This window comes from Oncorhynchus kisutch, linkage group LG18, assembly GCF_002021735.2.
Source record: "Oncorhynchus kisutch isolate 150728-3 linkage group LG18, Okis_V2, whole genome shotgun sequence".
NCBI lineage: Eukaryota > Metazoa > Chordata > Actinopteri > Salmoniformes > Salmonidae > Oncorhynchus > Oncorhynchus kisutch.
The window spans coordinates 78799467-78871555 of record NC_034191.2 but is presented as its reverse complement, the minus strand read 5'-3'; the positions used below and the strand labels follow the sequence as shown (position 1 = coordinate 78871555).

The 72089-nt window shown below is 41.1% G+C and overlaps 4 protein-coding genes across 6 annotated transcripts in view; 2 read left to right on the top strand and 2 right to left on the bottom strand.

Annotated features, from left to right (window-relative positions):
• Window positions 1–5004, top strand: part of LOC109909602 (ATP-dependent zinc metalloprotease YME1L1) — a 28167-nt gene extending 23163 nt beyond the window's left edge. For both annotated transcript variants that reach the window (XM_031796872.1, XM_031796871.1), the window contains exons 17-18: window positions 560–646; window positions 3432–5004. In XM_031796872.1, coding sequence (XP_031652732.1) covers window positions 560–646; window positions 3432–3575 — 231 coding nt within the window. In that variant the 3' untranslated portion in view covers window positions 3576–5004. The remainder of the gene's footprint in view (window positions 1–559; window positions 647–3431) is intronic.
• Window positions 5005–23886: 18882 nt separating this feature from the next.
• LOC109909949 (highly reducing polyketide synthase alt5-like) lies at window positions 23887–42575 on the top strand. Its single transcript, XM_031796865.1, has 6 exons — window positions 23887–24040; window positions 24567–24720; window positions 31293–31453; window positions 34868–35074; window positions 35306–35487; window positions 35585–42575. Exons 1-6 carry the CDS (start codon window positions 23980–23982, stop codon window positions 41111–41113), a joined length of 6294 nt encoding a protein of 2097 aa, XP_031652725.1. The 5' UTR covers window positions 23887–23979; the 3' UTR covers window positions 41114–42575.
• Window positions 42576–46685: 4110 nt separating this feature from the next.
• LOC109909758 (retinol dehydrogenase 12) lies at window positions 46686–55379 on the bottom strand. 2 transcript variants are annotated; one of them, XM_031796862.1, is made up of 7 exons: window positions 55130–55379; window positions 54132–54247; window positions 52951–53106; window positions 51804–51908; window positions 49472–49681; window positions 49197–49389; window positions 46686–47401 (listed from the first exon to the last, which is right to left on the bottom strand). In XM_031796862.1, the coding sequence occupies exons 1-7, from the start codon at window positions 55138–55140 to the stop codon at window positions 47299–47301; spliced, it is 894 nt and encodes a 297-aa protein (XP_031652722.1). In that variant the 5' UTR covers window positions 55141–55379; the 3' UTR covers window positions 46686–47298. The 2 variants fall into 2 exon arrangements, with proteins under 2 accessions (XP_031652722.1, XP_031652723.1); XM_031796863.1 differs by lacking the exon at window positions 51804–51908.
• A 7201-nt stretch (window positions 55380–62580) lies between these two features.
• LOC109909977 (patched domain-containing protein 3) lies at window positions 62581–68578 on the bottom strand. Its single transcript, XM_020509092.2, has 4 exons — window positions 67764–68578; window positions 67397–67524; window positions 66277–66422; window positions 62581–66104 (listed from the first exon to the last, which is right to left on the bottom strand). The coding sequence occupies exons 1-4, from the start codon at window positions 68445–68447 to the stop codon at window positions 64486–64488; spliced, it is 2577 nt and encodes an 858-aa protein (XP_020364681.1). The 5' UTR covers window positions 68448–68578; the 3' UTR covers window positions 62581–64485.
• Window positions 68579–72089: the final 3511 nt, after the last annotated feature.

Here is a 72089-nt window from a genome sequence, read left to right as displayed (position 1 = left end):
AGCTCTCTTGACTATTTTGATCCAACCATTTACTTAACCTGCCCTGCCAACCCTGAAATTAGTGACTGATTTACTGTGCCACAGACCTGGCAACCCATGCTTTCTTACTTTGTTCATTACTATAAGGAAGAAGCCTTGGCTTGGTCGTGCCGGAATGGCTCACAGGAGCAGGAACCTATCTCCTATTTCTGTAGCGTGAGGAAGCTTGATGTACAAGTACTCTCCCTGGATAGGGCGCTAGTCTATCGCAGAGCCTTAGAGTAGCTACTGCATAAGTGGTCTGCTGTGCCCCTAACCCTGAGACTGTTGCTGTGCCCCTAACCCTGAGACTGTTGCTGTGCCCCTAACCCTGAGACTGTTGCTGTGCCCCTAACCCTGAGACTGTTGCTGCGCCCCTAACCCTGAGACTGTTGCTGTGCCCCTAACCCTGAGACTGTTGCTGTGCCCCTAACCCTGAGACTGTTGCTGTGCCCCTAACCCTGAGACTGTTGCTGTGCCCCTAACCCTGAGACTGTTGCTGTGCCCCTAACCCTGAGACTACTCAAATGAATTGTTTCAGCTTGGTGTCATGACCTATGCTGAAGTAACCAAACAGAGCCCTGAGACGCAGGCTGCCATCGAACAGGAAGTCAGGGTACTGCTCAAGGTAAGCTTCCCAACCTTCTCCCACTGCACTTAAAACATTTTTTATTTTTTATTGTGGCAAATCCTATCTACACTAAACAAAAATATAAACGCAATTTTTACGATTTTCGAGTTACAGTTCATATGAGGAAATCAGTCCATTTAACTTGTTATGGCTGCAATCCCCCTATCGGGATAAGTGTCATCAACAACCGCTGAATAGCATAGCGTTACATTCAATAAATATTACTACAAATATTTATATTCATGAAATCACAAGTGCAATATAGGAAAACACAGCTTAGCCTTTTGTTAATCCACCTGTCGTGTCAGATTTTGAAATGATGCTTTACAGCGAAAGCAATCCAAGCGTTTGTAAGTTTATTGATCACACGACAGAACATTAAGTACACTTAGCATCAGGAAGCTTGGTCACGAAAAACAATCAAATTAATCGTTTACCTTTGATCTTCGGATGTTTTCACTCACGAGACTCCCAGTTACACAACAAATGTTCCTTTTGTTCCATGAAGATGATTTTTATACCCAAAATACCTCCGTTTGTTTGTCGCGTTATGTTCAGAAATCCACAGGAAAGAGCGGTCACGACAACGCAGACAAATTCCAAATCGTTTCCATAATGTCCACAGAAACATGTCAAAGTTTTTTATAATCAATCCTCAGGTTGTTTTTAAAATATATAATCGATAATATATCAATGTCTTTCACAGTAGGAGAGGGAAAAGCAATACCTATCCAAACTCTGTTGCGTGAGCAAAACTCATGTGACCAGTTGACGCGATGTTATCGTTCTGGCTCATTTTTAAAAATAAAAGCCTGAAACTATGTCTGAAGACTGACACCTTGAGGAAGCGATAGGAAAAGGAATCTGGTTCATATCCAGCAAAGGGAGGCTATGGAACATGGAGTTTTCAAAATAGAAGCCACTTTCTGTTTTCCTGTTTTTCTCAGGGTTTCGCCTGCAATATCAGTTCTGTTATACTCAGGCAATATTTTGACAGTTTTGGAAACTTCAGAGTGTTTTCTATCCAATACTAATAATAATATGCATATTAGCAACCGAGACTGAGGAGCTGGCCGTTTACAATGGGCACCTTTTCATCCAAGCTACTCAATACTGCCCCTGCAGCCATAAAAAGTTAAATTAATTAATTAGGCCCAGTCGATGGATTTCACAATTGGGAATACAGACATGCATCTGTTGGTCACAGATACCTTTAAAAGAAAAGTAAGGGAGTGGATCAGAAAACCAGTCAGTATCTGTTGTGACCATTTGACTCATCCAGAGAGATACATCTCCTTCACATAGAGTTGATCAGGCTGTTGATTGTGGAATGTTGTCCCACTCCTCGTCAATGGTTGTGCGAAGTTGCTGGATATTGGTGGGAACTGGAACACATTGATCCAGAGCATCCCACACATGCTCAATGGGAGACATGTCTGGGGAGTATGCAGGCCATGGAAGAACTGGGACATTTTTAGCTTCCAATAATTGTGTACAGATCCTTGTGACATGGGGCTGTGCGTTATCATGCTGAAACATGAGGTGATGGCGGCGGATGAATGACACAACAATTGGCCTCAGGATCTCGTCACGGTATCTCTGTGCATTCAAATTGCCATTGATGAAATGCAATTGTGTTCATTGTCCGTAGCTTGTGCCTGACCAAACCATAACCACACCACCACCAGTGGGCGCTCTGTTCACAACGTTTACATCAGCAAACCGCTCGCCCACACGACGCCATATACACCGTCGGCCATCTGCAGATGGTACAGTTGGTTCAACCGTGAAGGAGCTCACTTCTCCAGCGTGCCAGTGGCCATCGAAGGTGAGCATTTGCTGCAGTTTGGTGAAGACCCTGGTGAGGACGAACTAGCATGCAGATGAGCTTCCCTGAGACGGTTTCTGACAGTTTGTGCAGAATATATATTTTTTGTTGCAAACCCATAGTTTCATAAGCTGTTCTCGGGTGGTCCTGGGTTCTAGTCTGCGATTGTGAAGCCGGTTGGAGGCGTACTGCCAAATTCTTTAAAATGACGTTGGAGGTGGGTTATGGTAGAGATATTATCTGGCAACTGCTCTGGTAGACATTCCTGCAGTCAGTGTGCCAATTGCACGCTCCCTCAACTTGAGACATCTGTGGCCTTGTGTTGTGTGACACAACTTCACATTTTCGTGGCCTTTCATTATCCCCAGCACAAGGTGAACCTATGTAATAAGCAGCTTCTTGATATGCCACACCTGTCAGGGGAATGGATTATCTTGGCAAAGGAGAAATGCTCACTAACAAGGATATAAACACATTTCTGCATAACATCTGAGAGAGATATGGAACATTTCTGGGATCTTTTTTCTTTCAGCTCATGCAACATGAGACCAACACTTTACATGTTGCGTTTATATTTTTGTTCAGTATAGTTCATTTTTGTATAAACCAACCAATAATCGTTCAACTTCCTAAATAAATAATAGTTTCTTCAATATTCATTCTTATGAAAACGGAAGTGTGATAATAATCCGGGGCTCCCGAGTGGCGCAGCGGTCTAAGACACTGCTTCTCAGTGCTAGAGACGTCACTACAGACACCCTGGTTCGATTCCAGGCTGTATCAAAACTGGCCGTGATTGAGAGTCCCATAGGGCGGCGCACAATTGGCCCAGCGTCGTCCGGGCTTGGCCGGTGTAGGCCTTCATTGTAAATAAGATAATTTTTTCTTAACTGACTTTCCTAGTTAAAGATTACATTCTGTTTTTCTTTGACGTTCATTCTCTCTCCTATCCAGGACTCGTATGAGCGAGCCAAAAACCTCTTGAAGACCTACAGCGATGAGCACAAGACGCTGGCCGAGGCTCTGCTAACTTACGAAACTCTGGATGCCAAAGAGATCAAGCTGGTCCTAGAGGGCAAGGCCCTGGACCCTAGATGACTCTCTGAGAGAAGCCTAGTCAGAGACAGTTAGACGTCAGGGTTGGGGTCATTCCATTTTCAATTCTAGTCAATTCAGAAAGTTAACCAAATTCCGATTCAAAATGTTCCTCAATGGAAAAGCATTGAAGATAATTGGAATTTCATCGTACTTCCTGAATTGACTGGACTTAAAATGGAATTGACCCCAACCCTGTAAGACATATTATCTGAATTATGTAAATTTGAAGATGTACAATGGAGTGGCCTTTAGAGGCTTTATAGGTTTCTTCCCCCTCAACGTAAATGACTGACTAGCTCATAGTCGCACCTCGTTTTATCCCTCTGAACCTATGACTCCTCTGTCTGAACCATTCATGTTGGGCAGGCATTCCCGTACGGCAGCTTTGTCAAGCGACAAAAAGCCCATAGCAAGGTTCATTTCAACACCCTGAGCTCAAAATGCCCTTTCAATGCCAGGATTTTAGTTTTTTGATATCAACATTTGTTGTCGTCATCCCCCCCCTCAAGTTTTCCCCCTTTAAAGGTTGTATATACAGTATTGAACAAGAAAGTGCTGCATTATGATGCATTAACGTGCTCCTGGGAAAGTGGGATGTTGTAAATCCGATATGTGCTTTTGAAGTCGGACCAATTCTTGAACCAATAAGAAGCTAGCTAACATTGCTAATAATTAAGTTAGCTAACTTGCTAAACATTGCCAATATGGTCAAACTAGCTACGGTATCCACATTGATAAGTTTGTAATTGTCAAATTTATTTATTGTTAACTTTGGGTTGAAAAGGGGTGGTTAAATGTCTTCGTTAACAAACAAAAACGCAGTTTGTAATTATGACTTTGAGGGTCGTTCAAGTGAAACTTGAAACGACAGTTTCAGAAGCATGTGAACACCCCCCCCCCCCAATAGTCCTCAGCCAATAGGATCTCATATCGCACAATTGTTTTTTTCGTTAGCAATTTTGTGCATGAAAGCCTCATCGTGTATTTGGTATGCTATCGAAGTTATGAGGGAAAACAATTGGTTTGCAGATCTGATCCTACTTGACCTATAGCCTTTTCACTGAGCAGAATATTAGTGATAGAAACGCCGACCATAAAATGTATCATTAAAAAAAACATACCAATGTTTAATATACACAGCATCTAAATAGAAAATGGCTGTATCAGCGTTCCCGTATATGATTCATCATCTGTGAGTCGTGAAGGAATTAATCTGCATTCACTGTATGCAGGTCAATATACACATTTTATGTTGTCATTTTATTTATTTACCCAAAGTGTGCCGGACTTGCCATCGTTAGCTATTTTAGGCCCTCGTGTCTGAGCCCATCCATGGTGTAAATGAAATGTGAGAAGAGATGTACTTAAATCTGTTTCTCATTGGAAGTGGATCTTGTGGAAGCTCAAATAAAAATGTATTCTAAAATCATGCTGTTCTTTGTGAGATTGACTTTGGTCACTGGTTGTGAGACTTTGGCTGGGATTCATTCAAAGAGGCTGGGATTCATTCCAACTGCGCTACTGACAATGCGTTTTTTTATTTTTATAAAGGCAATTTCCTTGTGGGATTGTAAACACTGATTGTCAGCTCAAGCGTAAAGGACCTTTTTATTTTTCAAGGTAGAGTCGGCAAAGCACTATCAGTCCGACTTCTGCAACAACAAAAAAAGCTAAACTTCTCTGCTGTTTTTGATTAGATTTTTATTTTACCTTTATTTAACCAGGCAAGTCAGTTAAGAACAAATTCTTATTTTCAATGACGGCCTAGGAACAGTGGGTTAACTGCCTGTTCAGGGGCAGAACGACAGATTTGTACCTTGTCAGCTCGGGGGTTTGAACTTGCAACCTTCCGGTTACTAGTCCAACACTAACCACTAGGCTACCCTGCCACCTCTACACTCTCACCACTAGACTACCCCGATCCTGCAGCTAGTACGCTGCAGCAGAGTGCCGTGCACCCATGCTCAGATACTCCTAGTGAGTGCATTGTCTTGCTATTCTTGGACCTTTTTAACAACATGTTGGCTGCACTGACCTGAGACGGTGATCTTTTATTGTTTTGCTAAATTACCCTAAATCACAGGAAACACTGGATGGTCTATCATGACCTGTCTGTAGTCCGCTTGGTGTTGGTTCCACTGTTGTCACCACACCCATTTTTACCTGGTTAATCTGGATAGGTTTCATGAAAATGATCACTGAAAAAAAGATGGCATTTTTTTTAAAGGGACACCAAAGAGAGAACAAATCAAAATCAAATCAAATGTATATAGCCCTTCGTACATCAGCTGATATCTCAAAGTGCTGTACAGAAACCCAGTCTAAAACCCCAAACAGCAAGCAATGCAGGTGTAGAAGCACGGTGGCTAGGAAAAACTCCCTAGAAAGGCCAGAACCTAGGAAGAAACCTAGGGAGGAACCAGGCTATGTGGGGTGGCCAGTCCTCTTCTGGCTGTGCCGGGTGGAGATTATAACAGACAATCATCCATTGTGTTTTCTATTAAACAAGCACCTTTTAGCAAAAACTAATTTCAATTGAAGACTGCAATTAGTGACTTCTGTTTCAAACGACCCTAATTGAAGAGCAGGACAAATGCTTCTTTAAACAACTCAATCTATTGTTTGGATCTCTACTCCCTTTGTCCTGATACAGCTGTGATCAGAGATGTTATTTGGTTTCTAAAGAGAATCAAGGGTAGAATAAACAAGGCAAGAGGACAAAGTCACTGAGCTCCAACAAGAACGGTTTCAGCTGGACAAAATAAGGAGTTGATTAATTGTGTTTGGCTTTTGGGAACTTTAGACAGAGTGATACTGGATTTTGCACTATTGTTTTGGGTGGTGAGGGGCTTGACAATTTCTGGAAGGTTCTTTTGTTTTAGGTGAGGGGCTTGACAATTTCTGGAAGGTTATTTTGTTTTAGGTGAGGGGCTTGACAATTTCTGGAAGGTTCTTTTGTTTTAGGTGAGGGGCTTGACAATTTCTGGAAGGTTCTTTTGTTTTAGGTGAGGGGCTTGACAATTTCTGGAAGGTTCTTTTGTTTTAGGTGAGGGGCCTGACAATTTCTGGAAGGTTATTTTGTTTTTAGGTGAAGGGCTTGACAGTTTCTGGAAGGTTCTATTGGAAAGCCAGAACTATGTAGTAGACATTCTGGACGAGAGGTTTGACAGCACTTCCTGGTATGATCCTGATAACAAACCTGGGAAGCCGCAAAGAACCAAAGCTGCTCTCATAGATGGGTAAGACCTGCATCTAATAGCTGTACAGTGTCATGTATAATATTGAAAATGTGAGTTTGAACTTTCCATGTATTTCTTTGTTATATGACATTGAGACCGGTGTATCAAAACAAATGCTAAAATTCCAGACGTGCAATGCACGGGTATCAATACTGGGTATCAATCTCTTTATCTCCCAGGTTTAATGAGTTTGATCACAAGTTCTTTGGCATCACTGAGGCTGAAGCAGACTAAATGGACTCTTAGCACAAGCGCTCTACATACAGGGTATTGGAGGATGCTGGAATGCCAATAGAGAAAGTCAGTGGGACCAGAACAGCTATTTACATAGGTAATCATAACACTCTTCTGAACCTAGCATAGCTAATGAGGTTCAAATCATTTTTGCGTGCAAACAGTCATATTCCCAATTTATATTGTCACTAAGACTATACATAAATTGTAATTACATAGACAGGCACAGCGACACACAAGAAAGTGGTCAGGGAATTTCCTGTAAATCAGGGATGGGCAACTGGTAGCCCTTTTGTAGGCCAGTGGATCAATTTCCAAAACATTGGAAAATAATATACAGTACCAGTCAAAAGTTTGGACACACCTACCCATTCAAGGGTTTTAATTTATTTGTACCATTTTCTACATTGCAGAATAATAGTGAAGACATCAAAATTATGAAATAGCACATATGGAATAATGTATTAACCAAAATAGTGTTGCACAAATCAAAACAATTTTATATTCTTCAAAGTAGCCATCCTTTGCCTTGATGACAGCTTTGTAAACTCTTGGCATTGTCTCAACCAGCTTCATGTGCAGAGCCTACCCACCCTTCCACAAGTGCTGCAAGGATAATGGCTCCACAGCCACCTCTTCTTGGTTATCTCGGAACAGAGGATCCAGCCCAGGTTAGCCTAAAATTCTGGCGAATCAAAATAATTTGCAAAAAAAAATAAAAAATATAATTGACAGAAATATGTCTGGGACGCAACAAAAATTCAAGGAGAAGGGGTACAAAAATTGTCAGATTAATACTGCCATTGAGAAAATTTGAAACAAATCGAGACACTTTCAAGGACAGTCTCGCCAAAATAAGCATTCTTGCGTTCTAACTTCCCGCTATTCAAAGAGCTCTGAACAAATTAAGGGAATTGTTCAAACATTGGCCCATTCTAAAATCCGATGACAGTATTGGTAATGTGTTTTCGGACCGTCCCTTGGTCGTATTCTCGCGGGGCAGAAATGTCAGAGATCAATTGGTAAACTCTGATTTACCACCCCAAAATATCCCTGTACAACATCTATTTGCGCCTCTAACGGATGGAAACTACAAGTGTAATGTCACGGCTGTCGAAGGAAGAGGACCAAGGTGCAGCGTGGGGAGCGTACATATTCCTTTTTTATTTAGGATGACGCCGACAAAAAAACTGTACAAAATTTAGATGCAAAGACACGACTTACCCAGATGCGGCCCACTTTTTGGAAGTGAACCACTCGATTTTCTCCCTACGTTATATCGGCATTGAGCATGTCACCCTCTTGTCATGACTCTCCGGTGAGGAACCCGAAGGATCAGGTTACAGTGGATCAGCTCTACAGCACTCTCTCTCCCGCAGAGGGGGAGAGGGATGGAGTTGGCCAGTTTTATGACGGTCGTAAATACCTTGCAGGAACTGTCTCTTCCTGACCATGCAGGATTGAGGGGAAAGAACCCTTTTGATACAAGGAGACACTTGGGCAAAACTTTAACATCAAAAGGTTGGACATTGAAACAATATTTCTAGTGTAAATAATGTGGGAAATGGTTGATGGGGCTCTAAACAATAATCATGTGAAATAAGTTGTTTTGTGATATCATTAAGGACGGTATAACCAAATAACGGTAACGCTAGAAATGTCTACAAATGTAGACGTCCCAGTTATCAGATTTACATATAAATGTTGTGAAACTTATGATTAAATATGAAACAATTTGTGAGAAGATGAAAAGTGATTTTAGCCTTCTAAATGAGATAATGGATTTGTGGTTGACTCCTGTCTATAGCTGTTGCTACTGTAGCTAAAGTTAACTAGTTGAGTACGGAAAGATGACTAGTGAAAAGTGGTCCTCTGTGAGAGAAATATCAATGTTTCATTTGGTGACCTCATGAAGGACAGGAGACACACATTACTGTTTCTTTGGTTGTCTACACTTCTCAATTATGTGGTTTGCATCTGAATGTTGTATAAAATAAATGATAGGTATAGGAATAAAAGATGCGGTGTTGTCAGACCTAGAATAATGCAAAGAAAATAAGTTCATATTCATTTTTAAACACAATAATGTTTTAACTTAGGAAATCAATATTTGGTTGAATAACCCTGATTTTAGATCACAGCTTTCATGCATCTTGGCATGACCTCCACCTGTCTTTCATATTGATGTTGGGTGACTTTATGCCACTCCTGGTGCAAAAATTCAAGCAGCTCGGCTATGTTTGATGACTTGTGACCATCCATCTCCCTCATGATCACATTCCAGAGGTTTTCAATGGGGTTCAGGTCTGGAGATTGGGCTGGCCATGACAGGGTCTTGATCTGGTGGTCCTCCATCCACACCTTGATTGATCTGGCTGTGTGGCATGGAGCATTCTATTGCTGGAAGAAAAAAAACTATCTTCAGAGTTGGGGAACATTGTCAGAGCAGAAGGAAGCACATTTTCTTCCAGGACAACCTTGTACATGGCTTGATTCATGCGTCCTTCACAAAGACAAATCTGCCCGATTCCAGGCTTGCTGAAGCACCCCCAGATCATCACCGATCCTCCACCAAATGTCACAGTGGGTGAGAAAACTGGCGAAACCTACATGCTACAGTGTCTGGCACCCACTGTGAAATTTGGTAATGGAGTTGCATAGCAAGATGATATTGAATGTTCTTGAGTGGCCTAGTTAGTTTTGACATAAATACAATTCACATGTGCACAGCTCTTAAAGACTTACCCAGAAAGACTCAAATCAAACTTCATTTGTCACATGTGCGGAATACAACAAGTGTAAACCTTACCGTGAAATTATTACTTATAAACCTGTCACGGATCGCTAGGAGTGGTGGGTGTGGAGTCAGGCGCAGAGAGCAGTGCTTCCAATGAATACGTTTTATTCAGCTGGGTCCAGCCAACAACCAGGCAAAAATGACAAGTCCCCCAACGAGGGAAAATAACGGACAGCAACCACGTAACCGCAAACCCCAATAATACACCACTGACATAAAGGATAAGCCCGCACAAAAGCAGGCGGGACCTGGGAGATTAAATAGCCCCTAATTAACAACAAATAAGATACAGGTGAAAACAATCAAGCCCCAAAGGGAATTGTATTTTTATTCATTAAACAGTCAAAAATCATATTACACAATTATACAAACAGTATCATACTCACTCATTCATCTTATAAAACAATTAGATGTAAACCTCATATCTGAGGCTATTATATAAACAGCGTTATGGTCATGTGGCCACACCGTCTCCCATGAGCTTCCCAAGTTGTGAAAAACGGACCAGTTCGTAGCTGGATTCTTCACTGATCTTTTACACTTTCTCCGGAACATGACATTTGTTCGTACCTCAAGTTCTGTGAGGTGGAAGGATTTCCTTTGTCCTCTATCAAAGTTTACCCTCTCTCTACTATGTGTCCATGAGGAGGTCTTCTCAGGAATTTACGACCTCTGACCACAGCAGCCTAGTTGAAGGAGGCAAGGGGGAGGCAGGGAGAGGGGGATGGGGTTGCTATACCCAAAGAGGCCAACGTCATGACATACATCCCCTGGTGGTTTGGTTCTTGTTTGTCCTGCAAGTTACAAATCAACATAAAATCATGAACACGTGATGTCCTGTTTGTAGATCATCATTGCAGTCCCCTCTGGTGGTTGGACTTGGTAGGCTTCTCTGAAAACGGAGCAGTCCATCACAAGGATGGCACTTGATGTCCGGTTGGTGATCGTCGTTGGGGCCCCTGCTAGTGATGTTCCTTGGTAGGTTCCCTGGAAGCTGCAAAGTACCCCAGGGAGGGCCAGGGGATGTCCTGGTTGGTGATCGCCGTTGCGCCCCCCCCCCCCTCTGGTGGTTTACCTTGGTAGGCTCTCTGACAGCGGGGCATGCCGCCACAAGGATGGACCGTAGGTGTCCGGATTTGGGGTCGCCGTTCCGGACCAGTCATCTGGTCGTCGTCCAGACTGGAAGATCTGGGCAGTAACTTGGGCAGATGTTAACAACGCACGCACACTCATGAAATATATATAATTACATTCATTCCCCAATGACCGGCGTTGTGGCACTACGTGATGGCTGTATGGGGACTTTGTTTATGGCTCTATCACTTCCTAAGTGTCAAAGGAACTGAACCGAAAAGGAATGAAAGCATAAACAAAAGATATACAAAATATAGTTCTCACACAAAAATCATCTAATTGGACTGTATTCTCTATACGTCCAATGTTCTGGCAAAATGACTATCATGGCATTGTCTCTAATGCCATATCTAGGGTTTTCCTACTTGGTGTGTTGCTTAGGCACTAACCTAAGTTGATAGCTATATGATAAGTCTACAGCTGTAAGGCACTAGTTTTGGGCAGTCTACAGGGATGACCTATGGACTTCTGGGAAAACAACTGGTGAGAGCTGTAGAGTCGAAGGCCTAGAAGTAAATGTTCAACTTTATGTACTAAGGCTGGTATTTTGCTTGGACCCTTAAGTGATCCTAGCATAAATCCTAATTGGATGTTCTGTTGTGCATGTGCGTTTATGCTTACACAAGCACACATGTCAAGGGAAGAAAACCAAGTATCCTGGCAGATTACAACTTGTTCAGAATGAGTCTGACGTAGTCAGGTAATTTTCAGGTCAATGCCTGGAGGTCATTCAGAATTGGTGTCAAGAGAGTCTGTAGTAGTTTTTACTACAAGTCACTGTGTCTTCCACTATTGTAGTGGTGATGGGTATGAAGTCTATTTCATAGCTATGTTATCCACAGGAGCTAACCTCATGAAGGAAGTACTCTAAGTATTAGACCAGTCGTACGTGGTGTGATCATGGTTAATGATTCTAATAATTTTCCTCCTGAATGGAGGGTTCTATTTATTAGTGACATGTGTGTTAACCATTGGAAAAGTGCACTGGAGATTCCCTTCCCCGTGCTGCACTCTGAGTGACTCCTATGTCGCTATTTTCAAGGGTAATTTGATTGGTGAGGTCTCCAACCTTCATACTGATTGTAGCTGGACTGACTGTCGCTGATATTGGTACTGGTGCTCAAAGGGACCAGTTATCCTACCGATTTATTCTGAAATATTATACTACCGGAACACATGATTGGAGCATTGTATTGTATTGTAGTTGAACCTACACATGGCAAGGAATGATTATTGTTGCCATTTGTTTTGGAGGTGGACAAGTCCACTGGACTTCCTTTACGACCAGTGTGGTACACCTCAGTACTATCTTAGATGTGTTCTAAGATAATCCCCGTCTAGGGGCCTGTCTGCTCCTCACTGTTCTCATAGGGGAGTTTACAACTAGATTTGATTTATGCTCTGGAGGCCTCGTACGGTGTTGTCCGTAGTCTCGACCCCCCCACCGGCCTCGATGAGGCTCATCATGGGTCTGGGCTACTATTCCACCAGCGGGTGGTGTTGGTGTCCGAGGTGCAAACGAAAAGGTCGGACCCTATGTACGAGTTGTCACTGGCCGCGATATTATGAGAATGGCTGTAACCTTTCAACCAAATCTCCTGGTGTTTGTGCTTCAAAACGCTCAGTGGCTGTAGAGGCATGTCAGTTACTACCGCGTCCGCGTGTGGCAACCTCTTCAGTACCTGCGAACTGAGACGAGGATATCGGTCTGTGATATCGCAAAGTGTTTCACCAGTGGGAGTCACCGGGTCAGTTGCTGGACTGACACCATTAGTGTCATTGTAAGGGTTGACAGTCCCCCACAAAGCTGAAGGTGTATCATCGGAAGCAGAGTATACTCTGCGCATCAGGTTTTTCTTGCTGAGACGGCCGCAGTGCTTGTGGAAGTGTCCGAAGGGCAAGAGGAGTTCATCTCAACTATCGTATTGCACGACTGCAAGGAGGAGGGAAGTTGCGTATTCACAGAGACAGCTGTCTCGAAATCATGAAAAGAATGGTGAATCAAGTTGGCTGATGGAATATGTTGAGATATCGTAATATCTCCTTGGATCGGATTCTGCCCAAAGAGGTTTCGAAACGTACAGACACCCCTCGTGAATGACTGTGTTGCAGCTAGCGTTAGGGGAAGACAGTGTGGTCAGTGGAGAAGGCGCTGTAGCCTGGGACCATACCTGGATGGTTTTCCAATCCATCAATGGGAGTAACTGATCCATCAAGTCTGCTCCAAGTAGCAGGGTTACAGTTTCGAGGCTGGTAACATACACAGGGTGAACGAGCGATATGTCCTTGAAGTGTAGTTTCAGCATGACTCTCAATGTGAGAGACGAGGTAGTCTGAGTGACCCCTCGAAGTGTAGTGTCGCATCGTTCCACTTTTAGCCAACATTTAGTTGGCTTCAAAGCCCTTTTGAGATCATCAAAAAATGTTTGAGAGATGAGTGATATTGTCGCACCCGAATCAATTAGCGCATCACAAGTTAAGCAGTCCTCCAGGACTGTTTCCAGGAATGGTCGTTTAGATTCGTGGTAAGTGGACATATTCCCCACAAAGTGGAGTGGTCGCTCGCAACGACGTGATGTGCCATTTCTGTTCAAGGTGGAAGCAGATTGACTTTTCCGATTTTGAGTGGGCTTGGCTTTAACGAAACATTCAACCTTTTTCTTCGCAACCTTTTTATCAGAGTCTATAGACAAAGTCCGTGGGATTGTTTCTTGATCAAGTGGGCCCTGGATAGGGTCTTGAATGATAGCGGGAGAAATTTGAACTTTAACGTCCTTGCTATGGGTGTTGATTCCTGCGGACCTGGTGTCCAGTAATTCCCCGTCTAGTCCTTGTGACTTATCTTTTACACTTTTCTCAAATTGTTCTCTCTTTAGTTCTTCCCGTAGTGGAACTTCTGGAGAGCATTGGTCTACATTTTGATAGTCCTTCACCCCTTTGTTACCCTTGTGCTCTGACACTTTTTGTGGGTTGGGTGCAGGAACGTAGCGAACAGGTCGATTGTAGCGGTCGTCATGTTGATGGCGACATACTTTACAGTTATTTCGACCACAGAGGTTATTGGAATCATGGTTTCGTGGTAGAAACTGTTGTTGTGCGTCATCTCTCAATGCTCCAATACCTGATAATGCACCCTCTAACTGGAGTGAGTGCTCCTGGTCAAACTTCAAAACCGAGTGGTCAGGGCTCTTAGCGTTGTGAACTTTTGATGCCTCAAAAGCTGTGCTTGCAAGCTCTCTGAGTTGTAAGATAGGCAAGCCAACGTGGGCGGCAGGGCCCAAGTAGGTAATGAAGGTAGGATACATGTTCGACAGGAACATTTGTTTAAAAGGTAACAGGTCTTCCATGCCTGTTTCAGTGAGTAGGCCAAAGTACGCTGAACGAACCCTATAGTAGTAAGCTTGTGGGTATTCGTTCCGAGCTTGTTTGACGGTGTTAGCCAGTGAGCTATCGTGTTTGCGAGTCGCAGAACCACTGAATTCTACTTTCAAAACTGTGGCAAGATTAGCGTAGTCTTTGAGCACGTGTTACTGTTGTAGACGAATGAACATTGTCACGTGTCTATTTGATGTTCCCTTCAACAGGTAAACCCTGTCAGAACCCGTAGCGTTCGGATAGCCATCCAACGCGTCCTCTATGTCAGCTAGGAACGTCTCAGTATCGTTTGGCTGACCTGGAATGGGGTCAAAGGTGGGGAAATTCTTGATGAGTTTGTCAAGGTATTCCGCGCCAAGTGGGCGGAGAGGGTTGGCTTCATCCTGTGGGGAAAGGCCAAGAGGAGAAGCCCAGCCTTGTTGTTGTTGGCCAAGAGGAGAAGACTGAGGGACACAATGAGGGAGGCAAGGTCTGAAACCTATCGTCTTTACTCCTGTGAGTACAGGGCTCCGGTTTCTTGAATTGGTAGTCACGCTGTAGAGTGTGACCATTCTGTACTTCCTCCAGATGGTACCTAAGGGTGGTATTCTGCTGCATTGCAGAGTCCACTTGAGCGCTTAGAGTACTGATTTTGGACACACGAGTGTCACACTTTCTCCTTTTGGTCTCAAACTTATCTGTCATGGTTTGCAGATAGAGGTCTTGAGTACGGAGCGAGAGATTCAGTGATGAGATTTCCTCCGCTTGCTTAGAAATCAATATTTCCATCTTCATCACCTGAGTTCGCTCATCATTCATTTGGTCAGCGACTTCAATGAGTTCTGCTGATTTGTCATCCAACTTTGTGTTCATTAACTGATGGTCTTTGGTCTGCAGCGTTTTGAGGAGAACCGTGTTACTCTGAGTAACGAACTGCATGCATGTTATCAAGTTGAGCGCTCCTGTTTGTAGATAACTCTTCAGATTTATCTAGTTTGGCGTGGATATCATCGTATTTAGTTTTGGATAAATCGAGTTGTTCCTGTAGCATATGATTTTGTTCCTGTAGAAGAAGATTTTGTTGAAGAGCTTGTGCTTGTTCATCATCATACGTTTTTACAATTACATTTAATTGTTCTGTTTTCAAGCGCAGTTCCATAGCTAGCAGAATGTTTCCCTTTTCTGCTTTTGTCATTGTTTTCCTGGTTCTCTCCCTTTATGTCTCCCATTACCTGCTAGTGCTTCAGCTGTGCACTGCGGTATTGGACAGATGCCAATCTTGGGTGGCAAGACATCAGGGCTAGACTGGAGAGAACCTTTACGAGGCCTGCGCCCAATGGTTGATTTTGGAAAGCGTTGTTGTCTGCTTTTCCACTAATGGCATAATTAAGGTTGGCTGCTGAGGTCAGAGATCAATCCATTTGCGGGTGGAGGTTCACTAATTCACTAATCACATTCTAAGCACGAAATAGGGTCCTCTCACCATGGAAAGGGTGGGTTTACTAGTGGCGTCTCACATTAAACCTTTCGGCATACTTTGCTAGCGTTATGTTGCCTGGAGCGACAAGGTACATAATACGATATTCCTGTAGTCTGTCCACACTGGTGTAGTGCGGTAGGCAGCTAAATACTCCGGCTCCGTCACCGAACAAATATCTTCTAATTTCTAACCTTTCTGTCTCTAGAAGTTAATATTTGCTGACAGAAATAGCACCGTTTGGCCTAACGGACTAAATCTGGAATTTAACACTCATTGCTCTGACGCTAAAAACCACTGCTGGAGGCGCACTGTAGCCTCTTCATATGGGAACACACATACAACCAATTTGAATGTATACAAAGCAGTCTGTTCGTACACTTCTGTTTGCACAATTGATATATAGAATTCCACAGCAAAGTCTAATTCTATATCTATATTATCGCAACGGGGCGTCATAAATGTATATTACCCAAACGTCCGTCCTTGTTTTAGTCCTCACAAGGGGGCGTCATAAATGTATATTATCAAAATGACCCAAACAAGCGTCCTGGTTTTAGTCCTCACAAGGGGGCGCCATAAATGTCGTGTCTTTACTATCATTTACTGAAGACTGATAGTTTATATCAAAGATTCTCTGTAATTAGTTACTGCGCGATCAACTGATTAATCAGTAACTAATTAACTAGGAAGTCGGGGCACCAAGGAAAAATATTCAGATTACAAAGTTATCATTTCCTAAAATAACTTTTCAGATATTTTATCTGATCAATTAGTATTCGAATTAATGAATTATTTACTGTACCTCACGTTAGTCTCATTCCAAACGTCGTAAATGGTTGGTTATCTGCACGAACCTAGTCTTCACTATGAGTCATCCATACATCAATTGTCTTAAATCATTCATTTATTTACTAACTAAGTAATTCACAGAAATGCACAAACAAACAAACAAACAAAGTAAATGTAATAATAGGAAAATGCGCCCCTAGTGGGCTAAACCGGCATGGCGGCTTGTTAGACAAAATGGGGAAGTGGGGGTCAACTAAGAAGTCACTACAAAGTGATAATTATAACAATTGAAATGCCAATCCTTTACACATGAACGCTCACTCAGTCGGGAACAATTGCAATCAATATATATATTTACGCTCAGTGTGTCGTCTTGATCGCTGGTGAAAAGTTAATTTATTTTGTAGAATTGTCCGTCTCTCTCCCTCTCTCTCTCGGTTGTGGTTAGAGGGGATTGTTCAGAGTGATATTCGTTATAGAATGGATGTTTCGGTGGTTGTCGTTCTTCGCGTTCAATGATGCCGAATTCCTAGTTGCAGACTTGTAATTAATATCAAAGACTTGTTCTTATTCTGTAGGTATCGAGAGTCTAAGAGTTTAACCACGTGGTATGGTGAAAAGATTCAGCAATGGTCTACAACCTTTGTTCCCCTCCTAATGGAGAAAAACATGGTCTGCAACCTTTAGCCATCTCGTAATTGAGGTAAGCTCGGTCTGCTGATAATTTCTCAAAGTTGGGTTTTATTCGGAAGGGCCGAAGAGGGCTGTCCCCGGATGTCTGACCCTAACTGGGCTCAGGGGCGGTCCTCTGATTTAGTTAAAATCAAAAGGGAATTGTATTTTTCTTCAACAAACAGTCCAAAATCATATTACACAATTATACAAACAGTATCATACTCACTCATTCATCTTATACAACAATTAGATGTAAACCTCATATCTGAGGCTATTATATAAACAGTATGTGGCCACACATGGTCATGTGGCCACACCGTCTCCCATGAGCTTCCCAAGTTGTGAAAAACGGACCAGTTCGTAGCTGGATTCTTTACCGGTCTTTTACACTTTCTCCGGAACATGACATTTGTTTGTACCTCAAGTTCTGTGAGGTGGAAGGATTTCCTTTGTCCTCTATCAAAGTTTACCCTCTCTCTACTATGTGGCCATGTGGAGGTCTTCTCAGGAATTTACGACCTCTGACCACAGCAGCCTAGTTGAAGGAGGCAAGGGGGAGGCAGGGAGAGGGGGATGGGGTTGCTATACCCAAAGAGGCCAATGTCATAACAGGTATGAATACTTTCAGAAGGCAGGGCAAGAAGGTAGAGACAACAATACCTCACACAAAGCAGCCCCAACTGTCAGTAAGAGTGTCCATGATTGAGTCTTTCAGATAAACCTGTCCATTTTGAATGTTTGTTGCAGCTTGCTCCAGTCGCTAGCTGCAGCGAACTGATAAGAGGAGCAACCCAGGGATGTGTGTGCTTTGGGGACCTTTAACAGAATGTGACTGGCAGAACGGGTGTTGTATGTGGAGGATGAGGGCTGGAGTAGATATCTCAGATAGGGGGGAGTGTAACGGGTTTCTTCTTCCTCCTCTGAGGAGGAGTAGTAGGAAGGATCGGAGGACCAAAATGCAGCGTGGCATGTATCCATAATGAGATTTAATGGAAAATGAATACAAAATACAAAAGAACAAGAGAATCAAAATGAAAACCGAAACAGTTCCGTGTGGAACACACAGACACAGAAAATAATCACCCACAACTCAAGGGTGAAAACAGGCTGCCTACGTATGGTTCTCAATCAGGGACAACGATTGACAGCTGCCTCTGATTGAGAACCATACCAGGCCAAACAAAGAACTACCAACTCATAGAAGAACAAACATAGACAGCCCACCCAACTCACGCCCTGACCATACTAAAACAAAGACATAACAAAAGAACTAAGGTCAGAACGTGACAGGGAGTGAGGCCTAAGAGGGTTTTATCAATAAGCATCAACCAGTGCGTCTTGCGACAGATATACAGAGATGACCCGGTTACAGAGGAGTGTAGAGTGCAGTGATGTGTCCTGTAAGGAGCATTGGTGGCAAATCTGATGGCCGAATGGTAAAGAACATCTAGCCACTCAAGAGCACCCTTACCTGCCGATCTATAAATTACGTCTCCGTAAATTAATAAATTATTTCTCCGTAATCTAGCGCGGGTAGGATGGTCATCTGAATCAGGGTTATTTTCGGAGCTGGTGTGAAAGAGGAGCGATTATGATAGAGGAAACCAAGTCTAGATTTAACTTTAGCCTGCAGCTTTGATACATGCTGAGAGAAGGACAGTGTACCATCTAGCCATACTCTCAAGTACTTGTATGAGGTGACTACCGCAAGCTCTAAACCCTCAGGAGGTATTAATCACACATGTGGGGAGTGGGGCATTCTTCTTCCCAAACCATATGACCTTTGTTTTGGTCTAGGGTTTCTGGGATGATGGTGTTGATGTGAGCCATGGCCAGCCTTTCAAAGCACTTCATGGCTACAGACGTGAGTGCTACGGGTCGGTAGTCGTTTAGGCCCGGTTACCTTAGTGTTCTTGGGCACAGGCATTATGGCGGTCTGCTTGAAACATGTTTGTATTACAGACTCAGACAGGGAGAGGTTGAAAATGTCAGTGAAGACACTTGCCAGTTGGTCTGCGCATGCTCCCAGTACACATCCTGGTAATCCGTCTGGCCCTGCAACCTTGTGAATGTTGACCTGTTTTAAGGTCTTATTCACATCGGCTGTGGACAGAGTGATCACACAGTCTTCCGGCGAGCATCAGAGCCGGTGTAGTACGATTTGATCTTAGTCCTGTATTGACGCTTTGCCTGTTTGATGGTTTGTCGGAGGGCATAGCGGGATTTCTTATAATCTACCGGGTTAGAGTACCGCTCTTTGAAAATGGCAGCTCTGGTCTTTAGCTCGGTGCGGATGCTGCCTGTAATCCATGGCTTCTAGTTGGGGTATGTACGTACGGTCACTGTGGGGACGACGTCATCGATGCACTTATTGATGAAGCCAATGACTGATGCAAAGCCAACACCTCATTTGGCCGCCTTTCCTTCCAGTTCTCTGCTGCCTGTGACTGGAACGAATTGCATAAATCGCTGAAGTTGGAGACTTTTATTTCCCTCACCAACATTAAACATCAACTATCTGAGCAGCTAACTGATCACTGCAGCTGTACATAGTCCATCTGTAAATAGCCCACCCAATCTACCTACCTCATCCCCATACTGTTTTTATTTTATTTACTTTTCTGCTCTTTTGCACACCAGTATCTCTACTTCCACATCATCAGCTGCTCATTTATCACTCCAGTGTTAATCTGCTAAATTGTAATTATTCACTCCTATGGCCTATTTATTGCCTTACCTCCTCATGCCTTTTGCACACACTGTATATATACTTTCTTTTTTTCTACTGTGTCATTGACTTGTTTGTGTTATTGGCTTGTTTATTGTTTATTCCATGTGTAACTCTGTGTTGTTGTCTGTGTCACACTGCTTTATTCTTGGCCAGGTCGCAGTTGTAAATCAGAACTTGTTCTCAACTGGCCTACCTGGTTAAATAAAGGTGAAATAAAAAAATTAAAACCAGAGATCAACTGGCGATAATGTAGTGGACATCCATGGTTGCAAAAGGCCCTATAACTTTCTAAAATTGGATTATATGGTGTGTAATGACAGAGTTCCTCCTCTTTGTCTGAAGTGTCCATGTCGTTTATATTAAAACATAAACACTAAGACCTACAAAACAATAAATGTGAACATAAACGAAAACCAAACCGAAACAGTCCCGTGTGGTGACAGACACGGAAACAAACACCCACAAACCAACAGTGAAACCCAGGCTACCTAAGTATGATTCTCAATCAGAGACAACTAACGACACCTGCCTCTGATTGAGAACCATAACAGGCCGAAACCTAAACATAGAAACACATAACATAGACGGCCCACCCCAACTCACACCCTGACCATACTAAATAAAGACAAAACAAAGGAAAATAAAGGTCAGAACGTGACATGGTGTTCATGATCAGTTCATAAAATCTTTACTTCAAACAAGTCATTTTATGTTCAAATGGAAGGTGTGTATTAACATTGGTATGAACTAATCATGCACACGTGGTCCACAGTTGGTAGAGGGTGGTGCTTGGACCACCAGGGTTGTGGGCTCAATTCCCAGGGCCACCTGTATGTAAAATGTATACACGCATGACTAAGTCGCTTTGGATAAAATCTATATTATTACATCCTTTATAATACTTACATTCCATTTAAAGTTATATTGTTACATTTAAAGGGGTAATTTTTGGACTTTAATAAATGAATGATATATACCTGTTGATTCTTGAACAATATAACTTCAAGGCTTCATGAGTTTAAGGCAAACCGTAGTACTCTGGTGTCGATGTTTTTAAGGTGGTTTGTTTTGATGTCAATCATGTTGTGTAATCAAAGTCAAGGTCAGCCAAGTCAATAATTTATCAAACTGCCCCTCAGAGACAAGGAAGTTCTCATCATTGTGCAGCCCCTAAAACATGCTTCACAATATGTAACCAAATGATGACAATAAGGAAGTAGTATTTATCACTTCCTAACTAAGTTTTGAATATTCCGGTGTCTCTGAAACATAATATTGAACTGCACAATAACTTTGCTTGTCAGACTACTGCACAATAACTTTGCTTGTCAGACTACTGCACAATAACTTTGCTTGTCAGACTACTGCACAATAACTTTGCTTGTCAGACTACTAAACAATAACTTTGCTTGTCAGACTACTAAACAATAAATTTGCTTGTCAGACTACTAAACAATAACTTTGCTTGTCAGACTACTAAACAATAACTTTGCTTGTCAGACTACTGCACAATAACTTTGCTTGTCAGACTACTGCACAATAACTTTGCTTGTCAGACTACTGCACAATAACTTTGCTTGTCAGACTACTAAACAATAACTTTGCTTGTCAGACTACTAAACAATAACTTTGCTTGTCAGACTACTAAACAATAAATTTGCTTGTCAGACTACTAAACAATAACTTTGCTTGTCAGACTACTAAACAATAACTTTGCTTGTCAGACTACTAAACAATAACTTTGCTTGTCAGACTACTAAACAATAACTTTGCTTGTCAGACTACTAAACAATAACTTTGCTTGTCAGACTACTAAACAATAACTTTGCTTGTCAGACTACTGCACAATAACTTTGCTTGTCAGACTACTAAACAATAACTTTGCTTGTCAGACTACTAAACAATAACTTTGCTTGTCAGACTACTAAACAATAACTTTGCTTGTCAGACTACTAAACAATAACTTTGCTTGTCAGACTACTAAACAATAACTTTGCTTGTCAGACTACTAAACAATAACTTTGCTTGTCAGACTACTAAACAATAACTTTGCTTGTCAGACTACTAAACAATAACTTTGCTTGTCAGACTACTAAACAATAACTTTGCTTGTCAGACTACTAAACAATAACTTTGCTTGTCAGACTACTAAACAATAACTTTGCTTGTCAGACTACTAAACAATAACTTTGCTTGTCAGACTACTAAACAATAACTTTGCTTGTCAGACTACTAAACAATAACTTTGCTTGTCAGACTACTAAACGATAACTTTGCTTGTCAGACTACTAAACGATAACTTTGCTTGTCAGACTACTAAACGATAACTTTGCTTGTCAGACTACTAAACAATAACTTTGCTTGTCAGACTACTAAACAATAACTTTGCTTGTCAGACTACTAAACAATAACTTTGCTTGTCAGACTACTAAACAATAACTTTGCTTGTCAGACTACTAAACAATAACTTTGCTTGTCAGACTACTAAACAATAACTTTGCTTGTCAGACTACTAAACAATAACTTTGCTTGTCAGACTACTAAACAATAACTTTGCTTGTCAGACTACTAAACAATAACTTTGCTTGTCAGACTACTAAACAATAACTTTGCTTGTCAGACTACTAAACAATAATTTTTAATATGTATGACGTTTATGCATATTTGCATTTTCTTCGACCTCATATTTGTTCAAAGTCAATTATGTATTCTTTCCTGACATATTGTATTTCTTAAGTGGAAATTTATGACTAAATATACCTCTAAAACATTTATTTTATTTCACCTTTATTTAACCAGGTAGGCAACTTGAGAACAAGTTCTCATTTACAATTGGGACCTGGCCAAGATAAAGCAAAGCAGTTCGACAGATACAACGACACAGAGTTACACATGGAGTAAAACAAACATACAGTCAATAATACAGTATAAACAAGTCTATATACGATGTGAGCAAATGAGGTGAGATAAGGGAGGTAAAGGCAAAAAAAAGGCCATGGTGGCAAAGTAAATGCAATATAGCAAGTAAAATACTGGAATGGTAGTTTTGCAATGGAAGAATGTGCAAAGTAGAAATATAAATAATGGGGTGCAAAGGAGCAAAATAAATTAATAAATTAAATACAGTAGGGAAAGAGTTAGTTGTTTGGGCTAAATTACATGCAACAAGTGAAGTTTAATTACATGTGATTTTTTTTAATAATGATTTACTGATTATCTTGCAGGACAATATTTTCCTAGAACTCTTCACACTGTCTACCTTGCATAATAACCCCAACTTACAATTGACAAAGTATTCTTCATGGAGGTGAATACCCCATTCCAGGTGAAGCTGGTTGAGAGAATGCCACGAGTTGGCAAAGCTGTCATCAAAATATATTTGGATTTGTTTAACACTTTTTTGATTAATACATGTGTTATTTCATATTTTTGATGTCTTCACTATTATCATACAGTGTAGAAAATAGTAAAAAATAAAGAAAAACCCTTGAATGAATAGGTGTGTCCACACTTTTGACTGGTTCTTTTATATATCTTATATATCTATATCTTGGACACATATTTAACCCCTTATTTTTGTTAGCACAGAACTTTGTCCATAATATACAAGGTGCAGTAATCAAATTGAAGGACAAACGTTCTGTATATTTACACGGTCATGTAGAATAGTCAATGATTCATGTTTTGGGCAAAAGAGACCAATATAAAAAGCTACACTGTGATCTTCAACTGCATTGTCAAATGAAGGTTCAAGACTCATGAGGTAAGTTTGTGTTGCCTTTAACTGATATTGATAGAGTTAATACAATTAGATTTTATCTTCAGTTCAAACTCCTGAAATCAACGGGAATATCAAACATTGTATTTTGATTAAACACATTTTCCTTGATTCAGTTTAATTTAAAAATGTAATATTTGTTCATCTTTACATTCATGTCATTCATGCTCTAGAAGTTTCGGACAGTGGATTCATGATGGGAGATGCTGAGGAGGACATTGCTGTTGTCGGCATTGGCTGTAATTTCCCAGGAGGTAAAACTCAGACTTTGAAACTTTTTTTTAATAGTTAACATTTCCTGTGGCGGCAAATCTTGTCTGGTGCACTACCTTTAGTTTCATTACCCTTTCAAATCATAAAAAAAAAAATCAAATCAAAATGTATTTATATAGCCCTTCGTACATCAGCTGATATCTCAAAGTGCTGTACAGAAATCCAGCCTAAAACCCCAAACAGCAAGCAATGCAGGTGTAGAAGCACGGTGGCTAGGAAAAACTCCCTAGAAAGGCCAAAACCTAGGAAGAAACCTAGAGAGGAACCAGGCTATGAGGGGTGGGCCAGTCCTCTTCTGGCTATGCCGGGTGGAGATTATAACAGAACATGGCCAAGATGTTTAAATTTCATAGTTATACCTCATTGTAAACAAGAAACGCTCTACTTTAACAGTAACAAAAACAATTGTTAGCTGCACTGCTTGGACCCCTAATAATGATGACAAAATAATGCCATAATCTACATTTTTAAACTGTCGTAAAAATATATATATATATTTCTATACAGGAGAGGGGCTTGACAATTTCTGGAAGGTTCTGTTGGAGGGGAAGAACTGTGCTTTACAGATTCCCGATGAAAGGTTTGTCTCTTCCCACTGGTATGACCCCAATGACAACAAAGTTGGAAAGTCGCGCACAGCTAAGGCTGCATTCATGGATGGGTATGTATCACTCCCATTTACCTTACAATAAAATAAATGGAAAATCTATAAACTCTATGTTACAATTCCTCTTGCAAATATAACTAATTCTAGCAAACAGGGGACGTTCTATGGAAATTAGGCAACATTCACATTAGTTCCCTTTAAAGGTTTCAGCAAGATTTTATTGCACTGACATTCTGAGATTGTTCTAGGAACATTTAAACATGATGTTAACCTTGGGTCTAGAAGAGGATGTTCACCACGTTTTTGGTGGAAAACGGGAAACACCCTGGTGTGACCTGACAAGACGAACTGGCAACAGACAAACAGAAAATGTATAAATACACAGCAGATCATAGGGAACAATGGGAGACACCTGGTAGGGGGTGGAGACACCTGGTAGGGGGTGGAGACACCTGGTAGGGGGTGGAGACACCTGGTAGGGGGTGGAGACACCTGGTAGGGGGTGGAGACGAGCACAAGAGAGGTGAAACAGATCAGGGTGAGACGTATTCAATGTCAGATTTTTTTTACCCATCTACCAGTAGGTGCCCTTCTTTGCGAGGCATTGGAGAACCTCCCTGGTCTTTGTGGTTGAATCTGTATTTGAAATTCACTGCTCGACTGAGGGACCTTACAGATAATTGCATGTGTGGGGTACAGAGATGAGGTAGTCAGTAAAAAAATCATGTTAAACACTATCATTGCGCACAGAGTACATGCAACTTATTATGTGAATTAGGCACATTTTTACTCCTGAACTTATTTAGGCTTGCCATAACAAAGGGATTTAATTTTTAATTTTTTAAATTTTTTTATTTCACCTTTATTTAACCAGGTCGGCTAGTTGAGAACACCTTTATTTAACCAGGTCGGCTAGTTGAGAACACCTTTATTTAACCAGGTCGGCTAGTTGAGAACACCTTTATTTAACCAGGTCGGCTAGTTGAGAACACCTTTATTTAACCAGGTCGGCTAGTTGAGAACACCTTTATTTAACCAGGTAGGCTAGTTGAGAACAAGTTCTCATTTACAACTGCGACCTGGCCAAGATAAAGCATAGCAGTGTGAACAGATAGACTATGTACAGGTAGATTGGGTGGGCTATTTACAGATAGACTATGTACAGGTAGATTGGGTGGGCTATTTACAGATAGACTATGTACAGGTAGATTGGGTGGGCTATTTACAGATAGACTATGTACAGGTAGATTGGGTGGGCTATTTACCGATAGACTATGTACAGGTAGATTGGGTGGGCTATTTACAGATAGACTATGTACAGGTAGATTGGATGGGCTATTTACAGGTAGATTGGGTGGGCTATTTACAGGTAGATTGGGTGGGCTATTTACCGATGGACTATGTACAGGTAGATTGGGTGGGCTATTTACAGATAGACTATGTACAGGTAGATTGGGTGGGCTATTTACAGATAGACTATGTACAGGTAGATTGGGTAGGCTATTTACCGATAGACTATGTACAGGTAGATTGGGTGGGCTATTTACTGATAGACTATGTACAGGTAGATTGGGTGGGCTATTTACCGATAGACTATGTACAGGTAGATTGGGTGGGCTATTTACAGATAGACTATGTACAGGTAGATTGGATGGGCTATTTACAGGTAGATTGGGTGGGCTATTTACAGGTAGATTGGGTGGGCTATTTACCGATGGACTATGTACAGGTAGATTGGGTGGGCTATTTACAGATAGACTATGTACAGGTAGATTGGGTGGGCTATTTACAGATAGACTATGTACAGGTAGATTGGGTGGGCTATTTACCGATAGACTATGTACAGGTAGATTGGGTGGGCTATTTACTGATAGACTATGTACAGGTAGATTGGATGGGCTATTTACAGATAGACTATGTACAGGTAGATTGGGTGGGCTATTTACCGATAGACTATGTACAGGTAGATTGGGTGGGCTATTTACCAATAGACTATGTACAGGTAGATTGGGTGGGCTATTTACAGATGGACTATGTACAGGTAGATTGGGTGGGCTATTTACAGGTAGATTGGGTGGGCTATTTACCGATAGACTATGTACAGGTAGATTGGGTGGGCTATGTACAGGTAGATTGGGTGGGCTATTTACCGATAGACTATGTACAGGTAGATTGGATGGGCTATTTACAGATAGACTATGTACAGGTAGATTGGGTGGGCTATTTACCGATAGACTATGTACAGGTAGATTGGGTGGGCTATTTACCGATAGACTATGTACAGGTAGATTGGGTGGGCTATTTACCGATAGACTATGTACAGGTAGATTGGGTGGGCTATTTACCGATGGACTATGTACAGGTAGATTGGGTGGGCTATTTACAGATAGACTATGTACAGGTAGATTGGGTGGGCTATTTACCGATGGACTATGTACAGGTAGATTGGATGGGCTATTTACCGATGGACTATGTACAGGTAGATTGGGTGGACTATGTACAGGTAGATTGGGTGGGCTATTTAACGATAGACTATGTACAGGTAGATTGGGTGGGCTATTTACTGATAGACTATGTACAGGTAGATTGGATGGGCTATTTACAGATAGACTATGTACAGGTAGATTGGGTGGGCTATTTACCGATAGACTATGTACAGGTAGATTGGGTGGGCTATTTACCAATAGACTATGTACAGGTAGATTGGGTGGGCTATTTACAGATGGACTATGTACAGGTAGATTGGGTGGGCTATTTACAGGTAGATTGGGTGGGCTATTTACCGATAGACTATGTACAGGTAGATTGGGTGGACTATTTACAGATGGACTATGTACAGGTAGATTGGATGGGCTATTTACAGATAGACTATGTACAGGTAGATTGGGTGGGCTATTTACAGGTAGATTGGGTGGGCTATTTACCGATAGACTATGTACAGGTAGATTGGATGGGCTATTTACAGATAGACTATGTACAGGTAGATTGGGTGGGCTATTTACCGATAGACTATGTACAGGTAGATTGGGTGGGCTATTTACCGATAGACTATGTACAGGTAGATTGGGTGGGCTATTTACCGATAGACTATGTACAGGTAGATTGGGTGGGCTATTTACCGATGGACTATGTACAGGTAGATTGGGTGGGCTATTTACCGATAGACTATGTACAGGTAGATTGGGTGGGCTATTTACCGATGGACTATGTACAGGTAGATTGGGTGGGCTATTTACAGGTAGATTGGATGGGCTATTTACAGATAGACTATGTACAGGTAGATTGGGTGGGCTATTTACCGATAGACTATGTACAGGTAGATTGGGTGGGCTATTTACCGATAGACTATGTACAGGTAGATTGGGTGGGCTATTTACAGATGGACTATGGGGCTCAAGACACTTCTAAAAACATTTTTTTTAAATATGGAAAAAGTCAAGAGTTGTGAATACTTGCTGAAGGCACTGTAAATGACAAGGGTTTGAGTGAAATGTCTAACTAGTGTTTCCAAGTGGCCATGCACCTCTCCAACAGGGCAGCAGCGTAGCCTACTGGTTAGAGTGTTGGACTAGTAACCGTAAGGTTGCAAGTTCAAACCCCCGAGCTGACAAGGTACAAATCTGTCGTTCTGCCCCTGAACAGGCATTTAACCCACTGTTCCTAGGCCGTCATTGAAAATAAGAATTTGTTCGTTAATTTGTTCGTCGACTTGCCTCGTTAAATAAAGTTAAAATACAATATTAAATAAAAACATGTACACAGTTCCTAAGTCATTTCACTTTTATGACTCAAAGAAGTCTTCAACTATAAAAATTTTTTGGGGTGGAACTAGAGCAAGGACACTTGAAGTTGGTTTGTTTGGAACACTGCCCTGCATCCCCTGCTTTTACACGATTACTGTTGTTTTACGCAATCCAAAAACGGTCCATTATCAATCCAAAAACGGTCCATTATCAATCCAAAAATGGTCCATTATCAATCCAAAAACGGTCCATTATCAATCCAAAAACGGTCCATTATCAATCCAAAAACGGTCCATTATCAATCCAAAAACGGTCCATTATCAATCCAAAAACGGTCCATTATCAATCCAAAAATGGTCCATTATCAATCCAAAAACGGTCCATTATCAATTGCAATCTGGGTCAGGTGGCCATAATTTGAAAGCTTGTTCTATTGCCAACAGGACTAGCTAAATTATAAAATATGCTTGTTAAAAAACCTCTCTCAAACCCTCTCTTTGGTTCTGAGACACAGAGGCACAAACTTTAGAGAGACACTCTCTCCAGCCCAGCAGAGGTTACCATCCCCCGGTTTCACACCTCTGCCCTTGGAAACTCTGTTGCTAGGGTTAACTGGCTTTAAAGTGGCTATAAAGTGTGAATTCCCAGGACAGTTGCACCTAGATCTGAACCAGCACCTCTATCGGAAACCACCACATCTTGCCGCTCTTTTTCAAACATCTTACAGTGTTTTGCTTTCACAAGGTAATTCAGAGATGCAGAATTTAATGGAGTCATGCAGGCATTCAGATGCCTGATCCGCGCAAATTTTTGTCACAATACAACAAACACAGGCTCATTCTGTTCAGGACAACCCAGGGTATAATGCCATGTCATCTTGTAACTACATCAAACATAGTGATTATAAACGTTGACTCTGTATATTACAGTTTCATGATACGGAAATGCACATTTGGACTCACTAGTGTTTGGCTTGCTTGCATGACAACTAGGTATTTATTTTTAGTCCTCAGCGTCTTATCTTTCAAAATACATTGGGTCCTTGTAATATACAGCATTTATGTCACTCAGACAACAAAAAAGTTGCCCAATTTGCCCAATTAGCGGAAGGGATGGGGGCACATCTTGTCGAGTGTGGTGCTAAACCTCAGAACGGCTGTCAGTCAAAACCCATAGAGAGCTGTGAAGCGCAGAGCCTGAGCTCTGACGTCATGTATAGCATGTTACTGTACAGTAAACTAACGTCAAATCAAATCAAATCAAATAGCAGGCATAACGAAACGCCTGAAACTAGATCAACCCCATTCTGGACTTAACGAGAATAAAACAAACTGTCAGGGGGAGGTTCCCTTCTGCACTGTTCAACCAATCCAGTAAATGTGGAGGAGGAGTTAAGATGGAATGGTTCTCTTCTGCACTGTTCGACCAATCCAGTACATGTGGAGGAGGAGTTAAGATGGAATGGTTCTCTTCTGCACTGTTCAACCAATCCAGTATATGTGGAGGAGGAGTTAAGATGGAAGGGTTCTCTTCTGCACTGTTCAACCAATCCAGTACATGTGGAGGAGGAGTTAAGATGGAGTGTCGTCTTGTTAACTTCTGAAAGCGGAGGTCACATCACAGGCTTTCTCTTTCATTTCCCCTAAAATTGTAATATCCGGTTATTAACAACCCAGCAGAGGCTACTGTACTGACGCTGCGTTCCAATTTAGGCGACTATCAGTGTTCAAATCTGCCACTTTCAACCTGTATACATACGGGTACGAGTGTAAAGGGCATGAAATCATTGAAAAAATTATTTGAAAGTAGATGCAGTACAATAAAATGTTCTTGTTTGTAAACAATTCAGTAAAAAAAACTGTTTGCGTGTGGTTTATAATAGGGTGAGACATTTATGCCTCATATTCTTCAAAAATCAAGAATTTAAATGAGCATTGAACAAATTATCAGATCCCAGATTGCAAATTGGTCTAAATGCATGCTGTCATTTCCGGTCAGCCTACTACCTAGCTACACCCTTACAAAAAAAAGACTGAGGTTTCGAAACTGCAGTAAACGTGCAGTAACTGCAGTTGAATGTGGTATTTTGGATGCTGTATTTGCATAATAACTGCAGTTGTACTATAGTTATACTGAAGTAAAAATATATTTTGGCCTCAGTATTTGCAACATATATATATATTATATTATAGTTACACTGAACAGCCAGTTAGACTGCACTCTGACTTCAACCATTTTTCATAAAGCCATCTCTGATTCTATACACGATAAGAAGATATATTCGATATTTCTCTCACAGAGGGCACTTTTCACTAGTCATCAATTCCGTACTCAACTAATTAACTTGATTAAATCTGTCAAAAATTTAAAAAAATTGTGCAATATTGCCGTTGCTTTGCGATCACACAGATTTAAGAAAAGGTCATTTTCAGTCCGACTGTTAATCTTGTTGTTAATTATGTTATGTTCTAATTCTCAGTGTTACTACCTGATATAATGTTATACATTACCCTCTCTCCCCCAGTGACGTTATACATTACCCTCTCTCCCCCCAGTGACGTTATACATTACCCTCTCTCCCTCAGTGACGTTATACGTTACCCTCTCTCCCTCAGTGAATACCTCAGGTACACTCCTAGAGAAAAAGGTGCCATCTAGAACCTTAAACGGTTCTTTAGTTGTACCCATATGAGAACCCCTTGAACGATTATTTTTGGTTCCATGTAGAACCCTTTTCCACAAATGGTTTCACAAATAGGGTTCTCCTATGGGGACAGTTAAAGAACCCCTTTGGGAACCCTTTTCTTCTAAGAGTGTGAGGTACAACATCGCTGACAGTTTTTTGTTTGGAGATCCCCCTTTGAATTATTTATCATTTTGCAGGTTTAATGAGTTTGATCACAAGTTCTTTGGCATCACTGAAACAGAAGTGGAACAAATGGACCCCCAGCAAAAACTCCTTCTTCAGTGTGCATACAGGGCTCTGGAGAATGCTGGGATGCCAATGGAGAAGGCCAGTGGGACCAAGACAGGAGTATTTATAGGTAAGGTGGATAATACTGTGTTATTTTAGGGTGTTTTCACACCCAGTGTCCCATAAAAGGATCTTATGGTATGGCTTGTTCAGAAGTGTGTTCACTGATTTTTCAATTTTGTCAAATTATCCCGGTTTCTCGCTAAAGACTGCAATGTGAATGCACAGATGATTTGGACCACAGAAATGTTGGGCCCTAATAATTATGACAACCACGCACAAATGACCCCCAACTACCCCAAACAGCTAGTCCAAAATACCCCCAGACCATCCCAAAATACCTCTAATGACAACAAAAGACTCCACGTAACCCCAAACTACCCCAGAATACCAGATACTCCCTCTACTGCCACAGGATTTGGCCATCCCTTCAACCAGTTCTACCTAATTTGATCAAATAAAATGCCTTAAACAAATATATGCAATGGATTCTCCATCGTAGTGGCCCTTTGGCCTCCTTTTCTTTAAAATACAGCCTTTGGTAAAGTGGGCGGAAGTGCTTCCCTGCTCCTCTGAACTAAAAATACATCACGTTTTTGCCTAGTAGTAGTAACTGAAACATGGACACTGGCTGTAGGACTATAACTCACACATGTGCCCTAATATAATAGTATGTCTTGCAGTAAAATTATACATCAAATATGAATTTTGTCTCGTATATATGATTTCTTTCAGCATCTTGAGATAATAGGAATGCGCAGTTAGGGACTGTGCAAACATGCTGTCGTTGTCAGCGACATAAAAGCTGACAGTAGGCTATTTCAACCACATGAAATATGCATCGGAGACGAACTGAAATCTTATCAGATTCATGTTGGACCGTTTTTCACAGCTTTCCGTTTCCTTGAAACTGGTCAAACTGATGTTCTTTGGACATTTTGCAGGAAAAATCCACTGTTTTAGTGTTATTGCTATTTTCTCCTCGGTCCCTTACAAGTCCTTGCTCTGAGAGCAGAAATGGAAGAGAGAACCTTTACCCAATCAGAAATGGAAGAGAGAACCTTTACCCAATCAGAAATGGAAGAGAGAACCTTTACCCAATCAGAAATGGAAGAGAGAACCTTTGCCCAATCAGAAATGGAAGAGAGAACCTTTGCCCAATCAGAAATGGAAGAGAGAACCTTTGCCCAATCAGATATGGAAGAGAGAACCTCTACCCAATCAGAAATGGAAGAGAGAACCTTTGCCCAATCAGAAATGGAAGAGAGAACCTTTACCCAATCAGAAATGGAAGAGAGAACCTTTGCCCAATCAGAAATGGAAGAGAGAACCTTTGCCCAATCAGAAATGGAAGAGAGAACCTTTGCCGATGTCAACTAGATTAGACTTATTATTGATGCATTCATTCTATTTATTTAAGACATTCTTCTGGTAATTCTACTAGGGCAACAAGTCGGCCTAATGACAGAAGAGAAGCTGCAAGTTGGCTAACAAATAGCCCATAAAATGTCTGAAGTTGTATGCAGAAAATGTTCTAAAATAAGGGTGGAAGTAGCCTGAGTAGACAGTGAAGACAGCAATGGAAGCATCAATCAATTCAGTCTACACTATGCCTAATGACAATCGTCTAGTGTCATAACCCATTTGGTGTTTTAAGATGAATGGCGGGTGCACAATGCACTGTTTAGAAACTGTATTAAACATGTGCAGGGAGCCTACTTTTTGCAAGTGATTTGTTTAACAATCAGATCACATTAAAAGGTAATAGCCAAAAAATGTTTGCAGATTAACTTAAATGACATGTCTTTAGTATTAATTAAAAGGAAATGGTGTGCGCTCATAGGAGGTCCTGCACCCCCTTTCGTTCCGCTGTCCCTGGCTCCTGAATGTGTAATTAGCTCCATGACTACAGCCCTGCACAGCGCTTTCTATAGTAGGGAGCTAGGTTTTTTATTTGCTACATACAGTATAACGTTTAGCCAGCGTGAGCACAAGCCGGTTTATCAAGTGTTCTTGGGCATAAACTATGTGTTGAAATGTAGAAAATGGAACCGACAGAACATAATTTACATGCTGAGCAGCATAAACCTCGTAAAGTTGCAGTATTGTGATATCGCTCCGCCATTTCCTGGTTTCGCTCCGCCATTTCCTGGTTTCGCTCCGCCATTTCCTGGTTTCGCTCCGTCGTTTCCTGGTTGCTGAAATTATAATTAATTTAAGTTTATGTGACAAGTATAGTGTAGAGAATCATTGTACAATCTAACCCGCTGTGACATATCTTGTCAATAACCAAAAATATTATATTTTCAGCTGTTTTGAAGCTGGTGTATAAAACCAAAAGTAAAAGGCGAAAAACCGAAACATCATAACATGAAGCATAGAAATAGCCCACATAGAACAGATCTACCGTTTCTTAGACTTGCTTTCAATTAGAATGACAGATCTATATCTCACACTACTATGTGAATTTGGTGGTCCCCAAAAAATGACATATTGCCGCTTTTTAAAGTGGGTTTAGATGGTACAATGATTCTCTACCCTATACTTGCTGGTTTTGTCACAAACTGAAATTAGGCGAAATAGAACGTTAGCAACCAGGAAAATGGCTTGCTTTTGCCAAGGTTTTATTGAAATGATAGGGAGCATCTGCAAATGTCTGGTGTCTAGTAAAGCAGGGGGTCAGGCTCTGGCAACGGAAATAGATAAAGGGAGCTGGGAAAAAGGGGGTGCAGCTCAATATTAGGAAGATGTTCTCAATGTTTTGTAGACTCTGCACTGGGGGAGAGGGGGGTTCCAACCTTCCTAATATTCAGTCCCCTCCCAGTAATTATTGAACAGGTCCCTAAGACACTGCATTGTTATTGTGACGTCACATGGGTGATGACACTTGATTGCGATTGGATACAGACCACCCAGGTAAAAAAAAATTGTGGGAGATTATGACCAGAGCATCATGCCAACACACAATCTTTTAGATGACCTACACCACCAAGATGTTTATGATCGCTTTGCCACGTCAACCTAAAAAAAAGATACCTCAAAATTTCACAAACAACCTAGATACTAAATATAAATACTGGTTTTATATTGCATATAAAATAGAAGAATAACCTGTTAGCATTACAGTGCCCTTATTACTGTGTAATTGTTTCTGTCTGTGCAGTGCAGCAACTCTTGTCATTACTTACATACTGTATTCACAGCATTTTACCCTCGCCTTTACACCAATCGTAAGTAATACAGTATGTTGTGTAGAGTGTAACAATTAGTCATTACAATACTTGTTACACTGTACTTACAGGAATAATGACATAGTGATAAAGACATTGTAACGTAAGCGAATTGGCAGTTTATTAGTGAATCATTTGGGTATTATTGCCCATTTAATTTTGACTGCATTGGTCCTCCATTGAAAGAAAGCCCACACACAATAAAATGTCATTTGTGTATTATTTTCAATAATGTGTGCCTATTTTCATTCAAGGGCTTATGAACAGAGATTATGAACAATCTGTTGGATTTATGAACCCAAATTTAATCAACCACTGCACCGGTACCGGACTTTCTATGAGTATAGCAGCCAACAGAGTCTCATACATCTTCAACTTCACTGGACCCTCACTCTCCATTGACTGTGCCTGCTCTTCATCCCTTGTTGCTCTTCATTTAGCTTGTCAAGCCATAAAACAAGGTGTGTAACGTAATCACATTTACCTACGTTTTACAACCCATGCAACATTTTGTCAAAATGTAAAACTTACACACGGACTGAATTCACAACAACAACAACAACAACAAAAATAATCTAAAATCCAATTTATTTTACAAAGCCCTTTTTACGCAGCTCTGCCCTGAAGAGGGACGCAGATGTAAAAGCAGCACAAAATATCATCTGACGGATTTGTATCTTTCCGCTTCTCAGGTGACTGCGAGATGGCTCTTTGTGGTGGCGTCAATTCTATCATACAGCCGCTAGCCTTTGTCGCGCTCAGCAAAGCAAAGATGATTTCACCTGAAGGCACCAGCAAACCTTTCTCCAGCAGAGCAGATGGCTATGGCAGAGGAGAGGGCTGTGGGATTATTCTGCTGAAGCCACTAAAAAAAGTAAATTATTTTCTCTGTCACAAAATTGCTCCTTTTTTCTTATATATATATTTTTTTACCTTGATTTATATTTTAACACACTGATTTATATTTTCAGGCTCTCAAGGAGAATTACCATGTATGGGGCATCATAAGCAACACTGCTGTTAACCAAGACGGTCACACAGTCACTCCAATCACCAAGCCATCCATGGTCCAGCAAGAGGAGCTGCTGCGCGGAATCTATTCAGAGTCTGACCTGTTATCGGTCCAGTACATAGAGGCTCATGGGACTGGAACTCCAGTGGGAGATCCCATAGAAGCAGGCAGCATCTCCAAAGTCATTGCCAAAGCCAGACCTCCAGGTTCAGAGACACTCCTCATCGGCTCTGTGAAAGGCAACATTGGACACACAGAATCTGCAGCTGGAGTGGCAGGGCTAATCAAGGTACTCCTAATGATGAAACATGAAACCATTGTCCCTTCACTGTTCTACTCTGAGGACAGTTCCAGTATAGATGCTAAAGCTTTACATGTAAAGATTCCTACTAAAGCAGAAAAGTGGAGAGATTCTATTGTAAGAGTTGCAGGAATAAACAATTTTGGTTTTGGAGGAACAAATGCACATGCTATTGTCAAACAACACAAGCAGACAAATGTTCCTCAAAAAAGTGGTAGGAAATCACACAATTTATTTGTCCTCTCTGCCAGTTCTGAAAAGTCTATGAGTATGATGATGGAGGACACAATTCAACAGATAGACAGAGACAACGAAGGTGATCTAGAAGCTCTTGCATACACATCTGCATGTAGAAGAAGCCACTTGAAACATCGATATCGGAAAGCATTCAGAGCTCCCTCTCTGGCTGATCTTAAAGATCAACTCACATCTGCCATGAATAAGGTAACAACGCCATCTTACTCAGATCCCAGGCTAGTATTTGTCTTCTGTGGGAACGGTGTAACCTATCAAGGCATGTGCCAGCAGCTCTTGAAACATGAGCCTGTGTTCAGAGAGAAGATCAGCCAAATTGAGAAGCTTTTCCAGAAGTTCAATAACATGAGTATCATAGAGAGACTTGAGAGTGAATCAGAGAGTAAAGATCTTTCAAACCCAGATGTTGTCCAGCCCCTCCTCTTTGCCACTCAGGTTGGCATAGCCAGTCTCTTCAAGCACTGGGGCATCAAACCTGATGCCATCCTTGGCCACTCTATAGGAGAGGTTGCTGCTGCCCACTGCTCTGGTCTGTTGTCCCTTGAGGATGCAGTGAAGGTGATCTACTTCCGCAGTACTCTGCAGAATACGGTCACAGGAGGGAAAATGCTTGTGGTCAGTAACATGGTCGTATCAGAGGTCTTGAACCTCCTTCCCTCTTACTCAAATAAGATTTCCTTGGCTGCCTTCAACAGCCCGCAGTCCTGCACGCTCTCAGGTGATGCAGAGGCTATAGACAGTCTCCATCGAAAGCTGAGCAGCTCCGTCAAGAGTAAGAATCTGTTCCTCCGTGTTTTGGATGTCCCTGCTGCATACCACAGCCAGATGATGGATCCCATCCTGTCTCAACTAGAGGACAGTATTGGCTCTTTACAAGTCAATGATGTTGAGACAGAATTGTTCTCCACAGTAACAGGAAAGGAGGTAGAGCAGCCAGACTTCAGCACAGGCAAATACTGGGCCAGGAACATACGAGAGACAGTTTCATTTGAACAGGCAGTGAGATCTGCAACCAAAGGGAAAAAGAATGTAGTCTTTGTGGAGATTGGCCCTAGAAGGGCTCTACAAAGAAACATCCAGGAGACTCTTGGAAATGACACCATAGTTCTGTCCTCAGTGCAGCCAGATAAAGATCATGAGACAATGCTGAATACTGTGTCCAAACTGTTTGAGTTGGGGGTTCAGGTAGACTGGGATCAGTTCTACAGAGGCCGTGAGGCTTCACCAACATCTTTCCCAAGGTATCAGTTTGATTCTACTCGGAGAGATGTTATCATGTCTGCATCAAAGATACATCATACATCAGGTAATCATCCTGTGCTAACTCATACAGCTAGCGATAGCAATACCTTCAGTTGTGATCTGTCTTCTGACTCAGTATCCTACCTGCATGAGCATAAACACAATGGTGTTGCCATAATCCCCGGTGCCTTCTATACTGAGTTGGGTTTGGCTGCCTTCATGGCCAGTGCCAAACCAAAGGTTCCACTCAACACACTGCAAGTCAGTATCAGTTTTCAGAGTCCCTATGTTTTCACACAGAATGCACCAGAGATGAAAGTGCAACTTGAACCAGCAGTGGATGAGACCCATTTTAAGATATATTCTCCCTCCACAAACCATGCATCAGGCACAATAACGTGCAAACGAGGACCGCTAGCTGAAGAACAGAACATTTCGCTAAGCTCTATCTACAAAAGATGCAATTCAGTGTTGAGTTCTGAAAAGTTCTACACTGAAATTGCTCTGGGTGGGTTTCAGTATGGCACTGTTTTCCAGAACACGGGGGATATACACTATGGTAAAGAGTTTAAGGAGGCTTTTTCAGTTGTCACAGTTCCAGAAGAATTGCTGTCTCAGTTGCATGAATACTGCATTCACCCCGTAGTGTTAGACTTCCTGATGCAACTTGCTCCTGTTACAGTAGCATATGGACTCTCTTCAAGGCCCAGGTTTCCTGTCAAAATAGGCAGCTTGACAGTGTTTGAACCTCTGCAAGAGGAAATGATTGTGTATCTGAAAGCAATTGATGAAGGTGTTGATCACTATGAAGTATGTGGTTGCTTTACAGACAAAGAGGGAAGAGTTTTGGTTGAGCTTAAGCATGTGGTGATTAAATATCTTGGGAGCCGCTCTCATGTTGTGGAAGAATACTTCTTCCACAATGAATTCAATGTCTGTGAGGATATCATCTCCTCTAAGACCAGCGAGGCACCAAAGGCCTTGGTATTTTCCGACCAGGTAGGCCTTCCAAAAGCCATGCAACCACACTTAAGTTCACAGTCTAGATACATCTCCTTCACACAATCTAAGGAGGTCTTGAGCCATGGATTTCCTACACTCCTGGCAAACCTTAATATCACAGATCTCAACAAACACTTCCAGGAAGTCTTATTTGTGTGGGGTCAGGAAGATGTTACTTCACTGAGAACTGAGTATGTTCTGGAGAGTATGATAAGCTGCTGTGAGATGCTCAGGAAAATTGTCCTGTCATTGAGGGCCATGCAATTTACAAATTCCATCAGAGTAATAACCTACCGGTCGGCGGAGGCCACGGTGGACCACATCAGCGCAGGCTTTGTCCTGTCAGGCATGACTAGATCGTGTGCTGCAGAAATGGAAAAGCTTTCCTTCCAGCTGATTGACATCAACTCTGTCTCTACAGAAGACATCATAGCTCTGTCTCAGGTCTTAAAGTCATACCCTTGCAAAAGTTACCCAGAGTTGGTTGTGAAAGGTGGGCTGATTTTGAAACCTGATATTGTACATACTCCCATTGGAAGCATTGAGAGCACTGAGGGAAGTATTTTCTCTTCAATGTCTGAGCCATGCATCTTTCAGACAAATGACCCCTGCAGAATGACTAGCTTGTCTGCCATTCCTTGTGATGTTGACAATACAAACATCCATAAGAAATCAGTTAAGATTCAGCTCAGTAAGATAGGCGTTCATTCCTCAGACTACTATCCTGTCAGTGTCTCTGAGCTGAACTATGGTCAGACAATGTACTGGAACAATCACACATCTCAGAACCACCAGCTTGTGGCTCTTGACTTCAGTGGTACTGTCACAGCTGTAGGGAAAGATGTGAACACACTGAAAGTGGGAGACCATGTAGTATCATGTTATCCCATTGCTGCATCTTCTACGATTGTGATTCCTGAAGCAGCGTGCTACAAGACAAAGAGGCTCACATTTCTGAAGGAGGCTCCTTGTGTGTCCTACTTTGTTCTGGCATGGGAAGTACTTCACAGACTGTTACCTACCATCAAACAACGGAGAAGGTTGAGCATCATCTCCTCTGTTCCTGACTCTAGTCTGCTGAAGGTCCTAATCCAGACAGCAAACAAATCAAGATGGAATGCCATTGTAGGGACACAGTGCAGTGGAATGTTTGCTAATGCAATTCTCCTCCTTCCACCATTTGATAAATCTCTGTTGGCAGAGGTCAGCAATGGTCCTGATGTCAGACATGTTGTCATTGTCTGTGAATCCCACTGCTTGCTTGAACAGAGTGTTTTCCAGAATGTTAAGGATAGTGTTCACATCCAGACTCTTCAGATGTCCAGCATCTTACAAAAGGGATCACTCATTGCCAAGAGGCCACAGATTTATAATTGGCTAAAGTCCATGCATTTGGGAATTTCTCTAGAGACCTCTACCTTACAGAGAATGTCATCCGGTAGCATTGACTTCCTGTCTGTTGAGTCGTACTTCAGCTCAAAGACCCTGTCTGTTGTGGCGCTGGGTAAAGATGATTCCAAAGGCACACTGTCCAACATTCAGTTGCTGCCTAAACCAACCCAGCTATTCCAGAAGAAGTCTGTGTACATTGTCACAGGAGGTCTCTCTGGGCTGGGGTTTGAAACAGTGAAGTTCCTTGCTCAGAAAGGTGGAGAGTACATCGTCATACTCTCCAGAAGTAGCCCCACACCAGACATACAGCAGGAGATAGTCATTCTGGAGAGACAATGGAGTGCCCGTATTGTATGGATGGGATGTGATGTCTCTGTTTCTGAGCATGTGCTCAGTGTGATTGGTCTCATTGGTCAGAAGTTTCCCTCTTGTCCAATCAAAGGGGTGTTTCACAGTGCAGTCGTCCTGCATGATGGATTGATTGAAAACCTTGACAAATCCCACTTTGAGAAAGTCCTAAAGCCCAAGGTGAATGGAGCTCTGAATCTGCACCATGCCACAAAACACTGCAAGTTAGACTACTTTGTGTGCTACTCTTCCATCTCTTCTTTCCTTGGCAATGCCTCACAAACAAATTATGCAGCAGCTAATTCATTCCTGGACTACTTCTGTCACTATAGACGGAATATTGGACTATCTGGGCAATCCATCAACTGGGGAGCTTTGAACCTTGGTCTCCTGCTTAACAAGGATCATTTACACAGGTTTCTGGAGACAAGGGGATTGATGGTGATGGATGTTACAGAGATTCATGAGAGTTTGGAACAATGCCTCTTGCTAAACAAACCCCAACAGGTTGTATGTAGGTTTCACATCAAGAACATGATGAGCAATGTTCTCTCTCAAAATGCATCATTGACCGTGCGTATAACTGCATTAGTGGATGAGGCAGTGCAAAAACTCAAATTCCAAAAGTCACAGTCTGAACATACTTCTGTGTCATCTTCCCCAAGTGAATACATCAGGTCTGTACTCAGTCAAACAATTGGTGTTGACAAGCATGAGTTAGATGACGATTCTCCTCTCTCTGCCTTAGGCATCGACTCAATGCTAGCCATGACCCTGCAGAACCTCATCTTTCAGGATAGGGGTGTGAATGTGCCTCTGGTTACATTGCTGGACCCCAATAGGACACTGTCTACATTGGTATCAATACTGATGGAGAGTACTGAGGGTGAATCTGAGAATGATGATCAGAAAGAGGACATGACAGATGACATGTTGACAAGACTATAGAGATTCCAATTGAACATTTATAATTGAAAATGAACATGTAGATATTGGATTTTCTAATCATATTTACATGTTTGATCAGACAAGAGGTAGTTTCCTGGATTGGAGTGGCTGAAAGAGGTAGTTACCTGGATGTGAGGGGCTGAAAGAGGTAGTTACCTGGATGTGAGGGGCTGAAAGAGGTAGTTATCTGGATGTGAGGGGCTGAAAGAGGTAGTTTCCTGGATTGGAGGGGCTGAAAGAGGTAGTTTCCTGGATGGGAGGGGCTGAAAGAGGTAGTTTGTACAAATTGTACATTCAAAACAGCCATTCAGAGATTCAACGGAATCTGTGGCCCACATTTGAACCGTTTCGGACTTTGGTTTGATAATTTTGAGTTTTTGTTTTTACGAATGAGTGAGTGACTGCCCAGGTATGTTTTTAGTCAGTAATCCCACAGGTAAAGAAAGATGCTGTGGACCAAAGACTCCATACTATTTCTCCCTGATGTTTAGAAGATCCAAGCAACTATATTTGTGTAAACATTACGATTATATTTCTGTAATAATATTTGTTAAAGGTGTTATGCAATATTTTGCCATTATTACAAAATCAACTTAAAAAAAAAAAAATTTGAACATTATGTTTTTACGCAAAAAAAATATGTTTATCTGTTAGGATATTACTCTATTCTGTTAGGATATTACTCTATTCTGTTAGGATATTACTCTATTCTGTTAGGATATTACTCTATTCTGTTAGGATATTACTCTATTCTGTTAGGATATTACTCTATTCTGTTAGGATATTACTCTATTCTGTTAGGATATTACTCTATTCTGTTAGGATATTACTCTATTCTGTTAGGATATTACTCTATTCTGTTAGGATATTACTCTATTCTGTTAGGATATTACTCTATTCTGTTAGGATATTACTCTATTCTGTTAGGATATTACTCTATTCTGTTAGGATATTACTCTATTCTGTTAGGATATTACTCTATTCTGTTAGGATATTACTCTATTCTGTTAGGATATTACTCTATTCTGTTAGGATATTACTCTATTCTGTTAGGATATTACTCTATTCTGTTAGGATATTACTCTATTCTGTTAGGATATTACTCTATTCTGTTAGGATATTACTCTATTCTGTTAGGATATTACTCTATTCTGTTAGGATATTACTCTATTCTGTTAGGATATTACTCTATTCTGTTAGGATATTACTCTATTCTGTTAGGATATTACTCTATTCTGTTAGGATATTACTCTATTCTGTTAGGATATTACTCTATTCTGTTAGGATATTACTCTATTCTGTTAGGATATTACTCTATTCTGTTAGGATATTACTCTATTCTGTTAGGATATTACTCTATTCTTTTAGGATATTACTCTATTCTGTTAGGATATTACTCTATTCTGTTAGGATATTACTCTATTCTGTTAGGATATTACTCTATTCTGTTAGGATATTACTCTATTCTTTAGGATATTACTCTATTCTGTTAGGATATTACTCTATTCTTTTAGGATATTACTCTATTCTGTTAGGATATTACTCTATTCTGTTAGGATATTACTCTATTCTTTAGGATATTACTCTATTCTGTTAGGATATTACTCTATTCTGTTAGGATATTACTCTATTCTGTTAGGATATTACTCTATTCTGTTAGGATATTACTCTATTCTGTTAGGATATTACTCTATTCTGTTAGGATATTACTCTATTCTGTTAGGATATTACTCTATTCTGTTAGGATATTACTCTATTCTGTTAGGATATTACTCTATTCTGTTAGGATATTACTCTATTCTGTTAGGATATTACTCTATTCTGTTAGGATATTACTCTATTCTGTTAGGATATTACTCTATTCTGTTAGGATATTACTCTATTCTGTTAGGATATTACTCTATTCTGTTAGGATATTACTCTATTCTGTTAGGATATTACTCTATTCTGTTAGGATATTACTCTATTCTGTTAGGATTTTACTCTATTCTGTTAGGATATTACTCTATTCTGTTAGGATATTACTCTATTCTGTTAGGATATTACTCTATTCTGTTAGGATATTACTCTATTCTGTTAGGATATTACTCTATTCTGTTAGGATATTACTCTATTCTGTTAGGATATTACTCTATTCTGTTAGGATATTACTCTATTCTGTTAGGATATTACTCTATTCTGTTAGGATATTACTCTATTCTGTTAGGATATTACTCTATTCTGTTAGGATATTACTCTATTCTGTTAGGATATTACTCTATTCTGTTAGGATATTACTCTATTCTGTTAGGATATTACTCTATTCTGTTAGGATATTACTCTATTCTGTTAATCTTAAAAACAGGTACTAATCTGTAATCTATTTCTTCTGTCAAATTTTAAATAAAATGATTTCAAATGAACCAGTTTAAAGTCACTTTTAACTTTTAAATAATTTATGAGTTAACATTGTTTTTGTTGTTATTAGTGGCTCAAGCAGCAAAGATGGGGGAAACACTATTGTATTTGATTTTTATTTGGGGGAAACCCTATTGTATTTTATTTTATTTACCGATTCCCGTCAGATGGTCAGGCTTAGGAGTTTGCAACCTTGCATGATAGTAAAAAGCCTACTGACCAATAAACATTCAAGTGGGCTTGAGCATATATATCAAAAGCATATTGCGTGATCTGTTTGACTTTGAGTTCTGATATTTGGCAATGTGATAAGTACAGAAGTAGCTTGCTCTTTCTCATCCTGATAGTTAGACATTTATATACTTTTCTTTGCATATCACAATTTCATCCCAACAAAACGGAAGGCTGCAACGAAATATTAAAAACAAGAAACAAATAATTCCACATATACATTATTTTTTATTATTTATCCATTATTTTACCAGGTAAGTTGACTGAGAACACATTCTCATTTGCAGCAACAACCTGGGGAATAGTTACAGGGGAGAGGAGGGGGATGAATGAGTCAATTGTAAACAGGGGATTATTAGGTACACCTGATGGTTTGAGGGGCAGATTGGGAATTTAGCCAGGACACCGGGGTTAACACCCCTACTCTTACAATAAGTGCCATGGGATCTTTAATGGCCTCAGAGAGTCAGGACACCCGTTTAACGTCCCATCTGAAAGACGGCACCCTACACAGGGCAGTGCTCTGGGGCATTGGGATATTTTCTTTTAGACCAGAGGAAAGAGTGCCTCCTACTGGCCCTCCAACACCACTTCCAGCAGCATCTGGTCTCCCCATTTAGGAACGGACCAGGACCAACCCTGCTTAGCTTCAGAAGCAAGCCAGCAGTAGTATGCAGGGTGGTATGCTGCTGGTCAAAAATATGTATATGTGACATATTATTGATGTGTATTGTGTTGGGACTCTGCTGTTGTGACAGCTTTATGTCGGCCCTAACAGTTTGTGGGCACCGTTTGTCACCGCTATAGAGCAAATAATGTGTTGTGGCCAGTGCTTAATTTCCCCATGGCTGCGCCCCTGCCCAGTCATGGGAAATCCATAGATTAGGGTCTAAGAAATGTATTTCAGTTGACTTATTTATTATTATTATTATTATTATTATTATGTACTGTATCTTAGTAAAATCATTGCATGTATCGTTTATATTTGTATTCTATTATTTCTCTTTTTCTTTTATGGTAAAAGTTGACAACCTTTCAAATATGGTGATTGGTTTTTACAAATAAAATACACTATATATACAAAGGTATGTGGACACCCCTTCAAATTAGTGGATTCGTCTCTTTCAGCCACAGCCGTTGCCGACAGGTGTATGAAATCGAGTACACAGCCAAGCAATCTCCATAAACATACATTGGCACATGTCAAATTTTTTGCCCTGGGGAACTGTAAGTGATGTTATTGTGAAGTGGAAAAGTAAAGGTGCAACATCGACTCAGACGCTAAGTGGTAAGCCACACAAGCTCACAGAACGGGACCGCCGAGTGCTGAAGCTTGTAGTCCGTAAAAATCATCTGTCCTCAGTTGAAACACTCACTAACCTCTGGAAGCAGCGTCAGGACAAGAACTGTTAATCGGGAGCTTCATGAAATAGATTTCCATGTGTCGACTGGAGTGGTGTAAAACTCGCTGCCATTGGACTCTGGAGCTGTGGAAACGTGTTCTCTGGAGTGATGAATCAAGCTTCACCATCTGGCAGTCCCATGGACGAATCTGGGTTTAGCGGACGCCAGAAGAACGCTACCTGCCCCAATGCATCATGCCAACTGAAAACTTTGGAGGAGGAATAATTGTCTGGGGCTGTTTTTCATGGTTCGGGCCCCTTAGTTCCAGTGAAGGGGAATCTTAACGCTACAGCATACAATGACATTCTAGATGATTCTGTGCTTCCAACTTTGTGGCAACAGTTTGGGGAAGGCCCTTTCCTGTTTCAGTTTGATAATGCCCCCGTGCACAAAGCGAGGTCGGTGTGGAAGAACTTGACTGGCCTGCACAGAGCCCTGACCTCAATCTAATCAAACACCTTTGGGATGAATTGGAACGGAGACTGCAAACCAAGCCTAATTGCCCAACATCAGTGCCAAATCTCACAAATGCTCGTGGCTGAATGGAAGCAAGTCCCCGCAGCAATGTTCCAACATCTAGTGGAAAGCCTTCCCTGAAGAGTGGAGGCTGTTATAGCAACAATGTACCAACATCTAGTGGAAAGCCTTCCCAGAAGAGTGGAGGCTGTTATAGCAGCAATGTTCCAACATCTAGTGGAAAGCCTTCCCAGAAGAGTGGAGGAGGTTATAGCAGCAATGTTCCAACATCTAGTGGAAAGTCTTCCCAGAAGAGTGGAGGCTGTTATAGCAGCAATGTTCCAACATCTAGTGGAAAGCCTTCCCTGAAGAGTGGAGGCTGTTATAGCAACAATGTACCAACATCTAGTGGAAAGCCTTCCCAGAAGAGTGGAGGCTGTTATAGCAGCAATGTTCCAACATCTAGTGGAAAGCCTTCCCAGAAGAGTGGAGGAGGTTATAGCAGCAATGTTCCAACATCTAGTGGAAAGTCTTCCCAGAAGAGTGGAGGCTGTTATAGCAGCAATGTTCCAACATCTAGTGGAAAGCCTTCCCAGAAGAGTGGAGGCTGTTATAGCAGCAAAGGAAGGGGGGGGGGGGGGGGCAACTCCATATTAATGCCCATGATTTTGGAATGAGATGTTCAACATGCAGTTGTCCACATACTTTTGGACATGTAGTGTATGTATTATCCTGAATAATTGATTATAGTTTGTTAGGAAATTTAGTCTTTCAATCTTTCCGAGTATCATGGGACACGTTAGATCATCTTAACGTATAACGCTACTTTCATCCCATGTTATTCCTGTTTATTCTGGTTCAATAACATGTGTAGTGTGCAGCAGATGAAGGAGCAATGAACTAGAAGTCAAATATTCCAAGACTGAGGATTGAATATCAAAAGTCAAGCAGAGGTTTAGTGATATACAAAATATTTATGCCCATGTGTTTAAAAATAAACATTTTGCAAACTGTCCAAATCTGATTACTTTTATAATTTACAACAGAATATAAATACATAAATAAAATACACACTTATAATCAATGCTGATGTGAATACATTTTAATTCTCTATCATTAGACAAATAGATCATTTAGGAAAATGACATCATGCTGAAGAGATCCCTTGGTAGTTGCAAGAAAACATTTTAGAATTATGTTGTTTAAAGAATTCCAATATGAAAACCACTGTATGGTGTAAAGATACAGTAGAATTCCAATATGAAAACCACTGTATGGTGTAAAGATACAGTAGAATTCCAATATGAAAACCACTGTATGGTGTAAAGATACAGTAGAATTCCAATATGAAAACCACTGTATGGTGTAAAGATACAGTAGAATTCCAATATGAAAACCACTGTATGGTGTAAAGATACAGTAGAATTCCAATATGAAAACCACTGTATGGTGTAAAGATACAGTAGAATTATAATATGAAAACCACTGTATGCTGTAAAGATACAGTAGAATTATAATATGAAATGCTGAGTTCGTAAATGCCCAAAATGTTAGTGTAATTAATTATTGATGTGCAATATCACATTATGACAATTTGTACAGTATTTAAAAAAAAAATATCTATATCAACCATATATACCATATATCTAATCAAATGACCATCTCAATGAAAACCATACACCGTATTTCTGAGGTATTCAATCCCATGATACAGAAAGCATCCTGCAGCTTAGCTCCCATAGTTTCTGAGCCGTGTCATCATCTGAAGCAGGCCGTGAGCAGTTGGCTGGTGCACAGTCACTGTGGGCAAACAGAGAAGATACTCATGTCTCTAACACAGTTTACAATAAAATACTATATACAATAATATTAAACAAGTGAAAATGTCATCTTTACTCATTTATTAGTGAAGCTGCAATAATCTCATTTGTAGATGTATTCTTTCAAAACTAAATATATATACATTATATACATACAGTTGAAGTCAGAAGTTTACATACACCTTAGCCAAATTTTTCACCATTCCTGACATTTAATTATTGTAAAAATTCCCTGTCTTAGGTCAGTAAGGATCATCACTTTATTTTAAGAATGTGAAATGTCAGAATAATAGTAGAGATAATTATTTATTTCAGCTTTTATTTCTTTCATCACATTCCCAGTGGGTCAGAAATTTACATACACTCAATTAGTATTTGATAGCATTGCCTTTAAATTGTTTAACTTGGGTCAAACGTTTCAGGTAGGCTTCCACAAGCGTCCCACAATAAGTTGGGTGAATTTTGTCCCATTCCTCCTGACAGAGCTGGTGTAACTGAGTCAGGTTTGTAGGCCTCCTTGCTCACGCACGCTTTTTCAGTTCTGCCCACACATTTTCTATAGGATTGAGGTCAGGGCTTTGTGATGGCCACTCCAATACCTTGACTTTGTTGTCCTTAAGCCATTTTGCCACAACTTTGGAAGTATGCTTGGGGTCATTGTCCATTTGGAAGACCCAGTTGCGACCAAGCTTTAACTTCCTGACTGATGTCTTGAGATGTTGCTTCAATATATCCACATAATTGCCCTACCTCATGATGCCATCTATTTTGTGAAATGCACCAGTCCCTCCTGCAGCAAAGCACCCCTACAACATGATCCTGCCACCCCTGTGCTTCACGGTTGGGATGGTGTTCTTCGGCTTGCAAGCATCCCCCTTTTTCCTCCAAACATAACGATGGGCATTATGACCAAACAGTTCTATTTTTTTTATCAGACCAGAGGACATTTCTCCAAAAAGTACGATCTTTGTCCCCATGTGCAGTTGCAAACCGTAGTCTGGCTTTTTTATGGCGGTTTTGGAGCAGTGGCTTCTTCCTTGCTGAGCGGCCTTTCAGGTTATGTCGATATAGGACTCGTTTTACTGTGGATATAGATACTTTTGTACCGGTTTCCTCCAGCATCTTCACAAGGTCCTTAGCTGTTGTTCTGGGATTGATTTAAAACTTTTCACACCAAAGTACGTTCATCTCTAGGAGACAGATGAATGTGATACCTTCAGGCGTTTGGATATTGCTCCCAAGGATGAACCAGACTTGTGGAGGTCTACATTTTTTTTCTGAGGTCTTGGCTGATTTCTTTTGATTTTCCCATGATGTCAAGCAAAGAGGCACTGAGTTTGAAGGTAGGCCTTGAAATACATCCACAGGTACACCTCAAATTGACTCAAATTATGTCAATTACACTATCAGAAGCTTCTAAAGCCATTACATAATTTTCTGGAATTTTCCAAGATGTTTAAAGGCACAGTCAACTTAGTGCATGTAAACTTCTGACCCAATGGAATTGTGATACAGGGAATTATAAGTGAATGAATCCGTCTGTAAACAATTGTTGGAAAAATTACTTGTGTCATGCACAAAGTAGATGTCCTAACCGACTTGCCAACACTATTGTTTGTTAACAAGAAATGTGTGGAGTGGTTGAAAAACATGTTTAATGACTCCAACCTAAGTGTATGTAAACTTCCGACTTCAACTGTGTGTGTGTGTGTAGTATATATATATATATATATATAGCTAAATATCATGCCTATGCATATAATACATCTGTTCACCTGTAATATCCACCACTCTCTGTTCCCAGTTCAGGGGCCACAGCACAGTAGATAGTGGTCTGAGCTCCCTGGACGGATGTCTTGGTGAAGGGACTGATCATCTTCATGATAGCTGCCTGAGGTGCGTTCAGGTGCCGCCACAGATCAGTCTGAACGATGCCAGGGTGGAGGGAGTACACTGTCACAGCCATACCTGAGAGAGGGGATAAAAATGAGGACATAAATACAACAAACATCTACAGTATAAGCCTCAGAAGTAGTGGACAAACACAAACCTTGTAGCCTCTTGGCCAGGGAGCGGGTGAAAAGGACGTTGGCTAGCTTGCTCTGGCTGTACGCTGTCTTCTTGTCATAGCCCTTCTCACTGTTGATGTCGTCCAGGTTGATGGTACCCCAGAAATGAGCCAAAGAGGATACATTGATGATCCTGGCCGGGGTCGACCTTTTGATCAGGTCAATCAATAAGTGGGTCAACAGGAAGTGACCTAAGAGACGAGATAGGGGGCTTTTGAAGCTTTTGATTGGTAGATCTGAGGTTGATTCTGTCATGATGTTGCCCTCTTTGGGTAGAGCAAGCCCCATCCCCCACTCCCTGCCTCCTACAACTAGGCTGCTGTGGTCGGAAAGGTCGTAAATTCCGGGAAGAGAATATCTCCTCATGGCCACAGTATAGAGACAGAGTGAAGTTTCATATAGAACAAAGGAATTTCTTCCACCTCACAGAACTTGAGGTCCGACCAACATTTATGTTCCGGAGAAGGTATATAAGATCGGTGAAGAATCCAGCTACGAACTGGTCCGTTTGTTACATTTTGGTGAGGCTTATGGGAAACGGTGTGGCCACATTACCATAACGCTGTTTATATAATAGCCTCAGTTATGAGGTTTACATCTAATTGTTGTATAAGATGAATGAGTGAGAATGATACTGTTTGTAAAATTGTGTAATGTGATTTTGGACTTTTTAATGAAGGAAACTCCAATTCCCTTTTGAGTTTAACTAAATCAGAGGACCGCCCATGAGCCCAGTTCGGGTCGGACATCCTGGGACAGGCCCTTTTCTGCTATTCCGAATAAAACCCCAACCTTGAGAATTCCTCAACAGACCATGTTTTCTCTCAATTACAAGAGGACAAAGGTTGCAGACCATTGCTGAATCTTTTAACCTTTTACCGACAGGATAAGAACAAGTCTTTGACATTAATTACTAGTCTGCAGCTAGGAATTCAGTATCATTGAAGAACGAAGACCGCCGAAACATCTATAACGAAATTAATGAATGTCACTCTGAACAATCCATTCTGAGAGAGAGTGAGAGAGAACAGAAAATCTCCAACAGAAACTAACTTTTCACCAGCGATCAAGACGACACACTGAGCGTAAATATATATATTGATTGCAATTGTTCCTGAATGAGTGAGCGTTCATGTGCAAAGGATTAGCATTTCAATTGTTATAATTATCACTTTGTAGTGACTTCTTAGTTGACCCCCACTTCCCCATTTGTCTTACAAGCCGCCATGCCGGTTTAGACCACTAGGGGCACATTCTCTTATCATTTCTTGTAACCACATTCACTTTGTTTGTTTGTTTATGCATTTCTGTGAATTACTTAGTTAGTAATAAATAAATGATTTAAGACAATTGATGTATGGATGACTCATAGTGAAGACTGGGTTCGTGCAGATAACCAACAATTTACGACGTTTGGAATGAGACTAACATGAGGTAAAGTAAATAATTCATTAATTCGAAGACTAATTGATCAGTTATAAAATATCTGAAAAGTTATATTAGGAAAATTATAACTTTGTAATCTGAATATTTTCCTTGGTGCCCCGACTTCCTAGTTAATTACAGTTACATGATTAATCAGTTTAATCACGTAATACTAATTGCAGAGAATCTTTGATAAAAACTAAAAGTCTTCATTTAATGATAGTAAAGACACGACAATTCGTTGTACTTGATTTATGCATTCGAACTGTGATTGTGCAAAGAGCATGTTCTGGTAACAGTCTTGTTCGATTCAGTGGGTTAGTTAGTATCACTTGAGATTAATGACCTTTCACATAACTCTCCTCCACAAAGATTTTTTTTGAAAGTGTTGACTGAAACTAGATGGCCCTACAGTACATGGAAAGCACTGTTCGGCTTAAAACTCTAGTAAATTATCAACAATGGAGAAGAGTACGTACAGGTCTGGACTTGTGTAAGAACATTTCAAAGATAAATAAACAACGCAGAGGACTAAAGGTTAAGAGAAGTCTAACGGTCAATAGGGAATTATTAATGGAAATAGTTTGTTTTCAGTTCAACATCTGTTTAAAATCTGTGTAGGAAAGTCAGTCCTGGACACATAGCTACGTGTGCCACGTTTTCATTGTTTGGGGGGGGGGGGGGGGGGGGGGTATACATTACACCCTTGCTTTGTTCTGTGGAGAGAATCACTGAGGACAGGGAAGAAATTACCATCTACCATCTACTTCCAAACATGATTTGTCCTCTCTGAATAAACCCATTATAAATCCATGCTATGTAGGTTCAATTACCCATGTGATTGACACCAATCTGCATTTCAAATCCATGCTATGTAGGTTCACTTACCCATGTGATTGACACCAATCTGCATTTCAAATCCATCAGCTGTTTTCCCGTACGGACACACCATGACGCCAGCATTGTTGATGAGGATATTGAGTTTAGTCTCTTCTACAGAAATAACATGAATGTCAAAATGTTGAATGAGTGCCAATTAATCAATTACTGTGTCAATGAAGTTGCGATTACAATCAAGTCTGTGTTTGAGGTTTGTCTACAGTGGAATAAAAGGTGGTATGGAGATATCATGTGTATTCCCGCAGTGTTTGTGATTATACCCTGATGAAGACAGCTTGGCTGTCGAAACGTTGGTATTCAATTTTTGCATCTGAGCTCCTAGTGTGTGCGGCTCTCTTTTATTTTCAAGTTTCTACTCCGCTAGCCAGCACCTCTAGCCAGCACCGCTAGCCAGCACCTCTAGCCAGCACCGCTAGCCAGCACCGCTAGCCAGCACCGCTAGCCAGCACCTCTAGCCAGCACCTCTAGCCAGCACCTCTAGCCAGCACCTCTAGCCAGCACCTCTAGGCAGCACCGCTAGCCACCACCGCTAGCCAGCACCTCTAGCCAGCACCTCTAGCCAGCACCTCTAGCCAGCACCGCTAGCCAGCACCTCTAGCCAGCACCTCTAGCCAGCACCTCTAGCCAGCACCGCTAGCCAGCACCTCTAGCCAGCACCTCTAGCCAGCACCTCTAGCCAGCACCACTAGCCAGCACCTCTAGCCAGCACCTCTAGCCAGCACCTCTAGCCAGCACCGCTAGCCAGCACCTCTAGCCAGCACCTCTAGCCAGCACCTCTAGCCAGCACCGCTAGCCAGCACCGCTAGCCAGCACCTCTAGCCAGCACCGCTAGCCAGCACCGCTAGCCAGCACCTCTAGCCAGCACCTCTAGCCAGCACCGCTAGCCACCACCGCTAGCCACCACCGCTAGCCAGCACCTCTAGCCAGCACCTCTAGTCAGCACCTCTAGCCAGCACCTCTAGCCAGCACCGCTAGCCAGCACCTCTAGCCAGCACCAATAGCCAGCACCTCTAGCCAGCACCGCTAGCCAGCACCTCTAGCCAGCACCTCTAGCCAGCACCTCGTCTTAATAGGTGTGCGTTTTCTTTTTCTTCTAGATTGAACTAAGCAACAGCCATGTCTCAAGTCCTCTTACCCTTGTTGATGGTCTCTGCAAACTCCTGGATGGACTTGGTGTCTGACAAATCAAGCTTCTTGATGACAACATTTTGGCTGCCAGAGCCTTGTATGACTTCTTTCAGGGCTCCCTCAGCTTTCTCCATGTCTCTGCAGGCCATGATGATTCTGGCCCCTATAAAGAAATTGTGGAAAATAAATTACCGTCCAAGAAAATAATTCCATCCCAATCCAACTCAGGATGTCAATCATAGTTACTTTTCAGGGGGATATTGGACAGAGCCTTCATAGCTACATACAATATTTAATTTAGAGGATTCCACATTATGTGTGTGATAAGAATTCCCAGCAGCAACCCCAGTGCCTGTCTGGCATCACCTGCTACGTAGGATACAGGTTGATATACTATTACTGTTTGTGTGTTGTATCATCATTAGGCTACATAGTAGCTTTAGAAAATTGATGAGAACATTAAGCCCAGCTGTTTACACAACTCATTCTACAAATTGAAAACTATGATCAGTTCATTAGTAGATTCAGCTTCCTCCCACACACAGTGGCCCTTACCAAACAGCCACCTGCTCCATGTTGGTCTTCTCACTCATGGACTTATAGTGTAGTATGTCATTTTTAGTTTGTGTTTATAGTGTACATACTGTACGTGGATTGTGTCAATTCTGAGGTATATATATATATAGGTATATATATATATATATAGGTATATATAGGTATATATATATATATATATTTATTGTCTGTATATCAGTTTATTGAGGCAGTATAACTTGCTTAGCGAGTATCGCTTCTTCCTGATTCGGCTCACACAGAGGCTCGAACGTGGCACACGTGACTGACCTCCCAAAGCGTCTTTCAATTCGGCTACACTTCAGGCTGGGGACTAAGTTTAACACATCCCCATGTGGTACAGCAGCATCTTTTCATTTTAGTCAAATTCCTGTACATCCAAATGTATTTGGTAACAAAAAAAGTGGATCCTGAGATCAGGTGTTTTACTGCTTGGCTTCCCTTAGTACATGAGAAAGCATTTTGAGAATTAGGCAAGGAGAGGGGATTTGAGTAATCAATTGAAAGACTAATTGAGGAAAGAGCCAAAGACTCATTCAACAGGTCATGGTGAGACATCTTCATAGGTGCCGGTATGGTAACATCATCATGGCTTCAGTATCACTGCAGGCCTACCTCTCTTAGCCAGGTCCAGCGCTGTCTCTTTGCCAATACCAGTGTTGGCTCCAGTTATGAGCACTGTTTTGTCATCAAGTCGGGCTGCGGATGACCATGGTCTCCGGAAGAGATATCTAAGGGATATATTGAAATGTACTTAGGGGGGGGGGGGGGGGGGGGGCTGGTCCAACTCAAGGTGTCATAAAGAAATAATAATAAATACACACGCCTCCCCAACATAAAAATATTTTCACATGACCCTCCGCTTGTACTGTCAAATATATTGAACACCCTACCTCCCGTCATTGAATTAACTCCAAATAATGTTTCTAACAATAACTGTAGCGACCATGTGTTTATAAATGTGGATATTCACTTCAACATGATTTTGTGGCACAGTCGATGCCACGCAGGGCTATGGGCCAGAAGTTTGAGGTTTCTCTGACAACCACAGACAAGCTCAGTCTCCCTGCCTGTTTCATTACTTCACTATCAGATCCAGCTGCAGACAATGATCAGCTAGGGTGAAATCAGATTTTCTACATTCTGATTATATGCAATGAATTTTCCACTAACAGGTTTCTGTGCCAATGCCCCACACAACCAATAAACAAAGCATACTGACTTCGGGCACTTCAATATCATGGTTTGTGTTTTCTACACCGCAATAAATAGACTATGTCAATCTGGACAAACAGAAACACATCCCTCCCTACCATGTAGGCTCACCCAGTATCGAAGGCTTGGCTTGACAATCTCCGAATATCATTCATCTTTTTGGTGTTGTGTAACATATACTATGTCTCTTTTCATTAATCAATTGGCCACTGTACAGTTTGGATTGATTGATTATAAAAAAATACATACACAGATTTTTAAAAGTGACTGGGATTGAACAATACAGTTGGGTATTTATTTATTTTGTAGTCCAGATTTTTTTTTTTTACATAAATACATTTACAATTACATAGATACAGACACATTACAGAGATGCATCTATAGCCTAGGCTACTCACCCAAATGGCATTTCCGAAATAGAGCAAAAGTTGATGGTGGTGAAACAATTTCAAACTCTTAATCCTCAATTTCAGATGATTCGCCTCTACTGCCTATTGAAATGAATACAGCCGCATTCAAGTCAAAGCTTTCCTCACTGATTTACAGCCAAGCTTCAACAACATAGGTTTGCTCCCAAGTGGCGTAGCTGTCTAATGCACTGCATCTCAGTGCTGGAGGCTGCGCTACAGTCACAATGTCTTCTTTGGTGGGGTTTATCGACGGTTGGCATCCAACATGATGGTGCATTACCGCCACCTACTGTACTGGAATGTGGGCCAGAGACACGGAGAAACTAAACCCTACTTGTCAGCCCCGTTGCTTTAAAAAAAAAAATCTAATATTTGAGACTATATCTAATAACGTTCTACACAATATATTCTTTAAACTCATTTCCTGTATCCCCTTCTCCCTCATACTAGATCATCCTCTATCTTTCCCTCCAATAATGTCCACGCTGTATCAATACACGCTCCACGGTCTCTGTTTCCTGCCAATAATCACATTTCCCTGTTGGATGCTTTCCTATCACATTGAAGGTCTTAATCTACTGGCTGTGTCCCACCCTTAATCTACTGTCTGTGTCCCACCCTTAATCTACTGGCTGTGACCCACCCTTAATCTACTGTCTGTGCCCACCCTTAATCTACTGGCTGTGTCCCACCCTTAATCTACTGTCTGTGTCCCACCCCTTAATCTACTGTCTGTGTCCCACCCTTAATCTACTGGCTGTGTCCCACACCTTAATCTACTGGCTGTGTCCCACCCTTAATCTACTGGCTGTGTCCCACCCCTTAATCTACTGGCTGTGTCCCACCCTTAATCTACTGGCTGTGTCCCACCCTTAATCTACTGGCTGTGTCCCACCCCTTAATCTACTGGCTGTGTCCCACCCCCTAATCTATTGGCTGTGTCCCACCCCTTAATCTACTGTCTGTGTCCCACCCTTAATCTACTGGCTGTGTCCCACACCTTAATCTACTGGCTGTGTCCCACCCTTAATCTACTGGCTGTGTCCCACCCCTTAATCTACTGGCTGTGTCCCACCCTTAATCTACTGGCTGTGTCCCACCCTTAATCTACTGGCTGTGTCCCACCCCTTAATCTACTGGCTGTGTCCCACCCCCTAATCTATTGGCTGTGTCCCACCCCTTAATCTATTGGCTGTGTCCCACCCTTAATCTACTGGCTGTGTCCCACCCTTAATCTATTGGCTGTGTCCCACCCTCAATCAAAATAAGGTGGCGCTACAAAGTATTAATTTAAGGGGGCTGAATAATTTTGCACGCCCAATTTTTCAGTTTTTGATTTGTTAAAAAAGTTTGAAATATCCAATAAATGTCGTTCCACTTCATGATTGTGTCCCACTTGTTGTTGATTCTTCACAAAATAATACAGTTTTATATCTTTATGTTTGAAGCCTGAAATGTGGCAAAAGGTCGCAAAGTTCAAGGGGGCCGAATACTTTCGCAAGGCACTGTATTTGTAGTTGTCCACATATTCTCATATTCAACCCCATAGATCTCAACCCCATAGAAAATCTTTGGAGGGAGTTTAAAGTCCGTGTTGCCCAGCAACAGCCCCAAAACATCACTGCTCTAGAGGAGATCTGCATGGAGGAATGGGCCAAAATACCAGCAACCATGTGTGAAAACCTTGTGAAGACTTACAGAAAACGTTTGACCTCTGTCATTGCCAACAAAGGGTGTATTACAAAGTATTGAGAAACTTTTGTTATTGACCAAATACTTATTTTCCACCATAATTTGCAAATAAATTCATTAAAAATCCTACAATGTGATTTTCAGGATTTTTTTTCTCATTTTGTCTGTCATAGTTGAAGTGTACCTATGATGAAAATTACAGGCCTCTCTTATCTTTAAAAGTGGGAGAACTTGCACAATTGGTGGCTGACTGAATACTTTTTTGCCCCACTGTATTCGTCGCCAGACCCACTGGCTCCAGGTCATCTACAAGTCCATGCTAGGTAAAGCTCCGCCTTATCTCAGTTCACTGGTCAAGATGGCAACACCCACCCGCAGCACGCGCTCCAGCAGGTGTATCTCACTGATCATCCCTAAAGCCAACACCTAATTTGGGCGCCTTTCCTTCCAGTTCTCTGCTGCCTGTGACTGGAACGACTTGCAAAAATCGTTGAAGTTGAAGATATGCTATATGAGCAGCTAACCAATCGCTGGAGCTGTACATAGTCCATCGGTAAATAGCCCACCCAATTTACCTACCTCATCCCCATACTGTTTTTATTTATTTAATTTCCTGCTCTTTTGCACACCAATATCTCTACCTGTACATGACCATCTGATCATTTATCACTCCAGTATTAATCTGCTAAATTGTAATTATTCGCCTACCTCCTCATGCCTTTTGCACACATTGTATATAGACTCTCTTTTTCTTTTTTCTTTTTCTACTGTGTTATTGACTTGTTTATTGTTTACTCCACGTGTAACTCTGTGTTGTTGTCTGTTCACACTGCTATGCTTTATCTTGGCCAGGTCGCAGTTGTAAATGAGAACTTGTCTCAACTAGCCTACCTGGTTAAATAAAGGTGAAATAAATCAAATTAAAATAAAATAAACACAAGTCACATCAGGCTTAGCTGGCATATCCACAATGAACTACTTGAACTCCTGCCCATTAGCCAACAGGCTTTGAACATTCCATTGTAGTACTACCACCAAAACTAAGATCCAGTAATACATGACTCCACCCTTGGCTGATTGAGGTCATCTTGAACCTCTTCCCATGTCAACCCTGTCATACTCAGATGTCTCAAAGCAGCATCCACTACTAGCTTAATCTTCTCCGTTTTAGACTTCACTTCAGCAGTGCTATCGATAGCTCCTGCTATGAACGTCACCAACTTTCTCTTATCTATGTATACCATATCGCCACCCACCTGCTCAGTAATCCCCGATCTAGATGCTCCTACCCATCTCTCTCTTGAACCTGTATCTCTCTGGACCTGGACCACCCTCACTGCCTCAGCATGAGACACCCTTCTCTCCACTCTCAGTTGTTGCACCTCCACTGCCTGCTTCATAGCCTCACACCCACTATATGCCACATTATGAGCCCTCCCCCCACCACAGCTGTATGCTCCCCTCCACACCTGACACATCTCTTTACATGCTGTTGCCACATGCCCAAACCTCTGGCAATTATAAAACCTTAAAGGCTTTGTGTACAAATGCCCTCACATAACTCATATGGGTACTTTATTTGGCAGTACCTGGTCCTTGAAGTGTAACAGAATAGACGGGCTATCTGCCCAAACTCCACCCCTTGTTGCTTGCGATCTATGAACAGACTAGAACGCCTTCTCTCAAATGGTCCCTTACCTCTTGAACGCTGATATTCACAGGCACTTGTCTTTGTGGGTAGTTGTCTTTGTTTTGTTGGCACTAGAGCCTTTAGCTTCACGGCTGTTTTGGATGGTTTATTGTTTTTGTCGGCCTCATATGAAATAAAGGAATATGTACGCTCACCACGCTGCTCCTTGGTCCAGTTCATTCGACAGCCGTGACAGTCACGTTTTGATTTATATTTGGTTGAGTTGTCAACTAATGGGTATTCAACATGAAATCAACCAAACATTTCACCCTGTCATTGGATTTAGGTTAAACGATGGGTGAAAAAAAGACACAGTTACAAATACAATCAGTTTTCCACGTTGATTAAAAGTCATCATATTGGTGTTTTGTTATCGCCCCTTTAATCCACTGCTTCCTGGTTTTGTCATTCCATCTGCTCGAAACCACCTCACACTTCCCTATTTGCTTCAGTCCGAGTGATTTCTCCCCCTGCGTCATGTCCTTACAGAACACCAACAAACTCCCATCTCTTAACACTTTAGCATTGACAACTTCCCCAATCAACTATTTTACCACAGCCGTCAACCTTATCGGACTCATCACCCCAACTCCCTCTTCCTCCCTAAACTTCAGAATCACTTTATGCTCCCCTCACGTCTTAACTTGCCCTTCCTCAGCACTTTCTACCTCCGAATTGCCGCTGCTAGCGTTAGAAACTATGTTGCTCTCCACAAACTTCATTTTTTGCCTCCTCTCTACCTCCATTGACCTCTCGCTCCCCTTCAAAACCCTACTCCCTTTCTTTTTCTCTTACTCCCTCCTTTATTTGTACTCCATACTTGCTTCACAATCACTATCTCCTACCATTTCTCTAACCCAGTCACAGCACAGGTGGCGCTAATTTTAACTGTTGGCACAACGTTGTCGCTTCTAAAACGCCCTCTGCCTCTACAGGCACCAGGTACTGGTTCGAATTCAGGCTGTATCACAACCGGCTGTGATTGGGAGTCCCATAGGGCGGTGCACAATTGGTCCAGCGTCGTCCGGGTTTGGCCGGTGTAGGCCATCATTATGAAAATAAGAATTTGTCATTAACCGATATTGGTTCCTGTGTTTTACATTATAGCCATTACCATATATATGATTGAATATTATCTGCTGTTGGCTTGTGTTGATGTATGCAAGTGTTATGCAACATAGCTGACTTGAAACATTGTTAAAAGTGTCAGGGCCAGGGGACTTTCTCATGCTGAAAATAAAATATATATACAGAAGGGAGGGCACATTCAGAGCGTGGGGTTGCGAGAACAAGCGGTCTTTTGTTAGATAACAGGAGCCAGGTGCGTGATAACGGTATGGAGCATGAGAGCCTGGCTGCAACTTCTCTTATGACATTCCAGAATCGCATTGCAGTAGATATGCTACTGGCGGAGAAAGGTGGAGCTTGTACTATGTTTGGTGAACAGTGTTGCACTTTCATCCCTAATAACACAGCCTCCGATGGTAGCTTGACCATGGCCTTAGAAGGTTTGAGGATGCTTAATGGTAAAATGAAATCTCATTCTGGGATGGATGCCTCGATGTGGGACTCCTGGATGAGTGCGTTTGGTAAATATAAAACCCTGGTGTCCTCCATTTTGGTATCCATTTCGGTGTTCGCTGCCATTTTAGTTCTCTGTGGATGCTGTTGCATTCCATGCATCCGTTCCCTTGCCACTAGGGTTATCTCTAGAGCCATTGACCCTTCCTCCCCTTCCCAGATGTTTCCTCTGCTGGATAAAGACCTACTTGAATTCGAGGATGAGGAGAGTGCCTATTAGGTTTACATTATATCTGCTGTTGCCTTATGGGGATGTATGTATGTGTTATGCAAGTGTATCATTCCGCCTGACTTGCCTAGTTTAAGTCACATCTCTTTGGAGATGTGAAGAGAGGGAATCACAACTTTTTCCTGCGGGAAAAAGTTGGCTTATGTAGACAAGCATTTTACTTTTATTTTGAGCTGTTGTTCTCCGCTCTGTTAAATGAGGGTTGTAAGTTCCTAGGTGGCTGGTAGCCAACTTAGTACATAGTGGGATTGAATGGAGAACATGATGTAATACATATATATCTATTTCTGTTTAATACCGTGCCTTATTTCATAGTCCCCTTGGGAGAAGTTTCTCTTTGTGTCTGGATCCAGTTAGGTTGTGTCACGTCTCTGGTGAGACGTGAAGAGAGGGTTTTGTAGAGAAATGCTATTTCTTATGCAGGTGACCAAACTATTGTTGATAAAGGGCTACAACTCAAAGTAGAGCCTGTGGGGTCCCCTACAGGATAGCTCCCGCATTACACTAATGGCCAAAACCAGCGCACACACACATAATCTCCTTTGTAGCTGAACATTGTGCCCGAAGAGGATTCTACGATGACGGACAGACAACTGAGCCAATGGCGGAAGACTACAGACTACACCCCAGCTGAACCAATCCAAAGATCCGATCTTCCAGAATCAACCTACTTTCTGTTCTATATATAAGTGGTGTACTGATTGTATCCGCCTCTTCTTCGTCTGCGTTTCCGTACGAACCAGCGGGAGAGCCGTAATTACGCTGTTCTAGATATCTTCACTCTGAATAAACTGTAGCTTGTCATACAATTTACCACCTTGTCTGAATCGATCCTTGACCGACTCGCCCGTCTACATATCCAATTTCTAACACCGACTTGCCTAGTTAAATAAAGATTACATTTGTAAATGTAAAATTATACACATTCGCAGGTGCCGACGATAAATGCAGAGTGTGTTGTGCCTTAGCAGAAATGTGATTGGCTGTCAATTTGTTAAACCGGTCAGTACATAACCTAACGTTGCCTGGGAAATAATGAAGGTCGTAGAAAGTCTTCCACTGAGTTAAATTATTGTCCGGAAAGCACACAGACCAGCGAGTTGATTATCACTTTTATACCTATAATTTAGCACATTTACCACTAGAAATGTGTTCAACATCCACTGAAGTAGCTAGCAAGTTTACTAGATAGCGACAGTAGTTGCCTTGGTAACCAAACAAACATACTTGCTAGTTTAGCTAACCAAACCATCAGTCCTAGCTCGGTATTATGAAAATCTAATTCAACAATGCCAATAATGTTTTTAATTCGCCTTTTGCTTTCAAAAGCAGCTCAAACATAGGAAGGGAACTATAGCCATTGAGTTCTACCGTGCAAATATACTGTGCGTTATTAGTGGTGGGAGTCGAGTCCAAAATCATTGATTCCTGAACTCCCGGTGTCGACTCGCATTTCTGGGTGTCAAGCGCAGAATCGACTCCTAAGATTCAGTATTTTTGAAATGGAGAAAACTATTTCCCGTAGTCTAATTTGAGAACACAAACTATCGCATCTTTCACAGCAAAGAAAGCGAGCTAGCGAGGGTGAGAGAGAGATGGGAATTTTGGCCGGTTAGAGGCTGAAGAGGAGATGGCGAAAGCATAACAGGCTGACTACAACGCTTTAGTACCTGACCGTTGCAAAATCAATTTAGAAATCTATATTATTCAATTATTGCACCCACACTGCTCGCACCGCCAATGAGTGTCTGCGTTGGCAGCTATTGGTCTACTATAGCGCGAGTCGGCTTGGTTGGTTGCTGTCTCTCTTCTCTCCCTCCCTCTTTTCTCTCCCTCCCTCCCTGTGTCACTCCCTCAGTGCGGCCCCTCCCCCGCCTGCTAGAGTGGCAACCCTCTCTCCCTTCTCCCATGCTTTATCAGCTCAGTTTAATAAAGTACCTTAAAAAAACGACTTTTCTGCTGCTTCTCTCACTCGGATCGGACTGGGTCTAAATGAAATGGGTCAAGGATCCGGGTGGGAAAGCCACAGGTCCATTCCCAAATGGGTCCAACTTTTTGGACCTGTGAAGATAGGTCTGTATGTCAACTACTCATATTTTTATATTTAGCCAATTCTTTTGGGCTAAAACCCAGCTAATCTTGGAGAAGACAGGCCTAACTATTTACAAAAAGTTTCTGATGAATATGTACAAAAGTAAGTAAAGTGCCTATTAGATTGAAAGACATAAGGTCATTTCGACAAACTTGTGAGGCTCTCCATGTTTATTATTTACCCATTCAACACATTTGCTGCTACTTCAATCCATTTGGGGAAAAAAAGTTTTTTTCCTGAGACCAGACAGACATTTTTATTTAACCAAATATTCCCAGTGTTTTTCTACAACAGCCACACATGTGGCCTCTCATTGCATTATACATTTTTTTTTGAGGCAAACCAGTAGGCTAGGTGCGCTCATTTCGGTGGAGAGGACTGCAGGGGTGTTGTGCTGACAGAATGCACCAGAGAGTCACGAAGGTACTCGTTTAGTTAAAGCTGAGTCAATGCCTTGGAAGATTACATGATAAGTCATTAGTACTCCACACAACATATAAGAATATCATAGCGAATATAATAGCATAGTGACGAAATGACTCTGAATTTGCACATCAAATATTAAAAATTGTATTGGCCAAATATGGAAGTTGGTGACAATCAACAGTTTATTCATGATTTTTTACTAAGGGCTCTATTCAGTCTGTATCGCTGAAACATTAGAAATGTAAACCGATTGAGTCGACATATGCCGCATTTACCCTGAATACAGTCTCCGCTAACAGGAAGTACACCTTTAATATTAGAAAAGTCATTTTGACTCCATATGAATTTTAAAAATTCAAATATCTCATTTTCAAAGTCAAGCCTTTCCTCCATCCTTGACCTTTTTCTAAATAAGTATATTTTAACACATGTATGTTGTAAGAATTTCAACAAACATCATTTGTCTTATAAGCAGTTTTAAAAGGGGACATGTCATTTCTTTTCTCCTCCTCCATGAGAGGCCAAAAAGTGACATTTTTTAAATCCTTCAACAGATGCAGATAGAACGTTTTTGATTTCTATATAGTATCAGAAAGATATTCAGAGCTTTCCCTTACCATTCCCAAATAACTATTATAATAGTTATATATATAATATATATTATAACTACTATAAATAAATCAATCTAAAATCAAACTCTGCATTTGAGCATGCTGCAACAGGTAGCCTATAGTAACATAAACTAATGTGTTCCTTGAAAATCTTTTTCAAGATTACTCTGATGACCTTCATAAACATAGCCACATTATTACTTTTTTCCAATTGCATATATGAAATATATTTATTAGACTGTTAGAATGTTTGTGTCAAAATGACTTTTCTAGTGTTAAAATTGCAATCACATTAACTACTATTAATTAACGTTGAACATCCGCGATACGGATTAATCTACCATTAATATCATCAACATAGTCTACTTGCATGTAATTAACAGATGTAGTAAAATAATAGACAGGACACTTCAAATGCCTTGTGGAAAAACACAAAACAAATTAATAAACATTGTTAAAAAAATAGACACTACAGAAAAAACTATATCACACAGTTTGATAGACTGAAACTCAATATGACTAAATAGAAATTAAATATGAAATCTCACACACACACATATATATATATATTTTTACCTTTGCAATGCATCACACAAACTCAGTACCAACAACAAAGAATGTGTTACCTATAACCTATAACCTGTAACCTGTAATCTATAACATATAACCTACTGTGTTTATGTGTTTTTCAGAATGACTTAGACATTCTTATTCTATAGATTCCTACATATTACAACTATGACTCAAATATAATTACATTTGTCAAATGCAAGTCAGATTTACTAAGCGTTCATACACAATGTGTTATATTTTCTTCCAAAAGGGGGTAAAATACCACAATCAAAAGCTACAATGTACACTTTACCATAATATCCTTTTATCATTAACTTTATTTGATGTTTTTTCTAGCAGTTTCTATGTCTGATAGTTATCAGTAGAAACAGGTGCAAATCCTTCAGCTGGGGGTAGTGTTCAGCTGCTTCAAGAATTATTGACCACCCGGCCCAGCAGTTTTAAGGACAGTCAGAAATTGTTTTCACAAACAGTATTATCATTCATTTTCTGTTTCAATTGATAGGTATTATCTTGAGGGTTATCACCTGCATCTTCTTCATCGCCAACTTTAGCGCTGCAGATCCCAAAGAAAGACAAAAACACTGGAATAAAAACTATACCATGGACGGCCCCAAACAAAATGACCAGGAACATGATCTTAAAGAAGGTTCTGAAGATGTAGCTCTCAGCTGCAGACAGAGCCACCACTCCTAAGATAGTAGACACAGCTCCCTGTATGATAGGATAGCCCAAGTGATAGACAGCATCTATAGCCTTCTCGTTAGCAGTTCTCTTATCGCTAGAGACAAAGGCATAGGAAATGTGAGCGGAAAAGTCCACTGAGAAACCGATGCAGATGACAAGATTGATCATGGATACAGAGTCGAGATTGACGTCCCAAAACGCCATGAAACCAGCAACGCCCACTATGACAGAGGCAATGGCAAAGGTCACCCAAAGAGAACATATTGGGTTGGGAATCAACAGGAGGGAGATCACCAGCATGGCAAGAGTGGCAACTACAATGTTTTGGATGGTGTTACTAACAATGACTGCATACTGGTCAAAGTATATGAAAGCAGGATGGTAAACAACCAACTTTACTGAACAATCACTAGCTGTCTCCCGAAGCTCGTTCAACATGTTCTTTTCATCAACAGCTGTACTGACGTTGACTGTCTGAATGAACACACGTGAAGCATATATTGTGTTGTCTGTAAAATTCACATCTTGTATGAAATCAGACCTCTCGAGAAATGCAGACAAATTACTTTTGAATGTATTTTCCTCACTTAGATTCAAATGGGTCATCTTTCCAAATGTAAGATATTCATTGAGCCAAGATATGGTCCTGTTTTGAGAAACCATTGGTAGACCTTCAAAGTTTTGAAGGCAGGAGTCAAGAATATTCCGGGCACTTTCGTCCCAATATTTAAACGCACTGTCTGTCACAACAACCATAACATTTGGGCCATACTCTGAAAAGAATTCGTCCTCATTATCATAATAGCTACCCACATATGAGCTATCAGCTGCTAGATTTTTAAGGTCTATGCCCTCTTGGATTTGTAAGCAACCATAGATGCTCGAGCCCAAATATACAGCATAGAGCAGGATCACAAACCCCTTGGTCCAATTATTTGTTAGAAATGGACCATAGTACGTCTTAAAGAAGTTGTTAATTGGCATTGGTTCCTCTTTTCCTGTTTCATGATCATAAGCTCCCCCTACAGAGCAGATATTGTACTTTTCAGAATTCTCCTCTGGTTCTGAAACCTTCATGCAGGTCAGCCAATGTCTGTTGCTCTTTTCACGTCTTCCATTCAGTGCCAGAAATGCACCAAAGAAGGTGATGTTGTACAAGTAGCAGAACAGCACAGCTGTGCCAGTATACATACAAAAGGACTGTACAGAACCAAAGGGAGTTAACAGACCAATATAGAAGGCCAGGGCATCAGTTAGTGTTGTGATGGTGATAGAGACAGCTGCCTCTTTGTATGTAGCTGCCATACGGTCCTCTACGTTGTCATGAACTTGAGTCTGCTGCCAACAAGAAATCATGATGAACATGTCGTCAACACCAATTCCTGTGGAGAAAAAGGACACTGTTTTACAAAATGTCAGATCTTGTTTCTACCCGTGTTCATTCCTGTGATCACATCTGTTAAGATCACAAGCCGAGTACATTTCATATCAGGTTTAAACAGGATGTCAGTTGCATTTGGTTTATTGTATCATAATGAGAGTTTGTAAGCTTACCCAGAATCAGGAATGGAGCTGTTGCCACAGTCATAGCGAAGGGCATCCCACAGTACAGCAACAACCCAAAACTGGACAACACCGCCATACCAGCTGAGAGGACACCAAAGGTCGCCACCCACACCTTGTTCCTAACACAGTCCAACCTAGACAAACACATTAGACCCAACGCTAATAAGTAGTGCTTTCTGATATGCCTTGCATACAGTAATACAGTTACAATGTGGGTTCGACTGATTTGAGCCACAAATCTAGTTTCAGATAATAAACGCTGTTATTATCATTTTCAATTGAGCTGTACTATATTGACTGATGATGTGGAATCGTTTCGGACTCCAACGTCTGGAATTGGATTCTCAATCCTCATATTGATATTAAATATTAGCAATAGCGATGTTACTGTGCGACGAAAGACACTGCAAAATAATTTGTAAATCGATGTCCATCAGTAATGAACGTTTCAACCTTGGTTTTGAGAAGTTGTGTTTTTACTGTCTGTTCCTGGTGGGTCGTTCCATTTGATTTCAATCACTGTTGATAATACTGAACAGAAATATAGAAACGCAACATGTAAAATGTTGGTCCAATGTTTCATGAGCTGAAATAGAAGATCCCCCCCCAAAAGTTTTACGTACACACAAAAATCTTATTTCTCTCAAATTTTGTGAACACATTTGTTTACATTCCTGTTAGTGAGCATTTCTCCTTTGCCAAGAAAATCCATCCACCTGACAGGTGTGGCATACCAAGAAGCTGATTAAACATCATGATCATTACTTGTAGGTAAAATCCCAGAGATGACTAGATGAAGAATCTGCCGCTGTGCCCTTGAGCAAGGCACTTAACCCTAATTGCTCCTGTAAATGACTCTGGATAAGAACGTCTGCTAAATGATTCAAATGTAAATGCTGAGAATGAGTTTTTCAATAAATAGTTTGTTTGTTTGTTATAGTCCTTTCTGACTTGTCTTTTTTTTTAAAGCATTGTGGGGTCAAAATGTGGATTTGATTGTAATTTAGCCCTAAAATCTAGCTTTTTACAGTCAACACTGTCATTGCGATTTTCCATTCGAGCTGTCCTATATTCATTGTCCTATACTTATTGAAATCAGAAAAGATACCTTATACAAGATATGATTGAAAAGGTGATGGCCAGGGCATAGGTCAATGAGAAGAGAGGAATGATTGAGTCAGAGCTCTTCTCAAACTCTTCATCTCTTGATATTGATGTAAAATACGATATGGTCATCTGCAAAGACAAATAAGAATATAGATACAAGACCATATTCAGGTAACATTAGTAAAACAACTCAATATGTTTGAATAATCAAATTATCATGACATTACATGTAAAAAAAAAAAAATGGAGCTTAAATGTGCATTTTGATCAATTAGGCTGTAGGCCTAAACATGGTGAGAAGACACCCATCCTATACAAGTTGACAAGAGAACATGTCATGTGTTTCATCTCTAAAACCATGTACTCACGCCTTCTTCTTGTTGCATCGTCGACGCGGTCTCTATGAACTTCTGCAGCCACAACGTATTTACAGTCTGGTTGTCTTCTTTTAAGAAGTAAAAGAGTCGAATTGCCTTTGCACTTTCAATTTCAGTTGATCCAGTTTTCAGTTTCACACCACCAATTTCAGATGCGATGAAAATGTTGCCATGATATGGGTAATCAATAGTTGTAACATTGGGAGTTTTTACAATATCAAAGATTGAATTTGACACACACACATCACCTTTCTTAACACAAAGGTTTGAGAAATGAAATGTTCCTACTTCAATGGCTTTCACTTCCCTATCCATAGCAATAATTTTTGTAAAAGCAGGATTTGTGAGGATATTTGCTGCGGGCGTAACAATTATGAGAGATGCAAAGGTCCCTTCGGTATAGAGACGCAAACGTGAGAAGTCGCTGTCATTCTGTGGAAAGTATTCTTTCACTACTCGTCGTTCGTCTTTCGCTGGTCCGTCCATAGGTGTGAACATCTCTTCAATGCCGTTAGCTTCTCTGTCCGCAAGGAAGTAAAATCCTCCGCCAAGACCCGCAGAAATCAACATGGGAAGAATTAAAAACCACCAGTGGTATCTACCAACAAAACGCCCAAGTATTTCAAATCCTCTAGCTATCGGTTTCTCAACGCAGTCTGTGTTGCACCCAGCCATTTTCTATTCTCCTTTTCAACTTGTGGTCCTAGAAAAAAAGAACTCGCCTTGAATTATATCTGTTGACTTTACAGTCATAAGCGATACTTCCTCTGAACATGGTGACATGATAAGCTTCCTGTGAAGAGTTTTCCTCAGTACCGGCTCTGCCAGTCCTGGATGCATCACAACCATGACCGCGTCAGGGCAATAAATGGTTACATATTAACAAATAAGGTGGTTTATCTGTTTGTGTTGTGATAACATCACTAGGTGCCACGCCTGCTCCAGCTCCCCCTCCCTGGTGCTCGGAGGTGCCAGGCTCCCCTAGCATTACATACTCCTGCCACCATCAGTACACACACCTGCCTTCCCCTCGTCACGCGCATCAAATTATTATTGGACTCACCTGGACTCACCTGAACTCACCTGGACTCAATGACCTGTGTCATTACCGCCACTATATGTGGTTGTTCCCAAGCTCTGTTCCCCTTCAGGATTAATGTTTGTTTGTCTTAGCGGTTCTGATGCTGTCTCTGTCCAGGTTGATGTCTGTTCCCTGTCAGGATTAATGATGGTTTGTCTTTGCATACCCGGTTCTGATGCTGTCTCTGTCCAGGTTGATGTCTGTTCCCTGCTGTCAGGATTAATGATGGTTTGTCTTTGCATACCCGGTTCTGATGCTGTCTCTGTCCAGGTTGATGTCTGTTCCCTGCTGTCAGGATTAATGATGGTTTGTCTTTGCATACCCGGTTCTGATGCTGTCTCTGTCCAGGTTGATGTCTGTTCCCTGTCAGGATTAATGATTGTTTGTCTTTGCATACCCGGTTCTGATGCTGTCTCTGTCCAGGTTGATGTCTGTTCCATATTAAATGTTCTACTCCCCGAACCTGCTTCTCTTCTCCGGCGTCGGTCCTTACACTAGGAGTTCATCGCTAGGATGCAAGGTTTTGTCTTTATTAATTAACATTGCTTGTGTAATGTTTGATAACAAAAGTGTGACCTGTTAATCTAACCTTCATATTGATGTACCGGCATATAAACACACACCTGTCAAAAGAGCCCTCATCCATTGTGATTCACTTTTGGGTCGATAATGTTTGAGTACGATAAAAGACAATCAAATACATTGTTTCATGTGTTTCATGTGTGTAACGACAACCCCGGGAAATTAATTAATTAAAAATCCTACAATGTGATTTTCAGGATTTTTTTCTCTCTCATTTTGTCTGTCATAGTTGAAGTGTACCTATGATGAAAATTACAGGCCTCTCTCATCTTTTTAAGTGGCAGAACATGCACAATTGGTGGCTGACTAAATATATTTTTGCCCCACTGTATATCCACAGTAAAACGAGTCCTATATCGACATAACCATGAGTGGCCGCTCAGCAAGCCACTGCTCCAAAACCACCATTAAAAAGCCAGACTATGGTTTGCAACTGCACATGGGAACAAAGATTGTACTTTTTGGAGAAATGTCCTCTGGTCTGATGAAACAAAAATAGAACTGTTTGGCCATAATGACCATCGTTACGTTTGGAGGAAAAAGGAGGAGGCTTGCATGCCGAAGAACACCATCCCAACCATGAAGCACAGGGGTGGCAGCATCATGTTGTGGGGGTGCTTTTCTGCAGGAGGGACTGGTGCACTTCAAAAAATAGATGGCATCATGAGGCAGGAAAATGATGTGGATATATTGAAGCAACATCTCAAGACATCAGTCAGGAAGTTAAAGCTTGGTTGCAGATGGGTCTTCCAAATGGACAATGACCCCAAGCATACTTCCAAAGTTGTGGCAAAATGGCTTAAGGACAACAAAGTCAAGGTATTGGCCATCATTGAAAAATGGTGGCCACTGAAAAAGTGTGTGCGAGCAAGGAGGCCTACAAACCTGACTCAGTTACACCAGCTCTGTCAGGAGAAATGGGCCAAAATTCACCCAACTTATTGTGGGAAACTTGTGGAAGGCTACCCAAAACGTTTGACCCAAGTTAAACAATTTAAAGGCAATGCTACCAAATACTAATTGAGTGTGTGTAAACTTCTGACCCACTGGGAATGTGATGAAAGAAATAAAAGCTGAAATAAATAATTCTCTCTACTATTACTCTGACATTTCACATTCTTAAAATAAAGTGGTGATCCTAACTGACCTAAGACAGGGAATTTTATGAGGACTAAATGTCAGGAATTGTGAAAAACCGAGTTTAAATGTCTTTGGCTAAGGTGTATGTAAACTTCCGACTTAAACTGTATACACTGTATTTTATACCATCTATTGCATCTTGCCTATGCCGAACGGTCATCGTACGTCCATATATTTATATGTACATATTCTTATTCCATCCCCTTACATTTGCGTGTATAGGGCAGTCGTTGTGAATTTGTTAGATTACTTGTTAGATATTACTATACTGTCGAAACTAGAAGCACAAGCATTTCGCTACACTCGCATTAACATCTGCTAACCATGTGTATGTGACCAATAATATTTGATTTGTTTTGATACTCTGACAATGATTGGTCCTCGTTTTCATAATAGTTGCCCACATATGAGCTATTCCCTCTGATTTGGAAGCAACCAAAGATGCTTAAACCACGTATGAACTTGTATGCACATGGACACAAGTATTTTTTACCAAACCTGGCAATATGACCAGACAGTTGTGAATCTGTGCAATATAACAAACGGTACTTTTCCCTTCTGAATCATTCAGGAAAAAAATGTCTTTGTCAAAACTACATGTTTGACGTCACTGATTGCCGCATGCTAGTGCCATTCAAAAAGGTCAACTTTACCTTTCCTTATCATAATTCATCGTCAAACACTGTCTTTTTGGGGATAGAACCTAGTGGTGGTAGTTCTGTACTTTGGGGATAGAACCTGGTGGTGGTAGTTCTGTACTTTGGGGATAGAACCTGGTGGTATTAGTTCTGTACTTTGGGGATAGAACCTGGTGGTAGTAGTTCTGTACTTTGGGGATAGAACCTGGTGGTGGTAGTTCTGTACTTTGGGGATAGAACCTGGTGGTGGTAGTTCTGTACTTTGGGGATAGAACCTGGTGGTGGTAGTTCTGTACTTTGGGGATAGAACCTGGTGGTATTAGTTCTGTACTTTGGGGATAGAACCTGGTGGTAGTAGTTCTGTACTTTGGGGATAGAACCTGGTGGTGGTAGTTCTGTACTTTGGGGATAGAACCTGGTGGTGGTAGTTCTGTACTTTGGGGATAGAACCTGGTGGTGGTAGTTCTGTACTTTGGGGATAGAACCTGGTGGTGGTAGTTCTGTACTTTGGGGATAGAACCTAGAATAGAATAGAATCCATCTATACTTGTATATTACATGCTCTCCTCTTCCAGGAAATAGACTATGTTCTATGGCTATGTTCTATGGCTATATTCTATGGCTATGTTCTATGGCTATGTTCTATGGCTATGTTCTATGGCTATGTTCTATGGCTATGTTCTATGGCTAAGTTCTATGGCTATGTTCTATGGCTATGTTCTATGGCTATATTCTATGGCTATATTCTATGGCTATGTTCTATGGCTATGTTCTATGGCTATGTTCTATGGCTATGTTCTATGGCTATATTCTATGGCTATGTTCTATGGCTATGTTCTATGGCTATGTTCTATGGCTATATTCTATGGCTATATT

What these genes read in the sequence shown, in the direction of transcription:
- LOC109909949 (XM_031796865.1), top strand. Translation starts at nt 23,980, where the DNA reads ATGATGGGAGATGCTGAGGAGGACATTGCTGTTGTCGGCATTGGCTGT. An exon ending in AAGGCTGCATTCATGGATGG is followed by an intron (nt 24,721 to 31,292) that starts GTATGTATCACT and finishes ATCATTTTGCAG; the next exon opens with GTTTAATGAGTTTGATCACA. An exon ending in TGCTGAAGCCACTAAAAAAA is followed by an intron (nt 35,488 to 35,584) that starts GTAAATTATTTT and finishes TTATATTTTCAG; the next exon opens with GCTCTCAAGGAGAATTACCA.
- LOC109909758 (XM_031796862.1), bottom strand. An exon ending in GATTGGTGTCAATCACATGG is followed by an intron (nt 49,682 to 51,803) that starts GTAAGTGAACCT and finishes CTCGTCTCTTAG; the next exon opens with GTCACTTCCTGTTGACCCAC. An exon ending in GAGAGTGGTGGATATTACAG is followed by an intron (nt 47,402 to 49,196) that starts GTGAACAGATGT and finishes GTTTGCCCACAG; the next exon opens with TGACTGTGCACCAGCCAACT.
- LOC109909977 (XM_020509092.2), bottom strand. Translation starts at nt 68,447, where the DNA reads ATGGCTGGGTGCAACACAGACTGCGTTGAGAAACCGATAGCTAGAGGA. An exon ending in CGATGCAACAAGAAGAAGGC is followed by an intron (nt 67,525 to 67,763) that starts GTGAGTACATGG and finishes TTGTCTTTGCAG; the next exon opens with ATGACCATATCGTATTTTAC. An exon ending in AGCTCCATTCCTGATTCTGG is followed by an intron (nt 66,105 to 66,276) that starts GTAAGCTTACAA and finishes TTTTCTCCACAG; the next exon opens with GAATTGGTGTTGACGACATG.